The sequence below is a fragment of the Hypanus sabinus genome, unplaced genomic scaffold, assembly GCF_030144855.1.
Source record: "Hypanus sabinus isolate sHypSab1 unplaced genomic scaffold, sHypSab1.hap1 scaffold_306, whole genome shotgun sequence".
NCBI classification, from domain to species: Eukaryota; Metazoa; Chordata; class Chondrichthyes; order Myliobatiformes; family Dasyatidae; genus Hypanus; species Hypanus sabinus.
In genome coordinates this window covers 376771-448859 of record NW_026781218.1, presented here as the reverse complement: position 1 = coordinate 448859, position 72089 = coordinate 376771, and the positions used below count along the sequence as shown (strand labels likewise).

The 72089-nt window shown below is 47.6% G+C and overlaps 2 protein-coding genes across 2 annotated transcripts; both read right to left on the bottom strand.

Moving 5' to 3' along the window:
* Nucleotides 1-34454: 34454 nt before the first annotated feature.
* On the bottom strand, nt 34455-35333 carry LOC132388370 (NACHT, LRR and PYD domains-containing protein 12-like). Its single transcript, XM_059960707.1, has 3 exons — nt 35174-35333; nt 34707-34874; nt 34455-34542 (listed from the first exon to the last, which is right to left on the bottom strand). Exons 1-3 carry the CDS (start codon nt 35218-35220, stop codon nt 34455-34457), a joined length of 303 nt encoding a protein of 100 aa, XP_059816690.1. The 5' UTR covers nt 35221-35333.
* A 162-nt stretch (nt 35334-35495) lies between these two features.
* On the bottom strand, nt 35496-68556 carry LOC132388369 (NACHT, LRR and PYD domains-containing protein 3-like). Its single transcript, XM_059960706.1, has 3 exons — nt 67042-68556; nt 40288-40374; nt 35496-35670 (listed from the first exon to the last, which is right to left on the bottom strand). The coding sequence occupies exons 1-3, from the start codon at nt 68523-68525 to the stop codon at nt 35496-35498; spliced, it is 1746 nt and encodes a 581-aa protein (XP_059816689.1). The 5' UTR covers nt 68526-68556.
* Between the last annotated feature and the right edge of the window lie 3533 nt (nt 68557-72089).

The window sequence follows — 72089 nt, the reverse complement described above, 5'->3', positions numbered from 1 at the left end:
CTGAAGTACGCGACGTCGGCTTGCTGAGTGGAACGGGCCTATAATCCTCGGACTTGCCTGATGTTGGGAGCCGGAGATGGAGATGGAGATGTAGAAAGCGATGTGCGAGGAAGCAGAAGCGAGGCAAACGGGCAAGGGTCCGTGCCAGGCTAAAAGAAAACCCTAGCCGGCCGGCTCTCCCGTCCATTTTGCTCTCCAATGTCCGCTCCCGGGAGAATAAAATAGACTACATCCGACTCCAACGTAATAATCGGCGGGAGTACAGAGTTTGCTGCGCGTATGTCTTCACAGAGACGTGTCTCACTGATGGGATTTCCGACGCCGCCATCTGGCTAGACGGGCTAGCCTTGTTTCGTGCGGACAGAGATGCAGCTGTCTCCGGGAAGGTCCGCGGTGGCGGTGTATGTGTTTACATCGACATGGAACCGTGTAAGAACTCTGTGCTGGTTTCCAGACACCGCTCATCGCTAGTGGAGTTTGTGGCTGTTTGATGCAGACCATTTTATTTGCCACGGGAATTCACCTCCGTCCTTATATTCGGTGTCGACATTCCCCCCAGCGCTAATGCTAAGGAGGCGTTCTGTGAACTGTACGGGGCTATTAGCGAACTACAGAACACACACCCTGACAGTGTTTATTGTCGCCGGTGATTTTAACCACGCGAACCTTAAGTCAGTGCCCCCAAATTCCATCAGTCTGTGGACTTTGTAACGAGGGGGGAGAACGCATTTGACATGGGTTATACAAACATCCCCGACGAGTACCGGGCAGAGACCCGTCCTCACCTCGGATACTCAGACCACATCTCTGTTATGCTAATCCCAGCATACAGACTGCTCGTCAGGCACGCCGGACCAGTTCAGAAGCAGGTGAATACCTGGCCGGCAGAAGCCATCTCTGCTCTTCAAGACTACTTTGAGCACACTGACTGGCACATGTTCAGGGAGGCTGCAACTGATGGCGACTCTACCAGCTTAGAGGAGTACACGGCTTCAGTGACCAGCTACATCAGCAAGTGCATTGATGATGTTACTTTGACCAAGACCATCACTATACTTGCCAAGCAGAAGCCATGGATGACCGCAGAGGTGAGTGCGCTGTTGTCCCGCGACTCCGCCTTCAAAGCAAGCGACAAGGCAGACCAAATACCAGCAAGGGCTAAACTGTCCCGAGCCATCAGAGGGGCAAAGTGTGCACATGCCCAGCTAATCCACAGTTACTTCCAGGACAGCGGCGACACGCGGCGCATGTGGAAGGGCATCCAGGACATCACCAATTACAGGACAACATCACCTGACTGTGCAGGTGATGCCTCCCTCCCAAATGCGCTGAATAACTTCTACGCCCGGTTTGAGGCAGAAAATGACATGGCGGTGAGGAAGTCCACCCCTCCTGCGAATGACCAGGCGCTGTGTCTCTCCGTGGCCGACGTGAGAAGAACCCTGTGCAGGGTCAACCCAGAAGGCTGCTGGACTAGACAACATCCCTGGTAGAGTGCTCAGAGGATGTGCAGACCAGCTAGCAGATGTTCTCACTGACATCTTCACATCTCCCTGAGCAGCGCCACTGTTCCAACGTGCTTCAAGGCTGCCACCATCGTTCCCATGCCGAAGAAGTCTTCAGTGTCCTGCCTAAATGACTACCTTCCCGTTGCACTTACATCCTTTATCATGAAGTGTTTCGAGAGGTTCATCATGAGGCATATCAAGACCCTGCTGCCCCCCTCACTGGACCCCCTGCAGTTTGCGTACCGTCCCAAATGCTCAACAGATGACGCCATTTCCACCATCCTCCACCTGGACATAACCCACGTGGACAAAAAAGACACGTAAGTTCGGATGCTGTTCATAGACTTTAGTTCAGCATTCAACACAATCATCCCTCAGAAACTGATTGGAAAGCTGAGCCTAATGGGCCTGAACACCTCACTCTGCAACTGGATCCTCGACTTCCTGACTGGGAGATCTCAGTCAGTCCGGATCGGGAGCAGCATCTCCAACACTGAGCACGGGGGCTCCCCAGGGCTGTGTGCTCAGTCCACTGCTGTTCACTCTGCTGACCCACGACTGTGCTGCAACACACAGCACGAACCACAGCATCAAGTTTGCCGATGACACGATCGTGTTGGGTCTCATCAGCAAGAACGACGAGTCCGCTTGCAGAGCGGAGGTGCAGCGGCTAACGGACTGGTGCAGAGCCAACAACCTGTCTCTGAATGTGAACAAAACAAAAGAGATGGCTGTTGACTTCAGGAGGGCACGGAGCGACCACTCCCCGCTGAACATCGACGGCTCCTCTGTAGAGATCGTAAAGAGCACCAAATTTCTTGGTGTTCACCTGACGGAGAATCTCACCTGGTCCCTCAACACCAACTCCATAGCAAAGAAAGCCAAGCAGCGTCTCCACTTTTTGCGAAGGCTGAGGAAAGTCCATCTCCCACCCCCCATCCTCATCACATTCTACAGGGGTTGTATTGAGAGCATCCTGAGAAACTGTATACCTGCCTGGTTCGGAAATTGCACCATCTCGGATCGCAAGACCCTGCAGCGGATAGTGAGGTCAGCTGAGAAGATCATCGGGGTCTCTCTTCCCGCCATCACGGACATTTACACGACACGCTTCTTCCGAAAAGGAAACAGCTTAAATGAAGGACCCCATGCACCCGTCATACAATCTCTTCTCCCTCCTGCCGTCTGGGAAAAGGCTCCGAAGCATTCGGGCTCACACGACCAGACTAGGTAACAGTTTCTTCCCCCAGGCTGTCAGACTCCTCAATACCCGAAGCCTGGACTGACACCTTTCCCTCATGTCCTGTTTATTACTTATTGTAATGCCGGTACTGTTTTGTGCACTTTACGCAGTCCAGTGTAGGTCTGTAGTCTCGTGTAGCTTTCTCTCTGTTTTTTCTTCTTACGTAGTTCAGTCTAGTTTTTTTGTACTGTGTCATGTAAACGTTGTCTCATTTTTACTATGTACTGTACCAGCAGTTCTGGTCGAAATGACAATAAAAGTTGACTTGACTTGACTTGACTTGACTTGAAATTCAACAGGACCTGAGAAATCTCAGTGAGATTTGATTAGTGATGATCATCTTGGCAGCTCGGTAGGTCGAATGTATGAGACAGTGCACTGTTAAATGCAAAACCCTGAACAGTGTTGATGATCAGAGGGATCTTAGACTCCAAGTGCATCGCTCCCTGAAAGAGACTGCACAGATTGATCGGGTGGTTAGGATGGAAAATGGCATGGTTGTCTTTATTAGTTGAAGCATTGAGTTCAAAAGTCGGGAAGTTGTGTTGCAGCTGTTAGGAGCCTGCGGTCGTACTGTAACTTTGAGTAACTGTAACTTTACTGTTTCTTTAAGAGCGCCGGCGTGAGGAGGCGGGATTATGACGTCAGTCACAGGCTGACAGCGCTGACTGTGGACTGAACCGTAAGAGAGAGAGAGAGCGAACTGCAGACAGGCAGTCGGCCAGTCTAAAGAGAGAGAGAGAGAGACTGGAAAAGCTGATCGCTTCAGTTAATCGCAGCTGAGACCTGGAACTCTCCTATGCCCACGAGAGTGGGTTGATCATCGGTACACGAAACCACAACGAATGTGTGTGGCTGTCACTTCGTATAATCTATAGGAGTGGGTTTTGGAATATCTTGTGTTAACCCTTGCCTGGGTGTGTTCGTGTGGTAACCCCTGGAAGACGGTATTCCTGTGACAGGTCACTTTCGCTGATAACTCGTCTGTGGACGGATTCAACGGATAAGAACTTCGACGGCGGTTATTTTGAAGTAACGGCCTTTTCTCTACGTTTCACCCTGGATTACAAATATCTCTCTCCCATCATTTATTCCGTGTATTACTGAATTTTCCTACTTTACCATCTCAAGACTCTAAGCTTTGTTCCCTCAGGCTCGATAGTCTGTGAATTACATTGACACATATATTCACATAACAGTGTTAACTTTCCTTTATTTCGTAAAGTTACTATACTATAAGTAGATACTAATAAAAAGAGTGGTTTTAACATCAAAAGTAGACTCCAGTGTGAACTCTATTGCTGCTGGTTCGTTTCTAAAACGTAACACAGTTTTATAAAACTAGTTAGACCACATCTGGAGTGTTTCATACAGTTCTGGTCGCCCCCATTCTCGGAAGGATGTCGGGGCTTTGGAGAGGACGCAGAAGAGGTTTACCAGGACACTGCCTGGATTAGAGGGCATGAGGGATTAGAGAGGCTGGGTAATCTTGTGTTTATTTCTCCAGAGCGGCGCAGAGTGGGGCGAGACTGGATGGACGTTTATAAGATTACGAGAGGATAAGATAGAGTGGACAGACGATATATTTTTCCTGGGGGTTGAAATGTCTAATACATTTAAGGTGAGAGGAGATGTGAGCGGCAAGTTTCCTTGTTTCCACACAGTGGTGGGTAACTGGATCTCTGTCTGGGGGTGGGGGACCAAACCGGTCACGTGATCCCGTTTCCTGTTCACGTTTTTCTGCAGATCTGCAGCTTCTGCGGGTCACTGCTCTACGTATACGTGTAACTTCATCTTTCACCCGTTCAGACAAGGCAGTGAGATCCCGATCTCTCACAGCCTCTCATGGTGGCGGACAGTATGTCTTTTTTCTGCAATATTTTCAGCATGTTTCATTCCACTGTTTTTACCTGCTGAAGTGCAGCCGATATTTCTGGGTGTATGACCCACTTATGTGAGAATTTAGACTTTTCTATTTCTCTGCGCTTCTCATAAATGTGTACAGTTCAGTTAAGCTTCACTCTACTACTTCCAAAGCAACATCCCAGTCAGTCAAACAGTCGACACAATTAAACTAGATTATTACATCTCTTTTTCATTTTGTACTATTTATATAATTTATGTAAGATTTATTTTCTTACATTAAATCACAATTGTTAAAATCTAAGGTTATGAATTATGTTCTACTGCTACCGCAGGGACAACAAATTTCATGACATATTGTTTATAACTGCAGACAGGCATCCATCCTTCAGCCTGGTGTTACGCACTTTGCTTTTCTATTTCTCTGCCAATGTGGAAGCGTGTTTGCAGCAAGAATGTTCTGGTAATGAGGTTCTTTGAGTACATGGCCTGCTTTTCCGAGGCAGGGGAAGTGTAGGAAGAGTCCAAGGAGTGGAGGCTTGTTTCTCGGATGTTCTCTGCTCTCCAAAGTTCTCTGCAGCTCCTTGCAGACATGGGCAGATCCGTAGCCAAACGAAGGCGTGAAGTATCGACAAGAAGCTCAGAGACCTCGGCCTTCACCCTTCCTTGTGTAGCTGAATCCTGGACTTGCTTTCAGATCGCCGCAGGTGGTAAGAGTGGGCTCCATCTCCTCTGTCTCTCTGACCCTCAGCACACATAACCCACAGGGTTGTCTCTTTGGCGCCCTCCTTTACTCTCTGTGCACCCATGACTTGTGTTGCCACCCACAGCTCCAATCTGCTATTTAAATGTACTGACAGCACTACATTCATTGGCCTAATCTCAAATAATAACTTTCAATAGATCAAAAGCTTCCTGACAAGGCTCGGTCCAAACAAACTTTTCACGCTTCTTCAGGAGAATGGTCAGAGGTCGAGCGATAGCAGCAACTTACAGAACTTACGGTAACATCCATCCATTCCCAGAAACATTCTAAGAGCCTTCTTAGCAGTCAGAATAGGAATTTGAGAAATTGCCTGGACTTTTGCCCCAAACAGGAGCCAACTTGCTTTGACCTACAACATAGCCAGGACAGGTCACAGTGTCATGGCCAAATTCACTCTTAGCCAAGTTAACTGTAAGGCTGGCCTGGGAAAGCCTGTCAAACAGCTTTTCTACTGCAGAGATATGCTCTTCACAAGTGTCACTCCCTGTGACTAAGTCATCAATATAGTCATCTGTGTGCTCTAACCCTCGAATTACAATATCAGTCATTCTCTGGAATGTTCCTGGAGCATTTTTTCCTTCCAAAAGTCAAAACACTGTATTCACGCAAACCAGATGGTGTCGCAAATGCAGAAATTTATCTCCCTCTGTCCATCAATGGAACACACCAATACCCTTTCAACAGATCTATCTTTGTAAGAAATTATCTATTCCAACCTTATCAATGCAATCACCTACCCTAGGGATAGGATAGGCATCTGTTTTTGTTACTGCATTTGCCTTCCTATAATCAGTGCAAAATCTAGCACTGCCATCAGGTTTGGGCACTATAATGCAGGGTGAGCTCAAATCTGATGCTGGAGGACTAATATTACCATTTTTCAGCATATATTCAATTCCTTGCTCAGTTAATTTACACTTTTCATGTTCATGCAATATGGGTGTTGATTAATCGGTTTAGCTTGACCATTATCTATGCCATGTACTGCGAGTGTGTTTATTTGGGAACATTGGGAAAAAAATCTTTCAACTTCAGAATTAATTCTGTCAGCTGTTGTTGTTGCTTTGGCTGCAGATCAGTCAACCTGTTATCACTGTTTTCCAGAACAACCGAGTTCATTAGCCTAACTGGGACCACGTTTGGCTTGTGAAAATTCTCAGACGAGTCGATCGTTTCATTCTCAGGGTTGCCAGATTCATATGTTTTGACAACAACACTCACATTAGGTGCCTGCATGTCAAAATAAGGCTTTATCATATCTATGTGTACTACCTGTGTTAGTTTACGTCGGTCGGGTGTTTTAATAACATAATTCACAACATTAATTTGAGAGACTATTTCATACGCTCTATTGAATTTCGCCTGAATGCAGGTATAAACCACAGTGGGGCCACTGGGGTGACCTGATTAGGTTTACCCACAGCTCGACAATTGTGACAAGTTCTGCAAAAGGTCACAACATCTTTCCTCAAATTAGGCCAGTAAAACTATTTCATAATCCTGTTTACAGTTTTATTCACTCCAAAATGTTGACCTAAGGGCATACTGCGGGCCACATTAAAATTTCAGTCCTATAAACTTTAGGAACTACAACTTGGTGAACAATTGTCCATGCCTCACTCACTTCTATAGCAGGTGGCTTCCACTTCCTCAATAACACTCCATCCTTGAGATAATACCCAACTGGCATTTTCTTAATCTCATCATCTGAGAGAGCTGTTTCTTTCAAAGCTTCAATCTCAGGGTCTCGGTTCTGTTCTGCTATAAACTCCTTCCTAGACAGGGATAAATCTTTCTCATCAGACTTACTACCTGAATCCTGTTGAAACAATGAAAACAGAAAAGTCCCTGACAACTCATCATAACCTGAATCCCGATTTTGGCTACCATGGGTATCAGAATCATGCTGCACAGAACCGTCTGCGTCGGCAGACTTTTTAGCCATACTTCGAGTTACTGCGCAGGAAGGATAGATGTTAAAATCCATCTGTGGGTCTTCAGTGGTTGGTTAGTTGTCAACTGCACTGCAGGAACAACTTTACCATCTGCCAGTTCATTCCCTAACAGCAAAGTAACATCTTCCACCGGTAAACTGGAGCACAATCCGATCTCAACAGGTCCCGAAACCAACCCTGACTGTAAAGTTACCTTGTACAATGGAACAGAAACCACACCGCCCCCAATGCCTTTAATAAGATTTACCTCTCCAGTGTTAGACTTATCACCAAACTTTAGAGCATTGTCTGATATAAGTGGCTGAGAAGCCCCAGTAACTCGAAGAATTTTCACTGGTACCGGGGTCGACCCTTCCTTTACTAATACAAACCCATCTGACATAAAATGTTCGAACACCTTCTTAACTCGGTCAGACCTCTCAGTCCTTATCTGAGCCTCAACAGAATGATCAGAACCCTGTGGGTTTATAGGTGCTTCAACATATTGAATACAGGCATTTGGGACTGACTCCTTTTCCTTTTCCTTCTTCAGGATGGAACAATTAGCCATCATATGACCAGCTTTCTTACAATAGTAACAAGTGAGACCAGAGTATTTCTCCTTCAACTGTTTCCCTTCATCCTTACTTTTGTCACTCGTCCCAGCTTTAATTTCTGGTTTACCCTGGTTATCCCTGCTACTCTTTTGGAAGCTCTTACTCTGGGTAAACTTGACCTTGTGGGTTAAAGCAAACTCATCTGCTAATCTAGCAGACTCCTGCAAAGTGGCAGCATCCTTTTCATCTGAATACGTCTTTATGTCATCAGGGACGCAGCCTTTGAATTCTTCAATTAAAACCAACTCTTCCAAGCTGTTAAAATCATCATTTATATTTTTACATGTGCACCAGCGGGTAATATACACAAACTTCTCATAAGCAAATTCCATATGTCCGGTTCACAGATTTCTTCAAATTTCTAAACTTTTGCCTGTCTGCTTCTGGGACCAACTCATAAGCTTTGAGCACAGCCTGTTTCACTATGTCATAATTAGCTGCTTCATCAACAATCAATGCAGAATAGGCTTGCTGAGCCTTCCCCCTTAATTACACTTTGTAAGAGAAAAGGCTATTTTATTTTTTGATTTGTTAAGAGGAGTTGTGGTTTCTTGATTATATTTATAACAGCATAACATTCTACTTCAAGTCAAGTCAAGTCACTGTTATTGTCATTTTGACCATAATTGCTGGCACAGTACATAGTAAAAATCAGACAAGTTTTTTTTGGACCATGGTGTTACATGACACAGTAAAAAAAAAACATCTGATTTTCACAATATATACTTTTTTTTTGCTGTTTATACGTCATTTGTGTTATCTGTTTGCTAACATCTCCTCTGATTTGTATTTTCTATTGGAAAATCAATAAAAAGATTGAAAAATGAATGAAATGAGAATAGGCCAACCCTCTTTTGGCCACTTTAAACTCTGAGCAACCTTCTCAAAACGCTGAAAATATTTAACCTCCACCTCGTCAAACGCAGGTACCAATTTAACTTCCCGACTGGCCTCAAACTTATCACCAGAGTACCTTTCCTGCAATCTTTCTATCCTTTCCAGTTCCAGCAGCCTCTATCTTTCTGCTTCCTCACTGTTTTTCTGCCTCTCTACCCTCAAATTGCCTCTGTCTTACTGTAGCTTCAATCTTTAATTTTTCAAACTTCTACGGGAGCTCAAGCTCACGAGGTTTACTTTCAGGAAACACCTCCAATTCCTCCACTTTAAACACACCCTCAGATACATCATGTTCAGCTATAATTCTCTTCATCTGTGCCCTCCTCATTGTCGATTTCACTTTGGCAAGTTTTAACATTTTAGCAATACTCAACAACTCAATCCGTCTGGCATCCTCCAATGCCTCAGAGGTTGGCGCTTCCACAAACCTATCAGCGTCCGCTGCTGATTTTCAACACACAAATAAATCAAAAGGGATTTTCCCAATGAAATCAATAATTAATCAATAAAAACACCCCAAATTTGTTCATATTTCAGATGCAGGCCCCAATTTTGTTATGAACCATAACACTTCAGAAACAAACCAGCAGCAATTGAGTTCACACTGGGGTCTGGCTTTGATGTGAAAACCCCTCTTTTTACTATGTAGAAACTTGAGCAAGATAAACAAAAGTTAACAGAGTAATGTGTATATACGTGTGTAAATGTTGCTCCAAAACTATTGTGTTTAGGGGAAACAATGCTTACAGTTTTCAGATGGTAAAATATGAAAGTTCAGTTCATTCATGGAATAGGTGATGAGAGAGAGATATTTGCAATCCAGGCTAAATGTCGAGCGAAGGCAATTTTGTCGAATTCCACAGGTTCCATGGTGGTAAAACGAGAGAACAGTCACTGTAGATTTTATCCATCAAATTTTCATCGAAATTGACTTGTCACAAGGAATATTGTCTTCAAGTGAATTACCTCACCACAGCCATGCAAGGGATAACACATCAGTTGTCTTCACAGGATATTCTAAATCAGATTCACTCCTATGGATCTAACGAGGTGACAAACAAACATTCGATGTACAGTGAATCGATAATTAACCCACCCTTGTGGGCATAGGGAAGCTCCAAACAGTGACCCTTGGCCACCAGTTCCCTGTTTTCAATCCTTCCATTTTTCCTCCTTCATCTCCGTCTGACTCTGATTGTCTGTGTCCTCGGTTAAAACTAAACAAGCTGCGAGCGATGTAAACAAGCTGCAAGTCCAACTGATTTTACTTCTTAATCCCTCTCTCTTAAAATGTCAGTCCATGGCAAATGAAACCTAGGGATTCATAACAATGGCAACTCCCCATTGTGAACTGACTGATGTGCCAGTAGTTGGGATGACCGAGTGAATCGCTTCCCACATTCTGAGCAGGTGAACGGCTTCTCCCCAGTGTGAACTCGCTGATGACATTGTTGGTTGGATGACTGAGTGAATCCCTTCCCACAGATTGAGCAGGTGAATGGCTTCTCCCCGGTGTGAACTCGCTGATGTCTCTGTAGGGTGGATGACTGAGTGAATCTCTTCCCACATTCTGAGCAAGTGAACGGCTTCTCCCCAGTGTGAACTCGCAAGTGACTCTGTAGGTTGGATGACTGAGTGAATCTCTTCCCACAGTCTGAGCAGAGGAACAGCTTCTCCCCAGTGTGAACTCGCTGATGTCTATGTAGGTGGGATGACTGAGTGTATCCCTTCCCACAGACTGAGCAGGTGAACAGCTTCTCCCCAGTGTGAACACGCTGATGTACCAATAGAGTGGATGACTCAGTGAATCTCTTCCCACAGTCTGAGCAGAGGAATGGCTTCTCACCAGTGTGAACTTGCTGGTGTCTCTGCAGATGGTGTGACCGAATGAATCCCTTCCCACACTCTGAGCAGGTGAACGGCCTCTCTCCAGTGTGTATTCGCTGATGAATCTGTAGTATGGATGACTGAGTGAATCTCTTCCCACAGACTGAGCAGGTAAATGGCTTCTCCCCAGTGTGAACTCCCTGATGTACGTTTAATTTAGATGAGCAAGTGAATCCCTTCCCACAGTCCAAGCAGCTGAACGGCTGCTCTCCAGTGTGAACTCGCAGGTGAGCCATTATGTCAGATGGCCAAGTGAATCGTTCCCCACAAATTCAGCAGATGACCAGCCTCTGACTGGTGTGTCCACAGGTGGGAAGACTGACTGAATCCTTTCTCACACACAGAACAGGTGATTGGCCTTGTCCAGTGTGAATTTGACTGATGTACCTTCAATTGTGATAACCGAGTGAATCCACTCCCACTGTCTGAGCAGGTAACCAGCCTTTCTCCTGTCTAAAATGACGGGTACGCCAGTTGGATCCCTCTCCACAGTCTGAGCAGGAAGGATGGCTGATTGAATCCCTTGCCACACTTCTTAAATATCTAGACAGAGACAGCAAAACTGGGGTGCCGCGTTTGAGATTTCCGGCGACAGAATCCTTCTCATTTGTAACCTGTGAAAACATTTACATAATTCATCAATGGGTGTAGGACAACATTTCAGATGAGATTACTTGAGCTGCCAAAGCTTGATCTGGTATCACACTGTTACAGTGAGGTACAACCCAACTTGGAGAGAGAAATCATCTCCTGACTGGGCAGAGTGCTGGTATCTGGAATGACCATCAATTCCCTGATGCTCTTCCTGTCTCTATCAGAATGGGGCATTTCTGCCATCTCCAATTTGTACCCTGGCTCAGTTTGACTCTCTCCATTGGTATTATTCCCTGTTCCTGCTGAGCTGCATGGGTGCCTGGCCCCACAGTAACTGAAACACTCTCACACAAATTGTCTTTCTTGACATGCAGCTAGGATTTTCATTTATGTCTTATTAACTTAAAGTGCCACAGTTTTAACACCATATAAAAAAATCCTGTTGATGTGATTTGTTGCTCCGCACAGCCTTTAAAAGGACAGAGAAAAATTTTTGTATTATTTCAGGTTCTTGTCACAGTTATCGAAAATTACAACACAGAAACAGGCCCTTAGGGCCATCTGGTTTGTGGTGATCTATTTAAACTGCCCAGTGCCATACCCCTATCATCCATGTACCTATACGAACCTCTTAATGTTGAAATCGAGCTCGCTTGCACCACTTGTGCTGGCTGCTCATTCCACACCCGGATGACCATCTGTGTGAAGAAGATTCCCGTCATGTTTCCCTTAACATTTCACCTTTCACCCTTAACCCATGGCCTCTGGTTGTAGTCCCACCCCCATCTCAGTGGAGAAAGCCAGCTTGCATTTACACTATCTATGCCTCTCTATCACAATCAAATCTCCCCTCAATCTGCTACATTCCAAGGAATAAAGTCCGAACCTGTTCAATCTTTCCTTATAACCCAAGTCCTCCAGACCTGGCAACATCCTTATGAATTTTCTCTGAACTCTTTCAACGTCTTTACATCTTTCCTATAGGTTGGTGACCAAAACTGCACTCAATACTCCAAATTAGGCCTCACCAATGTCTTGTAGAAAGTCAACGTAACATCCATCTCCTGTACTCAGAACTTTGGTTCAAGAAGGCCAATATGTCAAAATCTCTCTTTCCGTCCCTATCGAACTGTGACACCACTTTCAGTGAAATATAGACCTGTATGTCCAGATTTCTTTACTCTACAACACTCCTCCATGTCCGACCAGTCACTGTGTAAGACCCACCCTGGTAGGTCCTACCAAACTGCAACCCCTCACACGTTTCTGCTTTATGTTCTACCTTCCATTTCTCAAACCATTTTTCCCGCTGATCCAGATCTCACTGCAAGCCATGATAGTCCTCCTCGCTGTCCACTAGACCACCAATCTTGGTGCTACCCACAAATTTGCTGATCCAGTTAACCACACAATCACCCAGATTACTGATATAGATGACAAAACAACAACAGATCCAGCACTGATCCCTGTGGCAACCACTAGTCACAGGCCTCCAGTTAGAGAGGCAACCATCTGCTACCACACTGTGGCTTCTCCCAAATACAGTGTCTCATCCAATTTACTGTCTCATCTTGAATGCTGAGTGACTGAACCTTCTTGACCAACCTCCCATATGAGACTTTGTCAAGTGCCTTGCTAAAGTCCATGTAGACAACATCCACTGCCTTGCCTTCATCCACTTCCCTGATAACTTCCTCCAGAGACTCTTTAAGATTGGTTAGACATGACCTACCATGAACAAAGCCATGCTTTCTATCCTTAATCAGTCCACATCTATCCAAATACTTATATATCAGGTTCCTGCACACACATTCCAGTAACTTTTCCACTACTGTTGTCAAGCTCACAAATGTAAAAACACCTCCACCTCTGTAATCTGTACAGGGTCTATGAATCTGATGCTGCATTGCTTCACTTCTACAGACTGTGTCCATCTCCTGCATAAAGAGGAAACAAAAAAAAAATCTCCCCCATCTATGTTGTCGCCTCATATGGATTACCATTCTGATCTTGCAAAGGATTAATTTCATCTCTTGCAATCTTTTCACTCTTAACACATCTGCAGAATCCCTGAGGATTCTCCTTCACCTTGTCTGCTGGGGCAAATTCATGCCTTCTTTTATTTCTTTCATAAGTGTTCACTTGAATTTCCTGTATTTCATAAGTACCCCATTTGCTCCAATCTGCCTGTACCTGGTATGCACCTCCTTTTTATTGATCAGGGAGAGGAAAGCCAAAGGGGTGATAGACCTGCATGCTGGGAGGTGGGGGTAGAGGGGTTAATCAAAAGTTGCAGGGGGAACGGGAGCCTGAATAATGCAAAGTTAACCAAAGTTGTTTTGCTCCTTAACATATAACAGTGATATCTACAGCACATTACAGGCACTTTGGCCCACAGTCCTGTGCCGACCATGTAACCTACTCTAGAAACTGCCTGGAACTTCCCCAGCACACAGCCCTCTATTTGTCTAAGTACCTATCTAAGAGGCTGTTAAAAGACCCTATTGTATCTGCCTCAAACACGGCTGCTGGCAGTGCAATACGCACATCCAGCACTCTCTGGGAAATAAACTTACCCCTGAAATCCCCTCGGTATCTATTTCCAAGCACCTTAAAAGACTGTAGGCCCCCCATATTAGCTATTTCTGCCCTGCAAAAAATCCTCTGGCTATCCACACAATCACTGCCCATCATCATCTTATACACGTAAAAAAGGCTCCAAACATAAACAAGGAACTAATACATTGCTTTGAGGATTTGTTTGAAGTATAGAAGATAGTTTTTTTTTCACACAGAGAATGGTGAGTGCATGGAATGGGCTGCCAGCGGCCATGGTGGAGGCGGAAATGAAAGGGTCCTTAAAAGACTCCTGGATGGATGCAAGGAGTTTAGAAAGTTAGAGGGCTAGGGGTAAGCCTAGGCAGATCTAAGGTAAGGATACGTTTGAGCCAAAAGGTCTGTATTGTGCTGTAGGTTTTCTATGTTTCTGTGTACACAAAATACAAGGGTATAGAATGGGTAAATGCAAGCAGGCTTTTTCAACTGATTTTAAGTGTGACAACAACCAGAGGTGATGGGTAAGTGGGGACGTGAAAATTTATGGGGAACAAATTATTGGCCATGAGAGTGTGGAATGAGATGCCAGCACAAGTGGTGTATGGTAGCTCGATTTTACCATTTAAGAGACGTTTGGATGGGTATCTGGATGGTAGGTGCTAAGGTCCCGGTGCAGGTCTTTGCATTCCACAGCTTGAATGTTTTTCCAGCATTGAGAAAATAGGCCAAATGGCATGTTTCTGTACTGAACTTCTCCATGTTTCAATGACAGAGAAGCTGGCCAGACTTGATTGGAAGGGAAACTAAATGGAGCAGTAACAATGGAGCAGCAACGGCTGGAGTTTCTGGAGCAATTTGGGAGCTGAGTGATGGATACATCCCCAAGTAGAGGAAGCATTGGAAAGGCAGGAGGACACAACTGTGGCAAAATGAGAAGCCAAACCCAACATAAAAGCCAAAGGGAAGGCAAACAAAAGAGCAAAAACTATTGGCAAGCTTTTAGAAGCCAACAGATGACAACTAAAAAAAACGGTCAGATATGCTCAGGGCATTGAATGATGATATTGTAGCCATTAATGCATCTTGGTTGCACCCAACAGCCAGAGGCATTTAGAGGAACAAAATATATGGGCCTAGATTGCTCTTGAAAACCAAGGTTTCCTGCACCATTTGCATCTCAACTTTTATTCTGACAGACACATACAAACACCACACCCTTAAAATTTCACTTCTGAAGGTGTCCCACTGACTAAGTACTCCTTTGCAAAAAAACATTCTGTCCAAAACCACACTTGTCAATTCCTTTCTGATACCATCAAAATTGACCTTTCTCCAACTTAGAATCTCAACCTGTGTCCCAGACCTCTCTTTTTCAATATTTACTTGGAATCTAGATAGCATTATGACCTCTGGATACAAAGTGTTCCCAACACTAATTTCAGTCACTAGCCCTGGATCGTTTCCTAACAGCTTATTGCACACTTCTACGTCAGGAATTCTATGTACTGATTAAGGGCACATTTGACAAACTCTACCCCATCTAGTCCTTTTACTGCATGGGAGTCCCAGTCAATATATGGAAAATTAAAATCGCTTACAATCTCAACCTTTGTTTCTTGACATAGTTTCATGTTTCTTGGTATAGTCTGTGATCTCTCTACAAATTTGTTCCTCTAAATCCCTCAGATTGTTGGGTGTACTCTACTCCCTGTACTGGCTATAACATCATAATTCCATGCCCTGGGTTAATCTGGCTTTCCTACGATGCTTCTTGCATTGTGATATACACAGCTTAGCACATTCATATCACCATGCCCAACCTTTTAATTGCTGACTCAGTCTGCAGTCTGAACAACATCTCTCTGGTGTCTAGAAAACAACCTCTCCCTCATTGTCACAAAAACAAAGGAGCAGGTTGTGGACCACAGAAAGAATGGATACAGGATAAACCCTTCTAACATCAATGGATCTGCTGTTCAGAGGGTGAACAGCTTTCAGTTCCTCAGCATACACATTACCGAGGATCCCACCAGGTCTGTACATACCGGCTGTCTGGTGAAAACGGCACAACAGCACCTCTTTCACCTCAGACGGTTGAAGAAGTTTGGAATGGTTCCCCAAATCCGAAGAACTTTCTACAGGGGCAACTTGAGAACATCCTGACTGGCTGCATCACTGCCTGGTATGGGAACTATACCTCCCAAGTTGCAGGACTCTGCAGAGAGTGGTGTGGACCGTCCAGCCCATCTGTATATGTAATCTTCCCACTATCCAGGATATTTACATTATTGTGTAAAAAGGACCTGCCGGATCATTGGGGAGCTCAGTCACCCCAACCACAGACTGTTGTAGCAGCTACCATCCGGGAAATGGTACCGCAGCATAAAAGCCAGGACAACCAGGATCCGGGACAGCCTCTTCCACCAGGCCATCAGAAAGATTCATTCATGCTGATACAATTGTATTTCTGTTATACTGAATGTCCTGTTGTACATATTATTATAAATTGCTAGAAATTGCACATTTAGATGGAGACACAATTTAAAGATCTCTACTCTTTAAAGAGTATGAAGGATGTATGTAATAAAGTCAATTCAATTCACCCTCTCCACTATCTGCTCTGTCATTCTGGCTCCAACCCTCCCTGCCACTTTAGTTTAACCACCCACCCCACAGGGGAGCACCAGCAAGCCTTGCCACTAGGATATTAGTCCCCTACTAGTTCTGTTCTCCTAACTAACAAATCCCCTATCACCCCCTTTGACTTTCCCCCATCAGGTAATCCCCCCCACAACAGTTTCTAAAGTAGTCCACCTATTCTTGTGGGGGATGGCCACAACAGTACTCTGTGATGGCTATTTAACCTCATTCACATTCCAGACTCTCACCCAGTTTCCTGTGTCCTGCACCCTGGGTGGAACTCACATCTCTTCATGTCATATCCATCACCCCATCCGACTGCCAGATGATCTGGAATTCATCCGTTTCAAGTTCCAGCTCCTTAACGTGCAGGGTTACAAGCTGCAGCTGGATGCACATCTTGTAGGTGAGGGCATCAGAGACACTGGAGGGACCCAGTGACAACAATATGGTGTGCACTGAATTCTACATTTTGAGGTATTCATTTGAACAGCTAGCGAATCACTGTCAGTAAGAACTTTGATCTCCTCTGGGATTGATCGAGTTCATCTGCACTCTCACACAGCCTATGTACCATGCCTGTAGCAGGTAATGAACGATGTTCTCGTCAGAGCTTTTTCATACTATCCATATCTGATTTGTTTGCTAAATGATGATTTAAAAAGTCACATTTCCAAAGATTGTTCGACTTCTTCCCACTTGCAAATTCTCCAGCAACTTTTGTATCATCACAATACACACAGGTGACTCCACTTTCTGTATTGTACATAAATATTCCCCTTGAACCCTCCCTCAGGTGACTGATGGTGGTGAACTCAGTGATGGCAATCCCAATGAATATGAAGGGAAGGGCAGTCGTCTGTCTTACTGGAGTCCGGCACATTTGTGATGTGAAAGCTACTTGTTGCCGAGGGCAAAGTTGTTTGATATCATTATGGAACCAGAGAGAATGGGCTGAAGCATGTTCTCACTGCTAGAACATTCCAGAACAAGAGGTAGTAGAACAAGGAACAGACACAAAATGCTGAAAGAACTCAGCAGGCCTGGCAGCATCTATGGAAAAAAATATTACTGCTGAATTCCTCCAGCATTTGCGTTTCTTGGATCTCCAACATAGGGAAAAAAAAACAGAAAAAACATTAAACCTACAGCATAATACAGGCCCTTCGTCGTACAATGCTGTGCCGAACATTACTTACTTTAGAAATTACCTAGTGTTCCCCAGAGCCCTCCATTTTTCTACGTGCCATGTATCTATCCAGGAGCCTCTAAAAGACCCTATTGTATCCGCCTCCATCACTGTCACCAGCAGCCCATTCCACACACTCGCCACTCTGCGTAAAAAAAACTCACCCCTCGTGGTGATATCACGTGTCATAACGCCATGGTACCGAGCATGCGCAGAAATGAAGAATGTTCGAGAAGCATGGCAATGTAAAACGTAGTTTTGTTGCTGTTAAATAAAAGGTCAATTCTTCCAGTATATGGTTTGTTATGAGTAACTAACAGTACGTATAAGGCACACAACACCCCCGAGATCTCCGTCCAACCACCTATCAACTGTGCCCTCTCCACAAATTCTCTTTTTTTAATGATTGGAAACAAAACAAAGGTGATTTTCTCAACTGCTGCTGTAAAAGATTTTGTTCCCTTTCTCCGAGTTCCTAATCCTTGCATTTAGATAGCTGGAGCTCAGCTCTGTCTGGGAGATCCATCGGTTCCCTCATCAGTCGGAATCTCCCCGGGGCCCGTGTACGGATCGTGGGGCTGAGGGACATTTAAGAGAGCAGGACTGTGCCGGGATTGCGGGTCAAGGTGTCCGAAGCTCAGAGAAATTTCCCGAAATCGGTGTTGCAAACTTCACATGGTGAACTTTCTTACCTTATGCTGATCCTTCCGTTTGTGCACTGCGCGCATGCGTGATATCCGGGGACGTGAACAATCCTGACGCCTGCGAATTCAATCGGTCCTTCGCCGAATGCGATTTTTTTAACGTACGGACTTATGGGTAATCACGGTGCCATTGAAAGTTTCTGCATCACCGATTCCATGACAATACTTAAGTGCTTTTTTTTGTGACGGCCCCCATAAACAATATACTACATATCAGCAGGCACTTCGTGTATCTAATGCCAAAGTACAAACCTATTACAAATGTTGATATGAAACACAGAAGATTCTGCAGTTGCTGGAAATACAAACACACACACACGCAGCAACTAAGCAGAGGAATTCACAGTCTTGGCATGCTGAAGGCCGTCGGCCTAAACACTGTCTATTTATTATTCATCACATTTGCGGCCTGATCTGTTGATTTCCTCCAGTACTTTGCAGAAATTAACCACCCCTTTTCAATCAAACCGATTCCAAACGTTTCTGATCTTTCATTTTACCCACATCCTGCTGGAGTTATTCAGCTTCCTTCTACTCATCTTAAACTGCAGGCACCATTTGTTTCTGGAGTCCCAAAGTCCTGACTCAGGCTGGCAACACTTTGGTTTCTGACTCTGCTCCATCGAAGATTCACTCGCTAGTCTGCTGTCAGGGTTTAGAGGCGCATTGCAACAACCGGCTGTCTGAGGCACTGTCCTTTGAAATTGGAGAAAATGACCCAAAACGGTCAAAAGAGCAGGGAAGAAAGAGTTACCAACCTTAGTCCGGAGTTCTGAAGAACGTTAAAACCACAGTTCTTCAGCATGGAGAAAATCATGCAGGAAATTCATGGAGGTATATCTGATGATGAGAGTCATTTGACGTGTGGATAGCCAAAGGCTTTTTCCCAGGGCTGGAACGGCTAACACGAGGGGGCACAGGTTTAAGTTGCTTGAATGTTGGTACAGAGGTGATGTCAGAGCTAATTTTTTTTAAAACAAAGAGGTGTTTGCGTGGAATGCACTGCAGGCGATGGTGGTAGAGGGGGATACAATAGGGTATTTTAAGAGACTCTTAGATAAGTACATGTAGCTTAGGAAGATGGAGAGCTTTGCGGTAGGGTAATTCTTGGCAGTTTCTGGAGTAAGTTACATGGTCGGCATAACATTATGGGCCAGCGCGTCTATAATATGCTGTAGATTTCTATAATTCTATGAAATTCAAGGGAAATCTCTTATCCCACGGAGAGATGACAAGTTGCAACCTGTCATCATAGAGGGTGTGAGAGGGAAACGGCAGGGATAGGTTTTGATATACTGATATGGAACAGAAACATGGACAGGAACCAAATGGACTGAGTGGGCTTTCTAGTTTACATTGTGAGGGTGATAGAGACAGTAAGTACCTGAGACACGGGATAAATGATACAGAATTGACTTATCATTCATAGATTCACAATGTAAAACTTCTGTCTAGTCTAAGGCTAACATCAGCAGAACTGACCCCTCCAATGCTCAGACCAGGGTTCAGTCCTGGGTGCGATGAGCAGCCGCAAGAACTGCAGAATCTGACAGTAACAGTCCCTCATGAACCTGCAGCTGCCTTCAGTCACCGTGATGGTGAAACATTTAACACGGAGCTGATTTGAACTTCCTCCCTGATGTGAAGTTGCTGGTGTTGCAGCAGCTGGGATGATTGAGTAAAACACTTTGCTCACTCCGGACAGAAATGTGGCCTCTATTTATTGTGAACTCACCGGAGCATCACAAGGTGGGTTAACTGAATGAGTCTCTCCGCACACACGCAGCAGGTGAACGGCAGTTTCCCAGAGCGAAGCTGTAGGTCACGGTCTTTGGTCTCGGCCCGAAATGTTCATTGTTCGTTAGGGTAATTCTTGGCAGTTTCTGGTGTAAGTTACATGGTCGGCATAACATTATTGGCCAACGCGTCTATAATATGCTGTAGATTTCTATAATTCTATGAAATTCAAGGGAAATTTCTTATCCCACGGAGAGATGACTAGTTGCAACCTGTCATCATAGAGAGTGTGAGAGGGAAACGGCAGGGATAGATTTTGATATACTGATATGGAACAGAAACATGGACAGGAACCAAATGGACTGAGTGGGCTTTCTAGTTTCCATTGTGAGGGTGATAGAGACAGTAATTACCTGAGACACGGGATAAATGATACAAAACTGACTTATCATTCATAGATCCACAATGTAAAACTTCTGTCTAGTCTAAGGCTAACATCAGCAGAACTGACTCCTCCAATGCTCAGACCAGGGTTCAGTCCTGGGTGCGATGAGCAGCCGCAAGAACTGCAGAATCTGACAGTAACAGTCCCTCATGAACCTGCAGCTGCCTTCAGTCACCGTGATGGTTAAACATTTAACACGGAGCTGATTTGAACTTCCTCCCTGATGGGAAATTGCTGGTGTTGCAGCAGCTGGGATAATTGAGTAAATCTCTTTCTTTATTTATTAATCTTTTTATTGATATAAAGGAATATAAATACAAACAAGAGGAGAATTATCTCAAATATACATATCAATAACAATACAAACAGAAAGTGAAATAAACATTATCAAAGTCATACATAGTGTTAAGCTATTATGTGATATTGTGGCGACCCATTTCCTAGCGTATCCGAACCGGCTCACAATTAGAAAGCCTACGGGGGTTTGCGAGCACAGAGCTTTGGAGCCTCTGCGCCATGGGGGGCCGGTTGACAGAGGCTTAAAAGTGAGGCTGAAGTTTTCGAATAAAGTTTTTTCCTTCGACTGCAGTTACCGACTCCGTGTCGTAATTTTAGCGCTGCGTGTAGCACACCACTACAATATTTAATAAAAAAAAGACGACAGATGATTCTCCTCCATTCTATTCATGGAGAAAAAAAAACTTTAAATTATGAAATGAAGAAAATAAAACATTGCACTCTACTAAATAAAAAGGAACTGGGCAGTCCATTCTGAGGATATGATCAAAAAGTAAAAAAAAAGAAAGAATTTTGATCAAATCTAGAACTTTGAAAAAAATTGTAAAAGTAATAATTCAAATCAAATGAAAATATTGAATAAATGATTGCCAGATTTGGTCAAATTTACAGGATGTAACTAATGTCCGACTTTTTATTTTCTCTAAACTTAGACAGGACATAATGGAGGAAAACCAATAAAAGACAGTGGGTGGATTAGAATCCTTCCACTTCAGTAAAATGGCTGTCCTAGTCAATGAAGTTGAGTGGAATCAGGAATATTTCCTGGTTCCAATGGGATAATCCCAATGGTTCCAGATCCAAGACATTTGATAATGTTTTAAAAACATCTCTCCAGAAATTGTCTAGCTTTATACAAGACCAAAACACATGAGTGAAAGTGGCCAGCTCAGTATTACATCTGTCAGAGACAGGATTGATGTTGGAAAAAATATGTGCTAGTATATCCTTTGGCATATGGGCCTGACGCACTACATTAAACTGTATCAAGGAATGGCGGCACAAACAGATGAGTTATTAACCAAATAAAAATTTTACTCTATTGATTACCTGAAAATGACTCTTGAAATTCCAATTCCCAAGCAGGTTTAATTATATCATTAGATATCATTTGAATAGTGGTTTATAAATTATAGCTATCAGCCCTTTATGAAGTGGTTTAAGATGAAAAAACGGCATCTGTCATATTAGGTGGATAAACAGAAGGATAATTTGGCAGCAAACCACGTAAAAAAAAAATCCCAATATGTAATTATCTAAAAAAGTCTACATTAGATAAATCTGGCTATCCACAGGACCAATGCCTCTCATCATCTTATACACTTGCATGAATTTCCTGCATGTTTTTCTCCATGCTGAATAAGACGATGGCCACACTGTGGTTTTAACGTTATTCAGAGTTCTGGGCTAAGGTGGTTCTTCCCTGCTCTTTTGAACGTTTTGCGTCATTTTCACTAATTTCAAAGGACTGTTCCTCAGGCAGCTGGGTTGTTGCAACGTGCCTCTAAACCCTGACAGCAGACTAGCGAGTGAATCTTTCTGACCAGAGTCAGAAACCAAAGAGTGGCCAGCCTGAATCAGGGCTTTATAACCATATAACCATATAACAATCACAGCACGGAAACAGGACATCTCGGCCCTCCTAGTCCGTGCCGAACTCTTAATCTCACCTAGTCCCACCTACCCGCACTCAGCCCATAACCCTCCCCTCCTTTCCTGTCCATATACCTATCCAATTTTACCTTAAATGACACAACTGAACTGGCCTCTACTACTTCTACAGGAAGCTCATTCCACACAGCTATCACTCTCTGAGTAAAGAAATACCCCCTCGTGTTTCCCTTAAACTTCTGCCCCCTAACTCTCAAATCACGTCCTCTCATTTGAATCTCCCCTACTCTCAATGGAAACAGCCTATTCACATCAACTCTATCTATCCCTCTCAAAATTTTAAATACCTCGATCAAATCCCCCCTCAACCTTCTACGCTCCAATGAATAGAGACCTAACTTGTTCAACCTTTCTCTGTAACTTAAGTGCTGAAACTCAGGTAGCTTCCTAGTAAATCGTCTCTGCACTCTCTCTAATTTACTGATATCTTTCCTATAATTCGGTGACCAGAACTGTACACAATATTCCAAATTTGGCCTTACCAATGCCTTGTACAATTTTAACATTACATCCCAACTTCTGTATTCAATGCTCTGATTTACAAAGGCCAGCGTTTCAAAAGCCTTCTTCACCACCCTATCTACATGAGACTCCACCTTCAGGGAACTATGCACTGTTATTCCTAGATCTCTCTGTTCCACTGCATTCCTCAATGCCCTACCATTTACCCTGTATGTTCTATTTGGATTATTTCTGCCAAAATGAAGAACCTCACACTTCTCAGCATTAAACTCCATCTGCCAACGTTCAGCGTTCCATCATCTTTAGGACTCCAGAAAAAAATTGAGGCCTGGAGTTTACGATGAGTAGGAGGAAGAGGAATCACACCAGCAGGATGTGGCTACAAATGAAAGATCAGAAACATTTTGAAACTGTTTGATTGAAAAAAGGTGTTTAATTTCTGCAAAGTTCTGCAGGAAATCAACAGATCAGGCCGCAAAGGTGGAGAGGAATAAATAGACAACGTTTAGACAGAGCCCGTTCAGCATGCCTAGACTTTGTACTCCTCTGCTTAGTTGCTGCCTGAACTGCAGAGTTCCTCCAGCATTGTGTGTATGCGTCTCTCTATTTCCAGCAACTGCAGAATCTCTTCTGTTTCATACCTGCATGTGTAAGAGGATTGTACATTGGCATTAGATACACGGAATACCTGTTAGTATCGACTTTTTTTGTTTCTGGGAGCCGCCACAAAAAGAAAAACTGAGCTCTGGACTTGCAACCGGTGCTTGCAGAGACTTTCAATGGCACCGTGGTTACCGATAAATCCATGCCAAAGCACCGATCTAATGCGCAGGCGTTAGCGTTGTTAATTATACCCGAACATCACGCATGCGCGCAGTGCGCAAGCGGAAGGATGAGCATCAGGTAAGAGTATTCGCCACGTGAAGTTTTCAACACAGTTTTAGGAAATTTTCTGTGAACTTCGGACACCGTGGCCCGCAATGCCGACACAGTCCTGCTCTCTTCCCTCTCTCTCAGTCCCACGATCCGTACACGGGCCCCGGGGAACTTCCGGCTGATGAGGGAATGGGAACCGATGGATCTCTCAGACAGAGCTGAGCTCCAGCTATCTAAATGCAAGGATTAGGAACTCGGAGAAAGGGAACAAAATCTTTTACATCACCAGCTGAGAAAATCACCTTTTTTTCTACCTCCAATCACAAACAAGAGAAAACCTGTGGAGAGGGCACAGTTTTAAGGTGCTTGAAAGCCGGTTGGAAGGAGATGTCAGGGGTTGTGTGCTTTATACGTACCGTGGGTTACTCATAACAAACCATATTCTGGAAGAATTGACCTTTTATTTAACAACAACAAAACCACGTTTTAAACTGCCATGCTTCTCGATCAGTCTTCATTTCTGCGCATGCTCGGAACTCTGTCCCATCCCTTTCTCACACGTGATATCACAACGAGGGGTGAGTTTTTTTTACGCAGAGTGGCGAGTGTGTGGAATGGGCTGCTGGTGATTGTGATGGAGGCAGATACAATAGGGTCTTTTAAGAGGCTCCTGGATAGGTACATGACACGTAGAAAAATAGAGGGCTGTGGGGAATATCAGGTAATTTATAACGTAAGTAATATTCGGCACAGCATTGGGGGCTAGAGGTTGAGGCGTTCTTTATCTACGTTGGAAATCCAAGAAACACACACAAAATGCTGGAGGAACTCCACATTGATACAATTTTCCTTAGATGCTGTCTGACCTGCAGCATTTTGTGTGTGTTCCTTGTTCTACCACTTCTTGTTTTGGAATTTTCTACCGGTGAGAAAATGCCTTGACCCATTCTCTCCGGATACATAATGATATAAAACACCTTTGCCCTGGGCAACAGGTAGATTTCACATCACAAATGCGCCAGTCACCGATGAGACAGACTACAGCCCTTCCCTTCATGTTCATTGGCATTGCCATCACTGAGTTTACCACTGTTAGTTCCCTGGGGGAGGGTTCAGGGGGAATATTTATGTACAATACAGAAAGTGGAGTCACCTGTGTGTATTGTGATGATGCAAAAGTTGCTGGAGAATTTGCAAGTGGGAAGAAATCGAGAAATATTTGGGAATCTGACTTTTTAAAGCATTATTTAGTAAGCAAATCAGATATGGATAGTATGCAAAAGCTCTGGTGAGAACATCCTTCATTACCTGCTACAGGATTGCTACATAGGCAGTGTGAGAGTGCAGATGAACTTGATCAATCCCAGAGGAGATCAAAGTTCTTATTGACAGTGATTCACTAGCTTTTGAATTGAATATCTCAAAATATAAAATTCAGTGCAGACCATATTGTTGTCACTGGGTAAACATTGCACAGCACAAGGTTTTTGCACGCATATTTCAAATCGCAGGGGACATTAATGGGAATGAGGGGAGACTTCAGTGTCCCTGATGCCCTCACCTACAAGATGTGCATCCAGCTGCAGCTTGTAACCCTGCACTTTAAGGAGCTGGAACTTGAAATGGATGAATTCCAGATCATCCGGCAGTTGGATGGGGTGATGGATATCACATGAAGAGATGTGAATTACACCCAAGTTGCAGTACACAGGAAACTGGCTGAGTGTCAGGAAGGGGAATGAGGTTAAATAGTCATTGTTGAGTAATCTTGTGGCCATCTCCCACAAGAATACGTGGACCAGTTTAGAAGGTGTTGTGTGTGGATTACCTGATGGAGCAAAGTCAAAGGGGAGATAGGGGATTTGTTAGTGGAACAGAACTAGAACGTGACTAATATCCTAGTAGCAAGGCTTGCTAGTGCTCCCCTGTGGGGAGGGTAGTTAAACTAAAGTTGCAGGGAGGATTGGAGCCAGAATAACAGAACCGATAGTGGAGAAATTGAATTGAATTGAATTGACTTTATTACATACATCCTTCGTATAGTTAAAGGGTAGAAATCTTTACATTATGTCTCCATCTAAGTGTGCAATTTATAGTAATAATAATTAATATGTACAACAGGGCATTCAATATAACAGAAATACAATTGTATCAGCATGAATGAATCAGTCTAATGGCCTGGTGGAAGAGGCTGTCCCGGATCCTGGTGTCCTGGCTTTTATGCTGCGGTACCGTTTCCCAGATGGTAGCGGCTGCAACAGTCTGTGGTTGGGGTGACTGAGCTCCCCAATGATCCTACAGGTCCGTATTACACAATAATGTAAATACACTGGATAGTGGGAAGTTCACATATACAGATGGGCTGGGCTGTCTGCACCACTCTCTGCAGAGCCCTGCAACTGGGGAAGTACAGTTCCCATACCAGGCAGTGATGCAGACTCTCAGGATGTTCTCAAGTTGCCTCTGTGGAAAGTTCTTGGGAATTGGGGAAACATTCCAAACTTCCTCTACAGTCTGAGGTGAAAGAGGCGCTGTTGTGCCTTTTTCACCAGACAGCCGGTATGTACAGACCTGGTGGGATCCTCGGTAATGTGTATGCTGAGGAACTGAAAGCTGTTCACCCTCGGAACAGCAGATCCATTGATGTCAGAAAGGTTTATCCTGTATCCATTCTTTCTGTCATCCACAACCTGCTCCTTTGTTTTTATGAAAATGAGAGAGAGGTTGTTTTCTAGACACCAGACAGATGTTGTTCAGACTGCAGACAGAGTCAGCAATCAAATGGTTGAGCATGGTGATATGAATGTGCTGAGCCGTGTATATCACAATGCAAGAAGCATCGTTGGAAAGCCAGGTTAGCCCAGGGCATGGAATTATGATATTGTAGCCATTACTGGGAGTAGGCTATACCCAACAATCTGAGGGATTTAGAGGAACAAATTTGTGGAGAGATCACAGACTATTCCAAGAAACAAAGGTTGAGATTGTAAGCAATTTTAACTTTCCATATATTGAGTGGGACTCCCATACTGTAAAAGAACTAAAAGGGGTAGAGCTTGTCAAATGTGCCCTTAATCAGGACATAGAATTCCTGATGTAGAAGTGTGCAATAAGCTGTTAGGCAATGATCAGGGCTAGTGACAGCAATTGGTATATGGGAAAACTTCATATCTAGTGATCATAATGTTATTAGATTCCAAGTAAATATGGAAAAAGAGTAGTCCGGAACACAGAGTGAGATTCTAAATTGGAGAAAGGTCAATTTTGATGGCGTCAGAAAGGATTTGCCAAGTGTGGTTTGGGACAGAATGTTTTTTGGCAAAGGAGTACTTAGTCAGTGGGACACCTTCAGAAGATAAATTTTAATGGTGTAGAGTATGTATGTATCCGTCAAAATAAAAGTTGAGATGCAAATGGTGCAGGGAGCCTTGGTTTTCAAGAGGAATCAAGGCCCCATATATTTTGTTCCTGGGTGCAACCAAGACTCATTAATGACTACAGTATCATCATTCCATGCCCTGAGCATATCTGACCTCTTTTTTAGTTGTCATCTGTCGGCTTCTAAAAGCTTGCCAATAGTTTCTGCTCTTTGCTCTCTCTTTGGCTTTCATGTTGGGTTTGGCTGGTCATTTTGCCACAGTTGTGTCCTCCTGCCTTTCCAATGCTTGCACTACTTTGGGATGTATCCATCACTCAGCTCCCAAAGTGCTCCAGAAACTCCAGCCATTGCTGCTCCATTGTCACTGCTGCCAGTTTCCCTTCCAATCAAGTCTGGCCAGCTTCTCTGTCATTGAAACATGTACAGAACAGAAACCTGCCATTTGGCCCATCTTCTCAATGTTGGAAAAACATTTCAGCTGTGGAATGCAATGACCTGCACAGGGACCATAGCACTCCATACACCTCCCATCCAGATACCCATCCAAACTTCTCTTAAATGGTGAAATCGAGCTACCATACACCATTTGTGCTGGCATCTCATTCCACACCCTCATGGCCAATAATTTGTTCCCCATAAATTTTCACGTCCTCACTTACCCATCACCGCTGGTTGTTGTAACAATTAAAATCAGTTGAAAAAGCCTGCTTGCATTTACCCATTCTATACCCTTATATTTTGTGTACACAGAAACATAGAAAACCTACAGCACAATACAGACCTTTTGGCTCAAACATATCCATACCTTAGATCTACCTAGGCTTACCCCTAGTCCTCTAACTTTCTAAGCTCCATGTATCCATCCAGGAGTCTCTTAAGGACCCTTTCATTTCCACCTCCACCACGGCCGCTGGCAGCCCATTCCATGCACTCACCACTCCCTGTGTGAGAAATAAGAACTATCTTCTATACTTCAAACAAATCCTCAAAGCAATGTATTAGTTCCTTGTTTATGTTTGGAGCCTTTTTTTACGTGTATAAGATGATGATGGGCAGTGATTGTGTGGATAGCCAGAGGTTTTTTTTTCTGAGGGTTGAAATGGCTAATATGGGGGGCATACAGTCTTTTAAGGTGCTTGGAAATAGATACCGAGGGGATATCAGGGGTAAGTTTATTACACAGAGAGTGCTGGATGTGCGTATTGCACTGCCAGCAGCTGTGTTTGAGGCAGATAAAATAGGGTCTTTTAACAGCCTCTTAGATAGGGACATAGAAAAATAGAGGGCTGTGTGCTGGGGAAGTTGCAGGAAGTTTCTAGAGTAGGTTACATGGTTGGCACAGGACTGTGGGCCAAAGTGCCTGTAATGTGCTGTAGATATCACTGTTATATGTTAAGGAGCAAAACAGCTTTGGGTAACTTCCGATCATGTGGTACCACCCCCGTCACTAAGGATGACTTAATGATCTCTGCCAGGGACCCGACAATTTCTGCACTTGCCACCCACAGGGTCTGAGGTAGCACCTTCTCATGCCGTGGAGATTTATCCACCCTTCTCTGCCTCAGGATAGGAAACACCTCCTCTACTTTAGTGTACAGGATCCACGATGTTAATTCCACTTTTCCACACTTCCATTGACTCCCTCCCCCCCTCTCCCTCCCCTTCTCCCCTCCTCCCCCCCTCTCTCCATCCTCCACCTTGGCTTCCACTTTCTCTCTCTGTCTCCCATCTATGGCTCTCCCCCTCTCTGCCCCTCCTCCATTCCCACACCCTCTCTCCCCCTTTCCATTTTCACCCTTTCCCCACTCTCCTTTCCAATTTCCCTCTGTTCCTCACTCTTTTGTATTCCTCGCTTTCTCTCGCGACTCTCCCTCCCCATATCTCTCTCCTCCACGTCCCTTTCTCTGCCTCGTATCCTGCTCTCCCCTTTCACTCTCTCTCCCCATCCCCCTCTTTCTCCATGCTTATCTCTCTCTGTCTCCATGCTTATCTCTGTCCCTCTCCTCTCTCTCGCTCTCTGTCTCCCCTTTTCCCTTTTCAATTTCTCTCCTTTTCTGTCTCTCACTCTCTCTCTATCCCTCACCCTTCCACCCACACTCCCTCCTTTTCCCTCTCCCTCAGTGCTTTCTCTCTCCACTGTCATCTCTCACTGCCACCGTCCCTATTAAACATCTCTTTCTTTCTCTCTCCTGTCCCTCTCCCCTTTACTACTTTTCCTGTCTCCCTTCTCCTTCACTCTCTTCTCAATTTATCTCTCGTTCTACTCTCTCTCTCTCTCTCTCTCTCTCTCTCGCTCTTTCTCACACTCTGTACGGTAGACCATCGCCTGCCTGTTTGTGAATGTGTTCTGCGCTCTGATCTGCACTCCCGCCCTCATCCCGTACTCGCCAAACGTCCGAATATTCCCCTGCACTGGGTACTGCTACACCGGGTGTCGAATACTGCGTTTCCCCCACCCCACAAAAACGCTAGCGAGCCAGCCGTCATTCACCCACCAACCGAGATCCCCACGCTGCCTTCCCCCTCTCCCGCGGCATTATTCTCCTCGCCTCGCCGTAACTCTCCCTGGCTCCAGGCCTCCATTTCTCCTGCCGAACTCCCTCCGAACCCTCCTCCCTTTCGGTGTAGCGTCCCCTCTCTCCTCAACTCCCCCCTCCATCTCCTGTCCCCACCCTCTCTTTCTCTCCTCCCCTGCTCAATTTGATTCCTTCCTCTGCCCCTTACCGAGAATGGTGGTGATCAACGCTATCCAGCCCGCCCTGCCAGACCTCGTCTCCATCTTCACCAGCAAGCCCACGTCCTCTCGTGCCTTCGACGGGCCTCAGGGACGTCACACAGCCCACCCTACAGGGCAGCCCGAAGGATTCGGACAGAGCGACCTGAGTAGGGGAGCAAAACAAATTCCAATGCGGAATTTTGGAGATGTGGCATGGTGTGGGGTAAACGTGCCAGCATCTTCTCGTAGCTATATGCCTCCCCATGAGTTCCCCCAAGTTCCAGGTCTTTTGTTACAAGTGGCTCTCTCCCATCTTCACCACCCTGTCACTCCTGAAACACTCAATCCCAGTTCCCTCACTCTCCCCTCTATCACCGCCAGTCGTACACTAGCTGGCGGCCATTTTGTGCTGGATATCACAGACAACCGCTCTTAAAGCATTGCCGACCCTTTTGCTCACCTTACGCTTACTTCGCCTTACCTCATCGCCATCTTTCTCTCTCTGTTACCCAATGAGTCACCCCTACTCACCCTGTCAGCCCTGGCACATTTATCCCCTCTCTGACCCCTTGCCCTTTCTACCGCCATCCACCACATCCTGGATGAGTCGCTCCCCTCTCTCTCCGTTGCCACACTCAACTCTCCGTCCCATCAGCCCTGGCCGCTTCCCCGACCCCTTGCTCCCCCTTTCCCCCGTCCACGCCCCCCTTTACGGTAGCTCGTCTTATTTGCGAAGGAAATGTCACCACCCACCCATCCTCCACTATTGAAAACGTCACTCCCCGACACTCCCCAACCTGTTCCTCCCCACCTATCCTCTCAGACCACTGTATCCCATTACTCCCCCTCCCTCCCCATGCCATCACTTCCCCTCCCTCCCCGTCCCATCAATCCCGCTCCCTTCCAGTCGTTTCACTTCTCCTCGACCCGTGTTTATCTTCTCCATGTAGGCCACCAGTTTGTGACAGGAACTTTCGCCCCTTTGCCTCCGTCCCCTATTGAGTCAGTGACTTCGCCACGCTCACCGTCTCATCAGTCCACTCCTCGTCCCATCACTCCTCTTCCTCCCAAACCCCTCACCCCTCCTCCCCAAAACCCACGTGTATATGTGTATGTGTGAATATCTCAGATATATACATTAGTTTATTCAATTACAACACTATTAGAAGTAAAACATATATAAAATATGCAAGACGATATAAAACAAATTAAAATACTGTTATAACAATCAATAACACACTCGATCCCGGGATTGTATCCACGGGCACCGAATGTTCCTTCGCCATATATTCTGAGTGTGACAGTGGCCATTGTAAGTCAGTGTCTCACTCCATCCCTGGCGGCCACATTAACACATTAACCAAAAATTCGCTTATTTTAAATCAGCGCATCCCTCCCTCTCTTCTGCTCATTTCTACCTAAGCCGCCACCCCCTCCCCAACGGCCATTTTAAGTGAATCGTCGGCCATTTGAAGTCAACGTGTCCTTCACTCCTTCTCTGTCGCTCACTATAACCAAAGCATCGCTCCCTCCTTGGTCCCGTTTCAACCCGACCGAGCGGGGTCTCCTTCTGTCACCATATCTCTCCCTTTTCCTCAACAACATTAACCATGGTGCCGGCCGTTTTCAATAGCACTGAGACAATCGTCCCAAACTGTCCCGTCAGACATTTTAAACAGAGGAGCAACCGTTTTACGTCAGAGCATCACTCTGTCCCAATAGATCGTTTTACATCGACCCATTACCCCCTCTCTCCTCACAATGTGCCACTGTTTCCATTTCGGCCATTTTACCCAGTGCGTCTTTCCCTCCTGTTGGCCATTTGAAGTCTGTCCATCACTCTCTCCCTGTCGGCCATTGTAACCAAGTTCTCAGGGGCTATTTCAGATCGGCCGCCAATCTCTCTGACTCCTTTCCTGGAGTCCATTTACTCTCAGTGCATCCCTCCTTGCCTGGTGACCATTTTCAGTGCACGCGTCACTCTCTTCCTGGTGATAATTGCATATTTTGGCTTTAATCCAGAATCCTATTTGAAACAGCACATAACACCCTGCTTTGTGATATTTTTTCAATCAGTAAGTCATACACACCCTGTTGACACTTTTAACTCGGCCTGTCACTCTCACTCTTGTGTCTGTGAATCACTCCCGCCCTGTCGGCTACCTGGACACCGTGCGTGACTCCTTCCCCGGTGACCATTTTAACAACAGTGACAAGTTGTAGTTTAATTCCGTCCATCGACCCCTCCCTGGCGCCCAATGTCACTCAGGTCATCACTCTCTCCCTGGAGACATTTTCAGTCAAAGTTTCACTCCCTCCCTTTGATGATTCTGAATCCTTCTGTCACTCCCTCCCTAGTCACCATTTTCAATTGAAATTTTGTTTCAATTTAGTGAAACAGAAGTGGAAAGATATTTTCAACATTTTGAAACTATTGCTCAGATGTCAGAGTGGCCAAAAGGTAAATGGTCAGTATTGTTACAGAGTGTAACTAAAGGCAAAACACAACAAGTTTACAAAGCTTTAACTGCTGTGCAAGCACTTGATTATAATATTGTGAAAATGCATATTTTAAACGCATACAAATTAGTCCCAGAAGCTTATAGGGAAAGATTCAGAAGTTTGAAAAAGTCTGTGGAAAAGACTTATGTGGAATTTGCCTATGATAAAGCTGTATGTTTTGAGAGATGGGTTTCTTCTAAAAATGTAAATGGGGACTATGATACATTGAGAGAGCTGATTTTAATAGAGGAATTTAAAAGAAGCATTCCTGGTGAAGTAAGGACCTACTTAAATGAGAGGGATACTGATAAATTGCAGGATTGTGCTAGATTAGCTGATGAGTATGTTTTAATCCATAAGAATAAATTTCCTCAGAGTAGAAATTTTAAGAGGAAAAATAACATGGAGACTCAAGGTAAATCAGAAATTAAATCAGAAGTTAATGACACAGGTAAGGAGGAAGGAAAACCTGTGAAGGAAAGACAGTTTAGTCTTATTTGCAACTATTGTAAGAAGCCTGGCCATGTAATAGCTAACTGTTTCAGATTGAAAAAGAAAGAGAAGGAGAAAGAGAAAGAGAAGGAAGCAGTTCCTGAAGGAATCACCTGTAAAGTTACAGGGTTTGATAAACACAAATGAGGCTTTGTTAGAGTCTGACCAAGTTAAAAAGGGATATGATCATTTTATAACTGAAGAAGGACCCTTGAAAGAAGGATCTACTCTGGTGCCAATAAAAGTCCTTAGGGATACTAGAGCTTCTCAATCACCGATGTTAGACCGTGTGTTGAAGTTTAATGAAGAGTCTGATACTGGTGAGGTAAATTACATAGGAGGTGTTGGGAGTGATTTTATGCCTGTATATTTACATAAAGTAAATTTAAAATCAGGGTTAGTTACAGGATTTGTTGAAGTAGGATTACAGCATAGCTTACCTGTGAAGGGTATTTGTTTATTGTTATGTAATGACTTGGCAGGTGGACAAGTTTTTCCTGAAGTGCATTTGACAATGGAGTTAGAGGAACCAGAGTTGAATTCTAACATAGATTCTTCCTGTGTTGTGACTAGAGCTATGGCTAAAAAGATAGATGCGCAGAATGAGGTTGTTATTCAGGACTGTTCAACTCAGGATTCGAGTTTTGAGGATGTGTCAGAGACTTTCTTATCTTCGTTGTTTGAACAAGATTCTTGGAGTAAGTCTGACTTTGAAGTTTTATCTCTGTCTCGGAAGGAGATGTTAACAGAGCAGAATAGAGACCCTGAGATAATAAAATTAAGGGAACAAGCTTAACTAGGTAGTGAAATTGAGAAGGTGCCAGTAGGATATTACTTGGAAAAAGGAGTGTTGATGAGGAAGTGGAGATCGCCTACAATTCCTGTGAGTGAGTATTGGAATGTTGTTTACCAGGTAGTTGTCCCGAAAGTTTATCGAAATGAGATTTTGACTGTAGCTCATAGTGTGCCTTTAGGTGAACATCAAGGGGTAAGGAAAACTGTGAACAAGATATTAAAACATTTTTACTGGCCTGGTTTAAGAAAAGATGTGGCGATGTTTTGTAAAATGTGCCATACTTGTCAAATTGTGGATAAATCAAATCAGGTTACACCAGTAGCTCCATTACAACCTATTCCAGCATTTGGTAAACCATTTTATAAAGTTATTGTAGATTGTGTTGGTCCATTACCAAAGACAAAAACTGGTTATCAGTATTTGTGGACTATCATGTGTATCTCGTCTAGGTTTCCAGAGGCAGAACCACTTAGTAATAAAAAAGCTAAAACTGTGACAAAGGCTCTTTTAAAATTCTTTACCTATTTTGGATTACCTAAGGAGATACAAAGTGATCAAGGCAGTAATTTTATGTCTGGATTGTTTCAACAGATGGTTTATAAATTGGGAGCTAAGCAAATCACTTGGTCTGCATACCATCCAGGGGAATCGGCCAAACGTCGCCATCCCGCGGGTGGGGATGTTCACACGATCACTCTCAGACCGGGTCTGACTCCCCGCAGAGGTCTCAGTTTCTTCCCACCGGTCTCACTGAACCAATTCTCCCCCAGCCTGAAACAGATGTGAGAATAAAGATGAAATAAACAGATTACACAACAGTGTCAGTAACAGGGGACCGGGGTTAATGTTTCAACAACACTCACAGACAAATATCACCAGAAAACCCGCGGATCCGCTGAGATTTTATCACATTTAACATTAACACAGACACTCACCGGATCCGCTCCAGTCTCGGGAGGGTCAGTATGAGGCAGCGGAGAGCGGGGACAGATCGGTCTGTCAGCGAGTTTAATCTCAGGTCCAGCTCCGTCAGTGATGGGTTTGTACTGAGAGCGGAGACGAGATCCTCGGCACCAGAATCTGTGAGACCGACATTGTTCAGCCTGGAGATGAGAGAGAGTGAGGGTGAAGGACACAGAGAGACAGGAGACGGTACAAATCCCCCGTGTTTATCAGTAACACAATTACTGATCACATTAATGTTCAGTGTCAGACACCCAGTGACTGTGAACACAATCTCCCTCAGCCTGGAGATGAGAGAGAGTGAGGGTGAAGGACACAGAGAGACAGGAGACGGTACAAATCCCCCGTGTTTATCAGTAACACAATTACTGATCACATTAATGTTCAGTGTCAGACACCCAGTGACTGTAAACACAATCTCCCTCAGTCTGATACTTACCACAGTTTCTGTATTTTACACTCCGGGTTCCTCAGAGCCGCAGACATCAGTTTCACTCCTGAATCTCACAGTTTATTCTCATTTAGGTTTAGCTCCGTCAGTGATGAGTTTGTACTGAGAGCGGAGACGAGATCCTCGGCACCAGAATCTGTGAGACCGACACCCCTCAGCCTGGAGATGAGAGAGAGTGAGGGTGAAGGACACAGAGAGACAGGAGACGGTACAAATCCCCAGTGTTTATCAGTAACACAATTACTGATCACATTAATGTTCAGATTCAGAACCCCAGTGACAGTAAACACAATCTCCCTTAGTCTGGTATTTACCACAGTTTCTGTATTTTACACTCCGCGTTCCTCAGAGCCGCAGACACCAGTTTCACTCCTGAATTTCCTAGTTTATTCTCATTTAGGTTTAGCTCCGTCAGTGCTGGGTTTGTACTGAGAGCGGAGGCGAGATCCTCGGCACCTGTATCTGTGAGACCGACACTGTCCAGCCTGGAGATGAGAGAAAGTGAGGGTGAAGGACACAGAGAGACAGGAGATGGTACAAATCCCCAGTGTTTATCAGTAACAGAATTACTGATTTTTTTCTTCAGCACGACTGGGCAAGTCGGCCAGTGAGAACAGCGAGAAGAGTTTAAAAGGAAGACAGATTTACAGAGCGAGCGTCAGAGGAGCGGGAGACAGAGTAGGAAGGCTTTGGCTCAACGGGGCTTCGGTGATAAAGGATCGAGGCGAGGTAGGTTATCTGTTTACAATACAGACAGAGAGTATGTGTGTGAGGCTGGGTTTCTGTGCTCGGTGTCAGATGTGGGAGATCCTGGAGACTCCCAGCCTCCTGGACGGCAACATCTGCACCCGGTGTGTCGAGCTGCAGCTCCTTAGGGACCGAGTTAGGGAACTGGAGATGCAGCTCGATGACCTTCGTCTGGTCAGGGAGAGCGAGGAGGTGACAGAGAGGAGTTACAGGCAGGTGGTCACACCGGGGCCACGGGAGACTGAAGATATAGGTCACAGTGAGGAGAGGGAAGGGCAAGAAGCAGGTACTAGAGAATACCCCAGTGGCTGTCCCCCCGACAGTAAGTTCCCCTGTTCGAGTACTGCCGGAGGAGGGTGGCCTATGGGGTTGGGGAGCATCAGTGTCAGTGCCTCTGGCACAGTCTGGCCCTGTGGCTCAGGAGGACAGGGAAAGGAAGAGGATGTCAGTAGAGATAGGGGACTATAGTTAGGGCGTCAGTTACACGATTCTGTGGACGCAGGAAAGAAACTCGGATGGTAGTTTGCCTCATAGGTGCCGGGGTCTGGGATGTTTCTGATCACGTCCAAGATATCCTGCAGTGGGAGGGAGAACAGCCAGAGGTTGTGGTACATATTGGTACCAGTGACATTGGTAGGAAAAGAGAAGAGGTGTTGAAAACAGACTACAGGGAGTTAGGAAGGAAGTTGAGAAGCAGGACCTGAAAGGTCGTGATCTCGGAATTACTGCCTGTGCCACGTGACAGTGAGAATAAGATTAGGATGAGGTGGAGGATAAACGCGTGGCCGAGGGATTGGAGCAGGAGGCAGGGATTCAGATTTCTGGATCATTGGGACCTCTTTTGGAGCAGGTGTGACCTGTGCAAAAATGACGGGTTGCACTTGAATCCCGGGGGACCAATATCCTGGCAGGAAGATTTGCTAAGGCTACAGGGGAGAGTTTGAACTAGAATTGCTGGGGGGAGGGAACAAAATTGATGTGACGGAGGAGAGGGAGGTTGACTCAGAAATAGAGAGAATTTGGAGACAGTGTGAAAGGGAGGATACGCAGGTGATAGAGAATGGAGGCACTCAGTCCGATGGTTTGAGATGTGTCTATTTTAATTCAAGGAGTATGATGAATAAAACGGATGAGCTTCGAGTGTGGATCAGCTCTTGTAGCTATGATGTGGTGGCCATTACAGAGACTCGGATGGTGCAGAGGCAGGAATGGCTACTTCAAGTGCCAGGCTTTAATTGTTTCAGAAAGGAAAGGGAGGGAGGCAAAAGAGGTGGAGACCTGGCACTGTTGATCAGAGATAGAGTCACGGCTACAGAAAAGGAGGACGTCATGGAGGGGTTGACTATGGAGCCTCTGTGGAAGTTAGGAACAGGAAGGGGTCAAAACTCTACTGGGTGTTTTGTATAGACCACCCAACAGTAACAGTGACATCGAGGAGCAGATAGGAAGACAGATTCTGGAAAGGAGTAATAATAACAGGGTTGTTGAGGTGTGAGATTTTAATTACCCAAATATTGATTGATATCTCCATGGAGTGAAGCGTTCAGATGGGGTGCAGTTTGTTAGGTCTGTTCAGGAAGGTTTATTGACACAATATGTAGATAAGCCTACAGGAGGGGAGGCTGTACTTGATCTGAAATGAACCTGGCCAGGTGTCAGATCTCTCAGTGGGAGAGCATTTTGGAGACAGTGATCACAAATATGTCTCTTTTACCATACCCTTAAAGAGGTCTAGGATCAGGTTAGTTAGGGAAACCTTTAATTGGAGTAAGGTGAACTATGGAGCTATCAGGTTGGAACTTGTAAGCATGAATTGGAAACAGATGTTCTCAGGGAAATGTACCGAAGAAATATAGAAAATGTTCAGGGGATATTTGTATGGGGTTCTGAGTAGGTAAGTTCCAATGAGACATGGAAAGGACGGTAGGAGACAAGATCAGTGATGTACAAAAGCTGTTGTAAATCTAGTCAAGAAGAAGAGCTTACGAAAGGATCAAAAAACGAGGTAATGATATGAATCTGGAAGATTATAAGGCTGGCAGGGAGGAGCTTAAGAATGAAATCAGGAGACCTAGAATGGGCCATGAGAAGGCCTTGGCGGACAGGATTAAGGAAAACCCCGAAGCATTCTGCAAGTATGTGAAGAGCAAGAGGATAAGATGTGAGAGAATGGGACCAAACAAGTACGGCAATGGAAAAGTGCATATGGAACCGGAGAAAATAGCGGAGTTATTTAATAAACCATTTGCTTCGGTATTCCTAACGGAAAAGGATCTTGGCAATTGTAGGGATGAATTGCACTGGACTGAAAAGCTTGAGAATGTAGATATTAAGAAAGACGATGTGCTGGAGCTTTTGGAAAGCATCATGTTGGATAAGTCACCTGGACTGGAAGAGATGTACCCCAGGCTACTGTTGGAAGCAAGGGAGAGGATTGCTGAGCCTCTGACAATGATCTTTGCATCATCAATGAGGACGTGAGAGTTTCCGGAGGATTGGAGGGTTGCGAATGTTGTTCACTTATTCATGAAAGGGAGTAAGGATAGCTCAGGAAATTATAGGCTAGGGAGTCTTACTTCAGTGGTTGGTAAGTTGACGGAGGAGATCCTGAGAGGTAGGACTTTTGAACATCTGGAGAGGTAAAATATGATTAGCAATATTCAGCTTGGCTTTGTCAAAGGCAGGTCGTGCCTTACGAGCCTGAATGATTTTTTTGATGATGTGACTAAAAACATTGACGAAGGTAGAGCAGTAGATGTAGTGTATATGGATTTCAGCAAGACATTTGATAAGGTACCCCAAGCAAAGCTTATTGAGAAGGTAAGGAGGTATGGGATTCAAGGGGACATTGCTTTGTGGATCCAGAACTGACTTGCCCACAGAAGGCTAAGTGGCTGCAGACGGGTCATAATCTGCATGGAGGTCGGTGACCAGTGCAGTGCCTCAGGGATCTGTTCTGGGACCCCTACTCTTTGTGATTTTCATAAATGACCTGGATGAGTTTGTGGAGGGATGGGTTAGTAAATTTGTTGATGACACAAAGGTTGGGGTGCAGTGGATAGTGTGGGGGGCTGTCAGAGTTCACAACGGGACATTGATAGGATGCAAAACTGGGCTGAGAAGTGGCAGATAGAGTTCAACCCAAATAAGTGTGAAGTGGTTCACTTTATTACGTCAAATATGATGGCAAAATATAGTATTAATGGTAAGACTTGGCAGTATGGAGGACCAGAGGGATCTTGGGGTCCGAGAACATAGGACACTCAAAGCAGCTATGCAGGTTGACTCTGTAGTTAAGAAGGCGTACGGTGTATTGGCCTTCATCAGTCGTGGGATTGAGTTGAAGAGTCGAGAGGTAATTTTTAAGTGTTGAGAGATTATGAGGGGGATAGATCGAGTTGACGTGGATAGGCTTTTCCCATTGAGAGTAGGGGAGATTCAAACAAGAGGACATGAGATGAGAGTTAGGGGGCAAAAGTTTAAGGGTAACACGAGGGGGAATTTCTTTACTCAGAGAGTGGTGGCTGTGTGGAATGAGCTTCTAGTAGAAGTGGTAGAGGCAGATTCGGTATTGTCATTTAAAGTAAAATTGGATAGGTAAATGGATAGGAAAGGAATGGAGGGTTATGGGCAGAGTGCAGGTCGGTGGGAGTAGGTGAGAATAAGCGTTTGGCACAGACTAGAGGGGTCAAGATGGCCTGTTTCCGTGCTGTAATGTTATATGATTAAATGCTGTAGCTATATAGGACCCTGGTCAGACCCTACTTGGAGTACTGTGTTCAATTCTGGTCGCCTCACTATAGGAAGGACATGGAAACCAGAGGAGAGTTTCAAGGATGTTGCCTGGATTGGGGAGCATGCCTGATGAGAATAGGTCGTGTGAACTCGGACTTTTCTCTTGGAGTGACGGAGGATGAGAGGTGATTTGATAGAGGTGTACAAGATAATGAGAGGAATTGATCATGCAGATAGTCAGAGGCTTTTTCCCAGGGCTGAAATGGCTAGCATGACAGGGCGTATTTTTAAGGTGCTTGGCAGTAGGTACAGAGGAGAGGTCAGGGGTAAGTTTTTTTACACAGAGAGTGGTGAGTGCGTGGAATGGGCTGCTGGCGGTGGTGTTGGAGATGGAAGTGATCGGATCTTTAAACACCAGCATGGCTACATGGAGCTTAGAAATATAGAAGGCTATGGGTAAAACTGAGGTAATGCTAAGGTAGAAACATGTTCAGCACAGCGTTGTGGGCCGAAGGGCCTGTATTGTCCTGTATGTTTTCTATGTCTTTTTTGTTTCGACTGATCACATTAATGTTCAGTGTCAGACACCCAGTGACTGTCTCCCACAGTCTGGTACTTACCGCAGTTTCTGTATTTTACATTCCGGGTTTCTCAGAGCCACAGACGCCAGCTTCACTCCTGAATCTCCCAGTTCATTCTGCCCAAGTCTAAACACAAACAGACAGATTCATGAACAAAGTGATTCAAAACGTGGGTCTGAGGGAATATGCTTACTCGGGTATTTAAAGAAACATTAAACCCTTCAGTAGATCACTGATCGGAGTTCTCATCACTGTCAAAGTCCCTCACTGCCCAGATCCAGGGTATTCGCAGAATGTCAGTAATTAAGTCTGTCGGTGTGACTCAGTAAACCCCACACATTCTGTCCCTTAGCCCGATGGAGAGAAAAGTGTTCCTCACCGAAATGCAGAAATGTCAATGGGACACAGTGAAATAGACCCACCCGAGCTAAAGGGATGGGGAAGAGAGATCCCACAGGAGGAAGGGGGATGGGGAAGAGAGACCCCACAGGATTAAGGGTGATGGGGAAGAGAGATCCCACAGGAGGAAGGGGGATGGGGAAATGAGATCCCACAGGTGGAAGGGGGATGGGGAAGAGCGATCCCAGAGAAGGATGGTGGATATGGAAGAGAGATCCCACGGGAGGAAGGCTGACGGGGAAGAGAGATCCCACAGGAGGGACGGGGAAGAGGGATCCCACGGGAGGAAAGGCGATAGGGAAGAGAGATCCCTCAGGTGTAAGGAGTTTTGGAAGAAAGATCCCACAGGAGGAAGGGGGACGTGGAAGAGAGATCCCACAGGAGGAAATGGGATGGGGATCCCAGATGAGGATGGGAGATGAGGAAGAGATATCCCAGATAAGGAAGGGAGATGGGGAAGAGAGATCCCACAGGAGGAAGGGGGCTAGGGAAGAGATCTCCCAGGAGGATTGGGGATGGGGAAGTGATATCCCACAGTAGGTAGACTGATGTGTAAGAGAGATGCCACAGTAGGAAGGGAGTCAGGGATCTAGATCAGAGAATCCACAGGAGGAACGGGGATGGGGAAAAGTGTTCCCGCAGGAGGAAGGGGGACAAGGATGTGGGATCCCGCAGATTTAAGGGGGATGGGGAAGAGAGATCCCACAGAAGGAAGGGTGACGGAGAAGCGAGATCCCACAGGAGGAAGGGGGATGGAGAAGTGTGATCCCACAGGAAGAAGGGGCCTGGGGAAGTGATCCCACAGGAGAAAGGGTGATGGGGATCTTGTTCAGTGATCCCACAGGATGAAGGGGGACGGGGAAGTGGGATCCCACAGGAAGAAAGGTGGTAGGGAAGAGAGATCCCTCAGGAGGAATGGGGAATTGGAATTGGAAATCTGCCACAGGAGGAAGTGGGATGGTGAAGAGAGGTCCCACAGGAGGTAATGGGATGGGGAAGATAGATCCCACAGGAGGAAGTGGGATTGGGAAGAAAGATCCCAGAGAAGGAAGGGGGATGGGCAAGAGAGATCCCAGATAAGGAAGGGAAATGGGGAAGAGATCCCACAGGAGGAAGGAGGACTTGGAAGAAAGTTCCCCTAGGAGGATTGGGGATGGGGTAGATATATCCCACAGTAAGAATACTGATGTGTAAGAGGGATCACACAGTAGGAAGGGGGATGGTGAAGACATATCCCACAGGAGAAAGGGGGTCGGGGATCTAGATCAGATAATCCACAGGAGGGATGGGGATGGGGGAGAGCTCCCACAGGAGAAAGGGCGATAGGGAAGAGAGATCCCACAGGAGGAAAAGGGAGATAGGGAAGAGAGATCCCGCAGGAGGAAGGGGGCGGGGATCAGATCCCCAGAACGATTGGGGATGGGGATCTAGATCAGAGAATCCACAGGAGTAAGGGGGTTGTTTGGAAAGAAATCACAAAGAAGGAGGAGGAACGGGGATGAATGATCCTACAGGAGGAAGGGGGATGGGGTAGTTGAAACCCACAGAGGAAGCGGGATGGGGTAGACATCCCGCAGGAGGAAAGGGGAAGGGGAAGAGAGATCCAATGGGAGGATGTGGAAGAGAGATCCCACAAGAGGAAGGTGGATGTGGAAGAGATCACGCAGTAGGAAGGGGGATGGGGAAGAGATCCCACAATAGGAAGGGGGATGGGGATCTAGAGCAGATAATCCACAGGAGGAAGGGGGATGGTTGGAAAGAAATCCCAGAGAAGGTGAAGGAACGGGGACGAATGATCCCACGGGAGGAAGGGGGACGGGGAAGAGAGATCCCACAGGAGGAAGGGGGATGGGGAAGAGAGATCCCACAGGAGGATGGGGGACGGGGAAGAGAGATCCCACAGGAGAAAGGGTGATTGGGTAGAGATCCCAAAGGAGGAAGGGGGATATGGAAGAATGATCCCCCAGGAGGAATGGAGATGGGAGAGAGAGATACCACCTGGGGAAAGGGGATGGGGAAGATATAAAGCACAGGAGGATGGGAGATTGGGGAGAGAAATCCCAGAGAAGGGGGAGGGATGGGGAAGAGAGGACCTACAAGATTAAGGAGGATAGGGAAGAGTGTTCCCACAGGAGGAAGCGTGATGGGGTATTGACCCACAGGATGAAAGGGAATGGAGAAGAGATCACACAGGAGGAAGGGTGTACAGATTAGAGATCTGAAAGGGGATGAGGAAGAGATCTCCCACATGAGGAAAGGCGATAGGGAAGAGAGATCCCTCAGCAGGAAGGGAGACTTGGAAAAGATATCCCACTGTTCGAAGACTGACGGGGATGAGAGATCCCACAGGAGGAAGCGGGATGGGGAAGAGAGAACACAGAGGAGGATGGGGGATGAGCAAGAGAGATCCCACAGCAGGTAGTTGATGGGGAGAAGGGAGCGCACAGGAGGAAGCGGATAGGGAATGGAGATCCCACACGATGTTTGGGGGTTGGGGAAGATATATCCCTAGGAAGAAAAATGGTGAGGAGGAGATTTCCCACAGTTGGAAGGAGAATGGGGAAGACTGATCCAACAGGAGGAAGGGGGATGCGGAACAGTGATCCCATAGGAGGATGAAGAATAGGGAAGAGAGATCCCACAGGAAGAAGTGGGATGGAGGAGAGATCCCACCAGAAGGAAGGGGAATGGGGAAGAGAGATGTACAGGAGGAAGGGGGACAGTGAAGAGAGTTCCCACAGGAGGAAGGGGGACGGGGAAGAGAGATCGCACAGGAGGAAGGGGGAAAGGGAAGAGAGATCCGACAGGAGGAAGGTGACGGGGAAGAGACATCCGACAGGAGGAATGGGGATGGGGAAGAGACATCCCACAGGAGGAAATGGGATGCGGAAAAGAGATCACAGAGGAGTAAGGGGGTTGGGCGAAAGAGATCCCAGAGGAGGATGGGGGATGAGGAAGATATATCCCAGATAAGGAAGGGAGATGCGGAAGAGAGATCCAACAGCAGTAAGGGGGCTGGGGAAGAGATCCCCATGGCGGATTCGGGATGGGGAAGAGACATCCCACAGCAGGAAGACTGACGTGTAAGAGAGATCCCACAGGAGCAAGCTGGCTGGGGAAGTATCCCACAGGAGAAAGTGGGACGGGGATCTAGATCAGAGAACTCTCAGGAGGAACGGGAATGGGGGAGAGAGATCCCACAGGAGAAAGGGGGATGTGAGAGAGAGATGCCCCCGGAGGAAAGTGGATGGGCATGAGATAAACCGCAGGAGGATGGGGGATTTTGGAAAGAATCCCCAGGTAAGGTGGAGGTATGGGGAAGAGAGTTCCTGCAGGATGAATGGGTATGGGGAAGAGAGTTCCCACAGGAGGAATGGGGATGGGGAAGAGAGATCCCACAGGAGGAAGAGGGCTGGGTTAGAAATTCCACAGGAGGAAAGTGGATGGGGATCTAGATCAGTGAATCCACAGGAGGAAGTGGGATGGGGGAGAGAAATCCCAGAGAAGGAGGAGGGATGGGGACGAGAGATCTCACAGGAGGAAGGGGGATGGGGAAGAGAGATCCCACAGGAAGAAGGGAGCTGGGTTAGAGATCCCACAGGAGGAAAGGGCATAGGGAAGAGAGATCCCACAGGTGGAAGTTGGCTGGGTTAGAGATCCCACAGGAGGAAAGTGGATGGGGATCTAGATCAGTGAATCCACAGGAGGAAGGGGGATGGGGGAGAGAAATCCCAGAGAAGGAGGAGGGATGGGGACGAGATATCCTACAGGAGGAAGGGGGATGGGGAAGAGAGATACCACAGGAGGAAGTGGGATGGGGTAGAGATCCCACAGGAGGAAGGAGGATAGGGACGAGAGATCCTATAGGAGGAAGGAGGATGGGGAAGAGAGATCCCACTGAGGAAGCGGGATGGGGTAGAGATCCCACAGGAGGAAGCGGGCTGGGTAAGACGTCCAACAGGAAGAAGGGGAATGGGGATCTAGATCAGAGAATCCTCAGGAGGAAGAGGGATGGGGAGAGAAATCCCAGAGGAGGAATGGCGATGGTGAAGACAGATCCCACAGGAGGATGTGGAAGAGAGATGCCACAGGAGGAAGTTGATGGGGAGAAGGGAGCGCACTGGAGGAAGCAGATAGGGAATGGAGATCCCACACGATGTTAGGGGGTTGGGGAAGATATATCCCTAGGAAGAAAAATGGTGTGGAGGAGAATTCCCACAGTTGTAAGGAGAATGGGGACGATTGATCTGACAGGAGGAAGGGGTATGCGGAACAGTGATCCCATAGGAAGATGACGAATAGGGAAGAGAGATCCCACAGGAAGATGTCGGAAGGAGAAGAGAGATCCCACCGGAAGGAAGGGGAATGGGGAAGAGATATGTACAGGAGGAATGGGGACGGTGAGGAGAGTTCCCACAGGAGGAACGGGGACGGGGAAGTGAGATCGCACAAGAGGAAGGTGACGGGGAAGAGAGATCCCAGAGGAGGATGGGGGATGAGGAAGATATATCCCAGATAAGGAAGGGAGATGTGGCAGAGATATCCAACAGGAGGAAGGGGGCTGCGGAAGAGATCCCCATGGAGGATTCGGGATGGGGAAGAGATATCCCACAACAGGAAGACTGACGTGTAAGAGAGATCCCACAGGAAGAAGCTGGCTGGGGAAGTGATCCCACAGGAGAAAGGGGGATGTGAGAGAGAGATGCCCCCGGAGGAAAGTGGATGGGGATGAGATAAACCACTGGAGGATGCGGGATTTGGGAGAGAAACCCCAGAGAAGCTGGAGATATGGGGAAGAGAGTTCCCATTAGGAGGAAGGGGGATGGGGAAGAGAGATCCTACAGGAGGATGTGGTCTGCGTTAGAGATTCCACAGGAGGAAAGTGGGATGGGGGAGAGCAATCCCAGAGAAGGAGGAGAGATGGGGACGAGAAACCCACTGGAGGAAGGGGGATAGGGACGAGAGATCCCACAGGAAGAATGGGAATGGGGTAGAGAAATCCCACAGGTTGAAAGGGGGTGGGGAAGAGAGATCCTACAGGTGGAAGTGGGCTGGGTTAGAGATCCCACAGGAGGAAGGAGGTTAGGGACGAGAGATCCTACAGGAGGAAGGGGGATGGGGAAGAGAGATCCCACAGGAGGAAGGAGTACGGTGAATAGATTTCCCACAGGAGGAAGGGGGACAGGGAAGATAGGTCCCACAGGAGGAAGGTGACGGGGAAGAGAGATCCCAGTGGTGGAAGTGGGACAGGGAAGAGTGATCCTACAGGATGAAAGGCGATAGGGAAGAGAGATCCCTTAGGAGGAAGGAGGACTTAGAAGGAAGATCCCACAGGAGGACTGGGGATGGGTGAGAGGTATCCCACAGCAGGAAGACTGACGTGTAAGAGAGATCCCACAGGAGGAAGGGGGACGGGGAGGGGAGATCCCACAGGAGGAAGGGGGACGGGGAGGAGAGATCCCACAGGAGGAAGGGGGACGGGGAGGGGAGATCCCACAGGAGGAAGGGGGATGGGAAAGAGAGATCCCACAGGAGGAAAAGGGAGGGGGAATCGAGATCCCACAGGTGGAAGGGGGATGGGGTAGAGAGTTCACACAGGAGAAAGGCGGATGGGAGAGAGTGATGCACCCGGAGGAAAGTGGATGTGGATGAGATAAACCACAGGAGGACGGGGGATTGGGGAAGAGAGTTCCCACAGGAGGAAGGGTGATAGAGAAGAGAGATCCCTTAGGAGGAAGGAGGACTTGGAAGGAAGATCCCAAAGGAGGACTGGGGATGGGGAAGTGAGATCCCACAGGAGGAAATGGGATGTGGAAGAGAGATCACAGAGGAGGAAGGGGGATGGGCAAGAGAGATCCCAGAGGAGGAAGGGAGTTGTGGAAGAGAGATCCAACAGGAGGAAGGAGGCTGGGGAAGATATCCCCATGGCGGATTCGGGATGGGTTAGAGATACCCCACAGCAGGAAGACTGACGTGTAAGAGAGATCTCACAGGAGTAAAGGCATTAGGGAAAAGACATCCCACAGGAGGAAAATGGGGAGAGATCCCACAGGAGGAAAATGGATGGGGAATCGAGATCCCACAGGTGGAAGGGTGATGGGGTAGAGAGTTCACACAGGAGAAAGGCGGATGGGAGAGAGAGATGCCCCCGGAAGAAAGTGACTGTGGATGAGATAAACCACAGGAGGATGGGGGATTGGGGAGAGAAACCCCAGAGGCAATGGAAGGATGGGGAAGAGAGGTCCTGCAGGATGATGGGGTATGTGGAAGAGAGTTCCCACAGGAGGAAGGGTGATAGGGAAGAGAGATCCCACAGGTTGAATGGCGATGGTGAAGATAGATCCCACAGGAGGAACGGGGATGTGGAAGAGATCACAAAGGAGGAAGGGGGATGTTTGGAAAGAAATCCCAGCGAAGGTGGAGGAACGGGGACGAATGATCCCACAGGTGGAAGCGGGATAGGGAAGAGAGATCCCACGGAAGGAAGGGGTACGGGGAAGAGAGATCCCATGGGAGGAAGGGTGACGGGGAAGAGAGTTCGCACAGGAGGAAGGGGGACGGTGAAGAGGGTACCCACCGGAGGAAGGGGGGCTGGGAAGAGAGATCGCCCAGGAGGAAGGGGGACAGGGACGAGAGATCCTACAGGAGGAAAGGGGATGGGGAAGAGAGATCCCATAGGGGGAAGGGGGATGGGGAAGAGAGATCCCACAGGAGGAAGGGGCATGGGGAAGAGAGAGCCCACAGGAGGAAAGGGGATGGGGAAGAGAGATCCCACAGGAGGAAGGGGCATGGGGAAGAGAGATCCCACAGCGGGAAGGGGGATGGGGATCTGGATCAGTGAATCCACAGGAGGAAGCGGGATGGGGAACAGAGATCCCACAGGAGGAAGGGTGATGGGGAAGAGAGATCCCACTGAGGAAGCGGGATGGGGTAGAGATCCCACAGGAAGAAATTGTATGGGGAAGATATCACACAGGAGGAAGAGGGATGGGGTAGAGAGATCCCACAGGAGGAAGGGGCATGGGGAAGAGAGATCCCACTGGAGGAAGGGGGACGGGGAAGAGAGATCCCACGGGAGAAAGTGTGACGGGGAAGAGAGTTCGCACAGGAGGCAGGGGGACGGTGAAGAGGGTACCCACCGGAGGAAGGGGGGCTGGGAAGAGAGATCGCCCAGGAGGAAGGGGGACAGGGACGAGAGATCCTACAGGAGGAAAGGGGATGGGGAAGAGAGATCCCATAGGGGGAAGGGGGATGGGGAAGAGAGATCCCACAGGAGGAAGGGGCATGGGGAAGAGAGAGCCCACAGGAGGAAAGGGGATGGGGAAGAGAGATCCCACTGAGGAAGCGGGATGGGGTAGAGAGATCCCACAGGTTGGAAATGGGATGGGGAAGAGAGATCCCACAGGAGGAAGGGGCATGGGGAAGAGAGATCCCACAGCGGGAAGGGGGATGGGGATCTGGATCAGTGAATCCACAGGAGGAAGCGGGATGGGGAACAGAGATCCCACAGGAGGAAGGGTGATGGGGAAGAGAGATCCCACTGAGGAAGCGGGATGGGGTAGAGATCCCACAGGAAGAAATTGTATGGGGAAGATATCACACAGGAGGAAGAGGGATGGGGTAGAGAGATCCCACAGGAGGAAGGGGCATGGGGAAGAGAGATCCCACTGGAGGAAGGGGGACGGGGAAGAGAGATCCCACGGGAGAAAGTGTGACGGGGAAGAGAGTTCGCACAGGAGGCAGGGGGACGGTGAAGAGGGTACCCACCGGAGGAAGGGGGACGGGGAGGAGAGATCGCACAGGAGGAAGGGGGATGGGGAAGAGAGATCGCACAGGAGGAAGAGGGATGGGGAAGAGAGATCCCACAGGAGGAAGGGGCATGGGAAGAGAGATCCCACTGAGGAAGCGTGATGGGGTAGAGATCCCACAGAAAGAATGGGTATGGGGAATATATCCCACAGGAAGAAGGTGGAAGGGGATCTAGATCAGAAAATCCTCAGGAGGAAGTGGAATGGGGGAGAGAAATCCCGGAGGAGGAATGGCTATGATGAAGATAGATCCCACAGGAGGAACGGGGATGTGAAAGAGATCACACAGGAGGAAGGGGGATGTTTGGAAAGAAATCCCAGCGAAGGTGGAGGAACGGGGATGAATGATCCCACAGGTGGAAGCGGGATAGAGAAGAGAGATCCCACAGGAGGAAGGGGCATGGGGAAGAGAGATCCCACAGGAGGAAGGGGGACGGGGAAGAGAGATCCCACAGGAGGAAGGGGGACGGGGAAGAGAGATCGCACAAGAGGAAGGGGGATGGGGAAGTCAGATCCCACAGGAGGAAGGGGGGATAGGGACGAGTGATCCTACAGGAGGAAGGGAAATGGGGAAGATAGATCCCGCAGGAGGATATGGAAGAGAGATCCCACAGGAGGAAGGGGGACGGGGAGGAGAGTACCCGCAGGAGGAAGGGGGACGGGAACGAGAGATCCCACAGGAGGAAGGGGGACGGGGAGGAGAGATCCCACAGGGGGAAGGGGGACGGGGAGGAGAGATCCCACAGGGGGAAGGGGGACGGGGAGGAGAGATCCCACAGGGGAAAGGGGGATTGGGAGGAGAGTTCCCACAGGAGGAAGCAGGCTGGGTAAGACGTCCCACATGAAGAAGCCGAATGGGGATCTTGATCAGAGAATCCTCAGGAGGAAGAGGGATGGGGAGTGAAATCCCAGAGGAGGAATGTCGATGGTGAAAATAGAGCCCACAGGAGGATGTGGAAGAGAGATCCCACAGGAGGAATGGTGATGGGCAAGAGTTCCCACAGGAGGAAGGGGGACGGGGAAGAGAGATCGCCCAGGAGGAAGGGGGACAGGGACGAGAGATCCCACAGGAGGAAGGGGGACGGGGAGGAGAGATCCCACAGGAGGAAGGGGGATGGGGAGGAGTTTTCACAGGAGGAAGGGGGATGGGGAGGAGAGATCCCACAGGAGGAAGGGGGATGGGGAAGAGATCCCACAGGAGGAAGGGGGATGGGGAGGAGAGACCCCACAGGAGGAAGGGGGATGGGGAAGAGAGATTCCATAGAGAGAAGGGGGATGGGGAAGAGAGATCGCACAGGGGGAAGGGGGATGGGGAAGAGATCCCACAGGAGGAAGGGGGTTGGGGAAGAGAGATCCCACAGGGGGAAGGGGGATGGGGAAGAGAGATCCCACAGGGGGAAGGGGGATGGGGAAGAGATCCCACAGGGGGAAGGGGGATGGGGAAGAGATCGCACAGGAGGAAGCGGGCTGGGTAAGACGTCCCACATGAAGAAGGGGAATGGGGATCTTGATCAGAGAATCCTCAGGAGGAAGAGGGATGGGGAGAGAAATCCCAGAGGAGGAATGTCGATGGTGAAGATAGAACCCACAGGAGGAAGGGGGACAGGGATGAGAGATCCCACAGGAGGAAGGAGGACGGGGAGGATAGATCCCACAGGAGGAAGGGGGATGGGGAGGAGTTTTCACAGGAGGAAGGGGGATGGGGAGGAGAGATCCCACAGGAGGAAGGGGGATGGGGAAGAGAGATCCCACAGGAGGAAGGGGCATGGGGAAGAGAGAGCCCACAGGAGGAAAGGGGATGGGGAAGAGAGATCCCACTGAGGAAGCGGGATGGGGTAGAGAGATCCCACAGGTTGGAAATGGGATGGAGAAGAGAGATCCCACAGGAGGAAGGGGCATGGGGAAGAGAGATCCCACAGCAGGAAGGGGGATGGGGATCTGGATCAGTGAATCCACAGGAGGAAGCGGGATGGGGAAGAGAGATCCCACTGAGGAAGCGTGATGGGGTAGAGATCCCACAGAAAGAAGGAGTATGGGGAAGATATCGCAAAGGAGGAAGGGGGATGGGGAAGATAGATCCCGCAGGAGGATATGGAGGAGAGATCCCACAGGAGGAAGGGGCATGGGGAAGAGAGATCCCACAGGAGGAAGGGGGATGGGGAAGAGAGATCCCAAAGGAGGAAGGGGGATGGGGAGGAGAGATCCCACAGGAGGAAGGGGGATGGGGAAGAGAGATCCCAGAGGAGGAAGAAGGATGGGGATGAGAGATCCTACAGGAGGAAAGGGGATGGGGAAGAGAGATCCCACAGGAGGAAGGGGGATGGGGAGGAGAGATCCCACAGGAGGAAGGGGGACGGGGAAGAGAGATCGCCCAGGAGGAAGGGGGACAGGGACGAGAGATCCCACAGGAGGAAGGGGGACGGGGAGGAGAGATCCCACAGGAGGAAGGGGGACGGGGAGGAGAGATCCCACAGGAGGAAGGAGGACGGGGAGGATAGATCCCACAGGAGGAAGGGGGATGGGGAGGAGTTTTCACAGGAGGAAAGGGAATTGGGAGGAGAGATCCCACAGGAGGAAGGGGGATGGGGAAGAGATCCCACAGGAGGAAGGGGGATGGGGAGGAGAGACCCCACAGGAGGAAGGGGGATGGGGAAGAGAGATCCCATAGAGAGAAGGGGGATGGGGAAGAGAGATCCCACAGGGGGAAGGGGGATGGGGAAGAGATCCCACAGGAGGAAGGGGGATGGGGAAGAGAGATCCCACAGGGGGAAGGGGGATGGGGAAGAGAGATCCCACAGGGGGAAGGGGGATGGGGAAGAGATCCCACAGGGGGAAGGGGGATGGGGAAGAGATCGCACAGGAGGAAGCGGGCTGGGTAAGACTTCCCACATGAAGAAGGGGAATGGGGATCTTGATCAGAGAATCCTCAGGAGGAAGAGGGATGGCGAGAGAAATCCCAGAGGAGGAATGTCGATGGTGAAGATAGAGCCCACAGGAGGAAGGGGGACAGGGATGAGAGATCCCACAGGAGGAAGGAGGACGGGGAGGATAGATCCCACAGGAGGAAGGGGGATGGGGAGGAGTTTTCACAGGAGGAAGGGGGATGGGGAGGAGAGATCCCACAGGAGGAAGGGGGATGGGGAAGAGAGATCCCACAGGAGGAAGGGGCATGGGGAAGAGAGAGCCCACAGGAGGAAAAGGGATGGGGAAGAGAGATCCCACTGAGGAAGCGGGATGGGGTAGAGAGATCACACAGGTTGGAAATGGGATGGAGAAGAGAGATCCCACAGCAGGAAGGGGGATGGGGATCTGGATCAGTGAATCCACAGGAGGAAGCGGGATGGGGAAGAGAGATCCCACTGAGGAAGCGTGATGGGGTAGAGATCCCACAGAAAGAAGGAGTATGGGGAAGATATCGCAAAGGAGGAAGGGGGATGGGGAAGATAGATCCCGCAGGAGGATGTGGAGGAGAGATCCCACAGGAGGAAGGGGCATGGGGAAGAGAGATCCCACAGGAGGAAGGGGGATGGGGAAGAGAGATCCCAGAGGAGGAAGAAGGATGGGGATGAGAGATCCTACAGGAGGAAAGGGGATGGGGAAGAGAGATCCCACAGGAGGAAAGGGGATGGGGAGGAGAGATCCCACAGGAGGAAAGGGGATGGGGATCTGGATCAGTGAATCCACAGGGGGAAGGGGCATGGGGAAGAGAGATCCCACTGAGGAAGCGGGATGGGGTAGAGATCCCACAGGAAGAAATTGTATGGGGAAGATATCACACAGGAGGAAGAGGGATGGGGTAGAGAGATCCCACAGGAGGAAGGGGCATGGGGAAGAGAGATCCCACGGGAGAAAGTGTGACGGGGAAGAGAGTTCGCACAGGAGGCGGGGGACGGTGAAGATGGTACCCACCGGAGGAAGGGGGACGGGGAGGAGAGATCGCACAGGAGGAAGTGGGATGGGGAAGAGAGATCGCACAGGAGGAAGAGGGATGGGGAAGAGAGATCCCACAGGAGGAAGGGGCATGGGGAAGAGAGATCCCACTGGAGGAAGGGGGATGGGAAGAGAGATCCCACAGGAGGAAGGGTGATGGGGAAGAGAGATCCCACTGAGGAAGCGTGATGGGGTAGAGATCCTACAGAAAGAATGGGTATGGGGAATATATCCCACAGGAAGAAGGTGGAAGGGGATCTAGATCAGAAAATCCTCAGGAGGAAGTGGAATGGGGGAGAGAAATCCCGGAGGAGGAATGGCTATGGTGAAGATAGATCCCACAGGAGGAACGGGGATGTGGAAGAGATCACACAGGAGGAAGGGGGATGTTTGGAAAGAAATCCCAGCGAAGGTGGAGGAACGGGGATGAATGATCCCACAGGTGGAAGCGGGATAGGGAAGAGAGATCCCACGGGAGGAAGGGTGACGGGGAAGAGAGTTCGCACAGGAGGAAGGGGGACGGTGAAGAGGGTACCCACTGGAGGAAGGAGGGCTGGGAAGTGAGATACCACAGGAGGAAGTGGGATTGGGAAGAGAGATCCCACAGGAGGATGGGGCATGGGGAAGAGAGATCCCACAGGAGGAAGGGGGACGGGGAAGAGAGATCCCACAGGAGGAAGGGGGACGGGGAAGAGAGATCGCACAAGAGGAAGGGGGATGGGGAAGTCAGTTCCCACAGGAGGAAGGGGGGATAGGGACGAGTGATCCTACAGGAGGAAGGGAAATGGGGAAGATAGATCCCGCAGGAGGATATGGAAGAGAGATCCCACAGGAGGAAGGGGGATGGGGAGGAGAGATCCCACAGGAGGAAGGGGGATGGGGAAGAGAGATCCCATAGAGAGAAGGGGGATGAGGAAGAGAGATCCCACAGGGGGAAGGGGGATGGGGAAGAGATCCCACGGGGGAAGGGGGATGGGGAAGAGATCGCACAGGAGGAAGCGGGCTGGGTAAGACGTCCCACATGAAGAAGGGGAATGGGGATCTTGATCAGAGAATCCTCAGGAGGAAGAGGGATGGGGAGAGAAATCCCAGAGGAGGAATGTCGATGGTGAAGATAGAGCCCACAGGAGGAAGGGGGACGGGGAAGAGAGATTGCCCAGGAGGAAGGGGGACAGGGACGAGAGATCCCACAGGAGGAAGGAGGACGGGGAGGATAGATCCCACAGGAGGAAGGGGGGTGGGGAGGAGTTTTCACAGGAGGAAGGGGGATGGGGAGGAGAGATCCCACAGGAGGAAGGGGGATGGGGAAGAGAGATCCCACAGGAGGAAGGGGGATGGGGAGGAGAGACCCCACAGGAGGAAGGGGGATAGCGAAGAGATCACACAGGGGGAAGGGGGATAGCGAAGAGATCACACAGGGGGAAGGGGGATGGGGAAGAGAGATCCCACAGGGGGAAGGGGGATGGGGAAGAGATCCCACAGGAGGAAGGGGGATGGGGAAGAGAGATCCCACAGGAGGAAGGGGGATGGGGGAGAGAGATCCCACAGGAGGAAGGGGGACGGGGAGGAGAGACCCCACAGGAGGAAGGGGGATAGCGAAGAGATCACACAGGGGGAAGGGGGATGGGGAAGAGATCCCACAGGAGGAAGGGGGATGGGGAAGAGAGATCCCACAGGGGGAAGGGGGATGGGGAAGAGATCCCACAGGAGGAAGGGGGATGGGGAAGAGAGATCCCACAGGGGGATGGGGGATGGGGAAGAGATCCCACAGGAGGAAGGGGGATGGGGAAGAGAGATCCCACAGGAGGAAGGGGGATGGGGGAGAGAGATCCCACAGGAGGAAGGGTGATGGGGAAGAGAGATCCCACTGAGGAAGGGTGATGGGGTGGAGATCCCACAGAAAGAATGGGTATGGGGAATATATCCCACAGGAAGAAGGTGGATGGGGCTCTAGATCAGAAAATCCTCAGGAGGAAGTGGGATGGGGGAGAGAAATCCCAGAGGAGGAATGGCGATGGTGAAGATAGATCCCAAAGGAGGAACTGGGATGGGGAAGAGATCACACAGGTTGAAGGGGGATGGGGAAGAGAGTTCGCACAGGAGGAAGGGGGATGGTGAGGAGAGGTCCCACAGGAGGAAGGGGGACTTGGAAGAGAGATCGCTCAGGAGGAAGGGGGACAGGGAAGTCAGATCCCACAGGAGGAACGAGGATAGGGACGAGAGATCCTACAGGAGGAAGGGGGATGGGGAGGAGAGTACCCACAGGTGGAAGGGGGATGGGGAAGAGAGATCCCACAGGAGGAAGGAGGATAGGGACGAGAGATCCCACAGGAGGAAGGGGGACGGAGAGGAGAGATCCCACAGGAGGAAGGAGGATAGGGACGAGAGATCCCACAGGAGGAAGGGGGACGGTGTAGAGAGTACCCACAGGAGGAAGGGGGACGGGGAAGAGAGATCACACAGAAGGAAGGAGGATAGGGACGAGAGATCCCACAGGAGGAAGGGGGACGGGGAGGAGAGATCCCACAGGAGGAAGGAGGATAGGGACGAGAGATCCCACAGGAGGAAGGGGGACGGTGTAGAGAGTACCCACAGGTGGAAGGGGGATGGGGAAGAGAGATCCCACAGGAGGAAGGAGGATAGGGGCGAGAGATCCCACAGGAGGAAGGGGGACGGGGAGGAGAGATCCCACAGGAGGAAGGAGGATAGGGACGAGAGATCCCACAGGAGGAAAGGGGACGGTGTAGAGAGTACCCACAGGTGGAAGGGGGATGGGGACGAGAGATCCCATAGGAGGAAGGACGATGGGGAAGAGAGATCCCACTGAGGAAGCGGGATGGGGTAGAGATCACACAGGAAGAAAGGGTATGTGGAAGATATCACACAGGAGGAAGGGGGATTTGGGAGAGAGTTCCCACAAGAGGAAGGGTGTTGGGTAAGACATCCCACAGGAAGAAGGGGGATGGGGATCTAGATCAGAGAATCCTCAGGAGGAAGTGGGATGGGGTAGGGAAATCCCGGAGGAGGAATGGCGATGGTGAAGATAGATCCCGCAAGAGGATGTGGAAGAGTGATCCCACAATAGGAAGCGTGATGGGGGAGAGATCCTACTGGAGACCGGGGGATAGTGAAGGGATATCCCTCAGGAAGAAGGCGAATGGGAAACCGAGATCTCACAAATGGATTGCTACCCGTGCCACGTGCTAGTGAGGCTAGAAACTGGAAGATAATGCAGCTAAATATGTGGCTGAGGGGATGGTGCATGAGGGAGGGGTTCATGTTTCTGGACAATTGGGATTTCTTCCAGGGAAGGTGGGGCCAGTTCGAATTGGACAGTTTGCTCCTGAACTGGAGGGGACTAACATCCTTGCCGGTAGGTTAGCAAGTTCTGCTCCGGTGTTTTAAACTAGATTGCAGGGGGAGGAGAACCAGAGTTGTAGATCAGATAGTGATGTGGAGGAGGATAAGGGTCATGCGAGGACTGCTTGTATAGACAGATATCAATGGTTTGTACGTGAAAGTAATGTTTTCAGGTGCATCTATTTCAATGCAAGGAGTATTGTAGGTAAGGCAGATGAGTTTAGGCCGTGGATTTGCACATTATGATTTCGACATTATTGCTATTAGTAAGACTTGGTTGCAGGAGCGGCAGGGCTAATAATTACATGACCATATAACAATTACACCACAGAAACAGGCCATTTCGGCCCTTCTAGTCCGTGTTGAACACTTTCTCTCACTGACCCACACTTAGCCCAAAAACCTCCATTCTATTCCTGTACATATACCTATCCAATTTTACTTTAAATGACAATACCAAACCTGCCTCTACCACTTCTACTGGAAACCCGTTCCACGCAGCTGGCACTCTCTGAGTAAGGAAATTCCCCCTTGTGTTATCCTTAATCTTTTGCCCCCTAACTCTCCACTTATGTCCTTTGGTTTGAATCTCCCCTATTCTCAATAGAAATAGCCTATCCACGTCAACTCAATCTATTCCCATGGTAAGTTTTAATACCTCTCTCTAGTCCCCTCTCAACCTTCTACGCTCCAAAGAATAAAGACCTAACTTGTTCAAACTTTCCCTGTCACTTAGGTGCTGAAACCCAGTTAACATTCTATTAAATCTTCTCTATACTCTCTCCATTCTGTTGATATCTTTCCTATAATTCAGTGCCCAGAACTGTACGCAATACTCCAAATTTGGCCTTACCAATGCCTTGTACAATTTTAACATTACATCCCAACTCCTATACTCAATGCTCTGACTTATAAAGGCCTGCATACCAAAAGTTTTCTTCACCACCCTATCCACATGAGATTCCACCTTTGGGAACTATGCACCATTATTCCTGGATCACTCTGTTCTACTGCAATCTTCAGTGCCCTATAATTTACCATGTATGTCCTATTTGGATTATTCCTACTAAAATGTAGCACCTCACACTTATCAGCATTAAGCTCCATCTGCCATCGTTAAGACCACTTTTCTAACTGGCCTAAATCTCTCTGCAAACTTATAAAACCTTCTTCACTATCCACAACACCACCTACCTTAGTATCATCTGCATACTTATTAATCCAATTTACCGCCCATCATCCAGATCATTAATGTATATGACAAACAACATTGGACCCAGTACAGATCCGTCAGGCACACCACTAGTCACCGGCCTCCAACCTGACAACCCTTATCCTCCACTACTCTCTGGCATCCCCCATCCAAACACTGTTGAATCAGTTTTACTACTTCTATATTAATACCTAACATCGAATCTTCGTAACTAAACTTCTGTGCAGAACCTTGTCAATGGCCTTACTGAAGTCCATATAGACAACATCCACAGCTTTACCCTCGTCAACTTTCCTCGTAATCCCTTCAAAAAATTCAATCAGATTTGTTAAACATGACCTTCCACGCACAAATCCATGTTGACTGTTCCTAATCAGACCCTGTCTATCCAGATAATTATATATACCATCTCTAAGAATACTTTCCATTAATTTACCAACCACTGACGTTAAACTGACAGGCCTATAATTCCTAGGTTTACTCTTAGAACCCTTTTTAAACAATGGAACCGCATAAACAATACGCCAATCCTTCGGCACCATCCCCGTTTCTAATGACATTTGAAATATTTCTGTCAGAGCCCCTGCTATTTCTACACCCTCATGGTTTGGGAATAATCTGTCAGGATCTGGATATTTATCCAATTTTATATTTTTAAAAAGCGCAAACTTCATGTTCCGGTGTTTCAGAGGTGATGGGGGTAGGGATGAAAGGGGAAGGAGTGGCATTACGAGTCAGGGAGAATATGACACCTGTGCGTAGATGGAGGGATTGTCTACAGAGGCCAGATGGGTGGAGCTGAGGAACGGGAAAGGTCCGGCCACACTAATAGGGTTCTATTATAGACCACCCAATAGGCAGAGAGAATTGGAGGAGCAAATCTGTAGAGAGGAAGCTGACCGATGTAAAAAACAGCAAGTTGTAATCGTAGGAGTTTTTAACTTTCCACATATTGACTGGGACTCCCACTCTGAGAAAGTGATAGATGGCGTGGAGTTTGTCAAATGTGTTCAGGAAAGTTTTCTAAATCAATATATTGAGGTACCAACGAGAGAGGGTGCCGCACCGGAACTCCTATCAGGGAACCAGACAGGTCGGGTGACAGAGGTATGGGTAAGCAAACATTATGGGTCCAGTGACCATAATGTCATTAGTTTCAAGATAATTATGGATAAGGATAGGGCTGGTCCAACAGTTAAGGTTCTGAATTGGAGAAGGGCCAATTTTGTGGAAATGAGAGAGGATCTGGGAAGAGTGGATTGGGATAAGTTGTTTTCTGGCAAGGATGTGTTCAGTAAGTGTAACGCTTTCAAGGCTGAAATTTTGAGAGTGCAGAGATTGCATGTTCCTGCCAGGATTAACGGCAAATTTAAAAGGCATAGGGCGCCTTGGTTTTCAAGGGATATTGGGGATCTGGTGTTTAGCAGGTATAGGCAACAAGGAAGAATTGAGGTACTTGAAGAGCATAGAAAATATAAGGGAATACTAAAGAAATCAGGAAGGCAAAACGAAGAAATGAGGTTGCTTTGGCATACAATGTGAAGGTAAACCCGAAGGGTTTCTAGAAGTATATTGAGAGTAAAAGGATAGTAAAGGATACATTTTGTCCCCTTGTAGATCAGTGTGGTTGTCTAAGTGTGGGGCCTCACGAGATGGGGGAGATCTTAAATAGATTTTTGCGTCAGTGTTTACTCAGTAAACTGGCATAGCGGATATGGAATTAAGGGAAACAAACAGTAGTGTCATGGAACATATAGAGATTAAAGAGGAGGAGCTGCTTGCTGCCTTACAGTGAATAAAGGAAGATAAATCCCCCGGAACTGACATGATACTTCCTCAGACCTTGAGGGAGACTGGTGTAAAAATTGCAGGGGCCCTGGCAGAAATATTTAAAATGTCCTCAGCCACGGGTGCGGTGCCGGAGGATTGGAGGGTAGCTCATGTTGTTCCGTTGTTTGAAAAAGGCTCCAAAAGTGCACCAGGTAATTACAGGCCAGTGAGCCTGACATCAGTAGTAGGTAAATTATCAGAAGTTGTTCTGAGAGATCGGATATACAAGGATTTGGACATCCAAGGGCTGATAAAAGATCGTCAACATGGCTTTGTATGTTGTAGATCATGTTTAATGAATCTTGTAGTGTTTTTCGAGGAGGTTACCAAGAAAGCATATGAAGGAAAGGCTGTGGATGCTGTCTACATGGACTTTTGTAAGGCCTTTGACAAGGTCCCACGTAATAAGTTAGTTCAAAAGGTTCAGACACTAGATATCCATGAAGAGGTTGTAAACTGGATTCGAAATTGGCTGAATCGGAGAAAGAGAGTGGTAGTGAATGATTGCTTCTCAGACTGGAAGCCTGTGACTAGTGGTGGGCGTCAGGGATCTGTGCTGGGACCATTGTTGTTTGTTGTCGATATCAATGATCTAGATTATAATTTGATAAATTGGATCAGCAGGTTTGCTGATGACACTAAGATGGAAGCGTTGTGGACAGGTAGGAGGGCTTTCAAAGCTTGCAGAGGGATCTGGACCAATTGGAAAAATGGGCCAGAACATGGCAGATGGAATTTATGATGTATGACATATAACCATATGTCAATTACAGCACAGAAACAGGCCATCTCGGTCTTCCTAGTCTGTGCCGAATGTTTACTCACAGCTAGTCCCACCTACCTGCACTCAGCCCATAACCCTCCATTCCATTCCTTTCCTGTCCATATACCTATCCAATTTTTTGTAATGACAAAACCGAACCCGCCTCCACCACTTCTACTGGAAGCTCGTTCCGCACAGCTACCAGTCTCTGAGTAAAGAAGTTCTCCTTTGTGTTACCCCTAAACTTTTGCCCTTTCACTCTCAACTCATTCCTTCTTGTTCAAATCTCCCCTACTCTGAATGGAAAAGACTATCCACGCCAACTCTATCTATCCCCCTCATAATTGTAAATACCTCTATCAAGTCCCCCCTCAACCTTCTACACTCCAAAGAATTAAGGCCTAACTTGTTCATTAGGTGCTAAAACCCAGGTAACATTCCAGTAAATTTACTCTGTAGTCTCTCTATTTTGTTGACATCTTTCCTATAATTCTGTGACCAGAACTGTACACAATACTCCTAATTTGGCCTCAACAATGCCTTGTACAATTTTAACATTACATCCCAACTCCTCTACTCAATGCTCTGATTTATAAAGGCCAGTATACCAAAAGCTTTCTTCAGCACCCTATCCACATGAGATTCCACCTTCAGGGAACTCTGCACCATTATCCCTTGATCACTCTGTTCTGCTGCATTCCTCAGTGCCCTACCATTTACCATATATGTCATTTTTGGATTACTCCTACCAAAATGTATCACCTCACACATATCAGCATTAAACTCCATCTGCCATCTGTCAGCCCACTCCTCTAACTGGCCTAAATCTTTGAACAACAAGCTTTGAAAACCTTCATTATCCACAACGTCACCTATCTTAGTAATATCTGCATACTTATTAGTTCAATTTACCATTCCACCATCCAGATCATTAATGTATATGACAAACAACATTGGACCCAGTACAGATACTTGAGGCACACCACTAGTCACCACTTTAATACAGACAAGTGTGAGGTGTTGCATTTTGGAAGGACAGATCAAAGTAGGGCATACACGATAAACGGTAGGGCACTGAAGAGAGTGGAGGAACAAAGGGATCTGTAGGTTCAGATACATAAGTCCCTGAAAGTGGCGTCACAGGTGGACAGGGTTGGAAAGAAGTCTTTTGGCATCCTGGCAATCATAAATCAAAGTATTGAGTATAGGAGTTGGAATGTTATGGTGAGATTGTATAGGACATTGGTGAGGCCAAGTTTTGAATATTTTGTGTAGTTCTGTTCACATAACTATAGAAAGGATATCAGTAAGGTTGAAAAAGTGCAGAGAATATTTACTAGGATGTTGCCTGGTCTTCAGGAGTTGAGTTACAAGGAAAGATTGAACAGGTTAGGACTTTATTCCTTGGAGCGCAGAAGAACGCGGGAAGATTTCAAAGAGGTTTACAAAACTGTGAGGGGTATAGACAGGGTAAATGCGAATAGGCCCTTTCCACATAGATTAGGAGAGATAAATTACACGAGGACAGGGTGACAGGGGAAAGGTTTAGGGGGAAATTCTTCACTGATAGAGTGGTGAGAGTGTGGAACGAGCTGCTATCTGATGTAGAAAACGTGGAATCATTCTTTAGCTTTAAGAATAAATTGGGTTGATGCATGGATGGGAGAGGACTGGCAGGGTTATGGACTGGGTACAGGTCAATGTGACCAGCGGAATAAAGTTTCGGCACAGAGCAGAAGGGCCAAATGGCTTGTTTTCTGTGCGCTGGTATTTTCTGATTTTATGATTCTATGAAGGGGTGTAGGGAGGAGAGTTCACTCGGGCGGAAGGGCGAATGGGACGAGAGCTCCCACAGGAGGAAGGGAGATGGGGAAGGGATATCCCACAGGATGATGTGAGAAGGGGAAGAGAGATCCCACAGGAGGAAGGCGGATGGGGAAGAGACAACTGGAAGGGGGAAGGGGGATGTGGAAGAGAGATCCCACAGCAGCATGAGGGATGGGGAAGAGAGATGGCACAGGAGGATGTGGGATTCGGAAGACTGATCTCACAGGAGGAAGAGGGATGGGGAAGTGAAATCCGACAGGAGAATGGGGTATGCCTAAAAGAGATCCAACAGGAAGTGGCAGTTATTCGAACCGAGGCCCTGCAGGAGTAAGGGGATGGGGAAAAGCGATCCCACAGGAGGAAGAGGGATGTGGAAGAGAGATCCCACAGGAGGAAGCGGGATGGGGAATAGAGATCCCACAGAAGGAAGTCGATTGTGGAAGAAAGTTCCAAAAGAAGGAAGAGGATGGGACAGAGAGATCCCATAGGAAGAAAGCTGGTGGGAAAGATAAATCCCACAGATGGAAGGGTACGGGGAAGAGGTATTACATAGGAAGAAGGTGATGGGGAAGTGAGAGCCCACAGGAGGAAGTGCGATGGGTACAGAGAGGCCAGAGCAGGAAAGTGGGTGAGAAGAGATATCCAATAGCAGGAAGGCAATGGGCAAGAGAGATCCCGTAGGAGGATGTGGAATGAGTAGGAAAGATACATCATGAGTAATGTGGATGGGAAAGAGTGATCTCACAGACGGAAGGGGGATGGGAAAGAAAGATCCCACAGGAGGAAGGGGGATGGGGAAGAGGATCCCACAGGAAGAAGTTGATGGGGAGAAGGGAGCGCACAGGAGGAAAGGGATAGGGAATGGAGATCCCACATGATGAAAGGGGGTTGGGGAAGATATATCCCTCGGAAGAAAGATGGTGGGGAGGAGATTTCCCACAGTTGGAAGGAGAATGGGGAAGAGTGATCCAACAGGAGGAAGGGGGATGCGGAACAGAGATCCCATAGGACGATAGCGAATAGGGAAGAGAGATCCCACAGGAAGAAGGGGGTGAGGAAGAGAGATCCCACAAGAGAATGGAGAATGTGGAAGAGAGATGTACAGGAGGAAGGGAAATGGGGAAGCAAGATCCCATAGGAAGTGGAGGGAGGGGGACAGAGCCCCCACTGGGGTCAGGTGGATGGGTTAGAGAGATCCCAAAGTAGGAAATGGGATAGGGAAGAGGGATCCCACAGGAAGAAAGGGGTGGGTTGTTTAAATTCCACAGGAGGAAGGGGGATGGGGAAGAGAGATGGGGAAGTGGGATGGGAACAGAGGCCCCAGAGGGTGAAAGGGGATGTGGAAGAGAGATCCCACAGGTGGAAGGGAACTGGTGATGAGTGATCCCACAGGAGGAAGGTGTATAAGGAACAGAGAGCCAACAGGAGGAAGATGTATGGGGAATAGAGATCTCACAGCAGGAAGGGGGATGGCGATGAGAGACCCCGCAGCAGGCAGGAATGGGGAAGGGAGATCCCACAGAAGGGAGATGGGGATGAGAGATCCCACAGAAGGAAGGGGGATGGGGATGAGAGAACCCACAGGAGGAAGGTGGTTGCTGAGGAGAGATCTAACAGTTGGAAGGAAGTGGGAGTGGGAACAGAGAGCCCAGAGGATGAAAGGGGGATGGGAAAGCGAGATCTCACAAGTGGATTGCTACCCGTGCCACATGCTAGTGAGGCTGGAAATAGGAACATAATTCAGCTAAGTACGTGGTAGAGGGGTTGCTGCGTGGGGGAGGGGTTCATGTTTCTGGACAATTGGGATTTCTTCCAGGGGAGGTGGGACCAGTTCGAATCGGACAGTTTGCACCTGAACTGGAGGGGACTAACATCCTTGCCTGTAGGTTAGCAAGTTCTGCTCCCGGGGTTTTAAAATAGTTTGCTGGGTGGAGGGGAACCAGAGTATTAGAGTAGATAGTGAGGTGGAGGAGGATAAGGGTCATGCGAGGACTGCTTGTATAGACAGATATCAATGGTTTGTACGTGATAGAAATGTTCTCAGCTGCATCTATTTCCATGCAAGGAGTATTGTAGGTAAGGCCGATGAGTTTAGGTCGTGGATTGGCACTTGATGATTTTGACATTATTGCTATTAGTAAGACTTGGTTTGCAGGAGGGGCAGGACTGGTAGCTTCATGTTCCCTGTTTCCATTGTTTCAGATGTGATATGGGGTAGGGATGAAAGGGGGAGGAGTGGCATTACCAGTCAGGGAGAATATCACAGCTGTGCGTAGACGGGACAGCCCAGAGGGCTCGTCTACAGAGGCCAAATGAGTGGTGGTGATGAATGGGGAAAGGTGTGACCTCACGAATAGGGTTGTATTATAGACCGCCCAATCGGCAGAGAGAATTGGAGGAGCAAATCTGTAGAGAGTTAGCACACCGATGAAAGAAACAGAAAGTTGTAATTGTAAGGGATTTTAACTTTCCACGTATTGACTGGACGCCCACTATGAGAAAGTGTTAGATGGCGTGGAGTTCGTCAAATGTGTTCAGGAAAGTTTTCTAAATCAATATATTGAGGTATCAACGAATATATTGAGGTGCAGTAACTGATCTCCTGTTAGGGAACCAGTCAGATCAGGTGACAGAACTATGTGTAGGTGAACATTTTGGGTCCAGTGACCATAATGTCATAATAGTTTCCATAATAGTTTCAAGATAATTATGGATAAGGATAGGACTGGTCCACCAGTTAAGGTTCTGAATTGGAGAAGGGCCAAATTTGTGGAAATGAGAGTGGATTGGGATGTTGTTTTCTGGCAAGGATGTGTTCAGGAAGTGGAACACCCTCAAAGGTAAAATTTTGAGAGTGCTGAGTTTGCATGTTCCTGCCAGGATTAAAGGCAAAGTTAACAGGCAGAGGGAACCTTGGCTTTCAAGGGATATTGGCGATCTGGTTAAGAAAAGAAGAGAAGTGTATAGCAAGTATAGGCAACAAGGTACAAACGAGATATTTGAAGAGTATAGAAAATGTAAGGGATTACGAAAGAAGGAAATCAGGAAGGCAAAAAGAAGACATGAGGTTGCTTTGCCAGATAATGTGAAGGTAAACCCGAAGGGTTTCTACAAGTATATTGAGAGTAAAAGGATAGCAAAGGACAAAATTGTTCCCTTGCAAGATCGGAGTGGTCGTCTATGTTTGGAGCCTCTCAAGACGCGGGAGATCTTAAACAGTTTTTTTTGCATCAGTGTTTACTCAGGAAACTGGTAGAGTGGATATGGAATTTAATCAAACAAGCAGTCGTGTCATGGAACACATAGAGATTAAAGAGGAGGAGCTGCTTGCTGCCTTACCGTGAATAAAGGTAGATAAATCCCCCGGGCCTGACATGATATTCCCTCGGACCTTGATAGAGACTAGTGTAGAAATTGCAGGGGCCCTGGCAGAAATATTTAAAATGTCCTTAGCCAGGGGTGTGGTGCCGGAGGATTGGAGGGTAGGTCATGCATTTCCGTTGTTTGAAAAAGGCTCCAAAAGTACACCAGGTCATTATAGGCCAGTGAGCCTGACATCAGTAGTAGGTAAATTATTGGAAGGTGTTCTGAGAGATCAGATATACAAGGATTTGGACAGCCAAGGGCTGGTTAAAGATAATCAGCATGGCTTTGTGTGTGTTAGATTGTGTTTATTGAATCCTTTAGTGTTTTTCGAGGAGATTACCAAGAATGCATATGAAGGAAAGGCTGTGGATGTTGTCTACATGGACTTTTGTAAGGGCTTTGACAGGGTCCCACATAAGAGGTTAGTTACCACTTTAATGCAGACAAGTGTGAGGTGTTCCATTTTGGAAGGACAAATCAAGGTACGACATACCCGATAAACAGTAGGGCACTGAAGAGAGCGGAGGAACAGAGGGAGCTGGGGGTTCAGATACATAATTCCCTGAAAGTGGCGTCACAGGTGGACAGGGTTGTAAAGAAGACTTTTGGCATCCTGGCATTCATAAATCAAAGTATTGAGTATAGGAGTTGGGATGTTATGGTGAGATTCTATAGAATATTGGTGAGGCCAAGTTTTGAATATTCTGTGCAGTTCTCTTCACATAGCTATAGAAAGGATATCAGTAAGGTTGAAAAAGTTCAGAGAAGATTTACTAGGATGTTGCCGGGTCTTCAGGAGCTGAGTTACAAGGAAAGATTGAACAAGTTAGGACTTTATTCCTTGGAGCGCAGAAGAATGAGGGGAGATTTGATAGAGGTTTACAAAATTATGAGGGTATAGACAGGGTACATGCGAATAGGCTCTTTCCACATAGATTAGGAGAGATAAATATGAGAAGACATGGCTTCAGAGTGAAAGGGGAAAGGTTTAGGGGGAGAATTAGGAGGAACTTCTTCACTCAGAGGGTGGTGAGAGTGTGGAACGAGCTGCCATCTGATGAGGAAAATATGGACTCACTCTTAAGCTTTAAGAATAAATTGGATAGATGCATGGTTGGGAGGGTCTGGAGGGTTATGGACTGTGTGCAGGTAAATGGGACAATCGGAATGAAGTTTCTGCAGAGCAGAAGGGCCGAATGGCTTGTTTTCTTTGCGCTGCTGTTCTATGATTTTATGATTCTATGAAGGGGTGTGGGGAAGAGAGCTCGCACATGAGGAAGGGGGCTGGGGAAGAGAGATCCCACAGGATGAAAGGGGATGGGAAGGGATACCACTGAAGGAAAGGGGATTGGGAGGGGATCCCACAGGAAGAAGGGGATGGGGAAGGGAGATCCCACAGGAGGATTCCAAGGGTAAAAGATAATCTATAAGATGAGAGGATGCAGAAATTTTTGTAATTGTGAACAGCGCCCCAGAGGAGATGCGCCCTCTCACTCTCGGTTTGTTGGCTGAGCAGGTACTACACCTTGCCCAAGGGTGGCCTGCAGGCTAACAAAGGGAAGGCACGCCTGAAACCTCCTTTGGTAGAGATGTATTGCCACCCTGCCAACCACCCATAAGAAGAAGATATGAAATGGAGAGTTTACAAACTTCATTTTTATATATATCCACATCTCTCAATATCTTGTACCAATCACTCAGCACAAATAGATCACTCTAAGAGATCAGTGCAATTGCCCCACAGTCAACCACACAACTCTGAGACATAGGAATGCATGCACAGCAGACATAACAAACAATTGATAGAACTACAAAGAAAATCATTTCAGTATTTGGAACTGAGCAATGTCACACACGGGGAATGGCAGTGGGAGCACAATCTCACAATGGTATTTCTTTCCTTCTCACTGGGACAGTCTGCTGACGGTCTCTTGTCCTTCACCGGGAAGGGGGTGTGAATCTCTGACCCACCTTCTGCAGTCAGTGTCGGTCTGGGTGTCAGTAACAGTGAGAAGGAACATTGTTAATGGACGTGTCACAGGCAGCGAGAAACACGGCCACTCCTGTGATTTACTACCATTAAACCAATGGCCGTTGTTCACTGATCTGATGAAGTCTCCAACATCCCTTCACAAGGAACCACAGAACCCTCCCGTCCTTGGGGAATTACTGACCGATCCCCTGGGCATTTGTCACAATTCTTCACAATCTGATTTACTACAGTTTTACATTCCTACACATTGAAACAACACAATGGAACAGTTCCACTGTTCAGAGTGAGAGATAAATCAAGTTACCCCAACTCCTGGCACTTGTGCAGCCCGGGTCCCAGCCGCTGGATTCCTTCACACTGAATGTGGCAGTTACACAGGTCGAGGTGTTTTATTGTATCACAGAGTCCGATGACATGAGACAGGACCGCGCAGTCAATCGGGGTCAGTGTCATTCCACTGAATGAAAGTGTTTTCACAGATCCCAGTGTGGCCTGAGCCAGCCAACGATTCTGAGACTCAAACAGGTAGTGCAATGTGTTCAGGAGGCTCCTTTTACCAGCTTCACTCCATGTGTTTCCACTCTGGCGTTTAACCTCCTCCTTCACCCAGTCAATTACCCGGCAGGTTGTTTCATTGGGAAATGGACCCAGAAACTCCTCCAGGCCCCGAGCTGTCATTGGGGAGGAGAGACCAGCAACAAAACGGAGAAATACCTCAAATCGCCCATCTGTCATGCCGTGGGTTTCAGTGAGGAATATCAGGATATCCCTGGGATGTGGATTCAGGAATTGTGCGACTGCAGCTACAAACTCTTGGATGGTGAGGTGTGGGAATGTGTACACCACGCTCCGGGCAGAATCCTCTCTCTCCAAAAGCTCCATCAGGAACCCGGACAGGAACTGGGAAGGCTGCAAATTGTACTTGATCAAATCTCCATCTGTAAACACAATCTTCCTCTCGGACACTCCTCTGAAGGCCATCTGACCAACCCTGAGTAACACATCACGGGGGTTCTCAATCTCACGGCCGTGGTTTTTCAGGATGTTGTAAATATAGTAGGAGTACAGTTGGGTGATGGTCTTGGGAATTCGCTGTGGGTCCCTGACTCTTTGTGTGAAGAAAGGGCCCAGTGTCAGAGCGAGGATCCAGCAGTAGGAGGGGTTGTAGCTCATGGTGTACAGGATCTCGTTCTCCACCACGTGTTTGAAAACAGCTGCTGCCACTGCCTGATCTTCAAAATGCCTGATGAAATATTCCTTCCGTTCCTCACCAACAAATCCCAGGATTTCAGCCCAGACACCGATCTTTGCCTTTTCCAATAAATGTAACGCAGTGGGGCGGGTGGTCACCAGCACTGAACACCCTGGGAGCAGCTTGCCCTGGATTAAACTGTACACAATGTCAGACACTTCACACCACCACTCGGGATCTGGGCACTGGTGCTTGGGTTCTGTGTCTCTCCGACTGTCAGCAAAATCGATTCTGTGCTTGAATTCATCCAAACCATCAAATATAAACAGCAAACCCTCTGGGTTCTTCCAGACCTTCCTCAGGAAATTCCCAAAGTAAGGATACTGATCCAGGATCAGTTCCCTCAGGTTTATTCTGCAGTTAATGAAGTTTAGATCCCGGAATCTGAAACTGAAGACAAACTGGAATTGTTGGTATATTTTCCCCGTGGCCCAGTCATAAACAATCTTTTGTACCATTGTTGTTTTCCCGATCCCCGGGACTCCGGCCACTGCTGCCGAACATCCAGAAGTTGATCGTATGAAGAATCTTTTCATTTTTTCCCGAAAACGATGTGAGTAACTATTCTGAAACAGATGAGCAATCTGGATTTTCTCCAGCTCTCTGCGGAGATGTTTCTGTCTCCTCTCCTCGTGATCTCTGCCTCTTGCCAGCAGCTCATGTTCCACCAGTCTCCGATCTCGAACAGTAGAAATGACCGTGAGCTCAGCGTATCGATCAACCAGCTGGAAAACCTTCACCTTCTCCCTCATCAGGATCGTGTTCACTCTCAGTGTTTCAGTTTGTGCCCGCAGAGTCTCCTTGTGTTTCTGTTGAACATCTTCCATGGGGACAGACAGTGGACAAACAGTTAGATGCCTCAGCTCAGAACTCAGTATTTAAGCACACACGAGTTAGCTGAAAGCTACTGCATTAATTGGATTCATCAATGAATTTTCATACAGTAACGTAAGTTGCATTAACAAACCCCTGGCTGGACAAAAACCAGATCATCACATTTCCACATTAACTGTGCTGTAAAGGTGAGTATTTCTCTGGTAGTTTACTGACCCCCAACTGTCCTGTACTGGATAAACTCCCACTACTGTCGCAGCTGTCATTTTTTCCTGTGGAAGAAACTTTTAATCCCCAGTGTTGATGTGACGTATCGAGATGGAGAAGAGGGTAGAGGGCATTCTGTCAAAGGAACAGGTCGGGGAATCACAGCTCCCCTTCCCCTCCCACCCACCAGCAGTGATTAAAATACAAAGAAGCAGCTTTGTTGTTCAGCTCTTGCACTGTGGGTGCGTGGGTGAGGTGTGTGAGATCTCAAACTTTGTTCGAATCCTGTCATGGGGGTATGGCGTCTCACAAAGTGTCTGGCCTCTGGGGTCTCACAGTGTGTCAGCAACCTGTCAGGGGTGTGTGCGGCCTCACAGTCTGTCAGGACCCTGTCAGGGGTGTGTGGGATCTCACAGTGTGTCAGGACCCTGCCAGGTGTGTGTGGGGACCCAGCGTTTGTTAGGACGGTGTCAGGTGTGTGTGGGGTCTCACAGTGTGTCAGGACCCTGTCAGGTGTGTGTCGGGTCTCACAGTGCGTCAGGACCCTGCCAGGTGTGTGTGGGGTCTCACTGTGTGTCAGGACCCTGTCAGGGGTGTGTTGGGTCTCACAGTGTGTCAGGATCCTGTCAGGGGTGTGTGGGGTCTCACAGTCTGTCAGGAACCTGTCGGGTGTGTGGGGTCTCACAGTGTGTCAGGACCCTGCCAGGTGTGTGTGGGGACTCACAGTGTGTCAGGACCCTGCCAGGTGTGTGTGGGATCTCACAGTGTGTCAGGACCCTGCCAGGTGTGTGTGGGGACTCACAGTGTGTCAGGACCCTGCCAGGTGTGTGTGGGATCTCACAGTGTGTCAGGACCCTGCCAGGTGTGTGTGGGGACTCACAGGTTGTTAGGACCGTGTCTGGTGTGTGCGGGATCTCATAATGTGTCAGGGCACTGTCAAGGGTGTGTTCGGTGTCAGAGTGTGTCAGGGCCCTATCAGGGGTGTGTGGGGTCTCACAGTGTGTCACGACCGTATCAGAAGTGTGTGTGGTCTCACAAGATTTTCCAGACCCTCTCAGGGGTGTGTAGGGTCTCACAGTGTTGTTGGTCCTTGCTCGGGGTGCGTGGGGTCTCACGGTGTTTCTGGACCATGTCATGCATCTGTCAGGTCTCCATTCAATGTATTCGGCTGTGATAGGGCGTGTAGGAAAACATTAATTGTGGACATATTCACTTTACAGAATGTGACACTGGTAGAAATGATGTTCTTCAACAATCAAGGAATTTATCTGTTTCATATTCAGAAATGGGTGTGTGGAATTTCACTGTCATGTCTGTTCCCTCGGCAAACAAATGTGTAATTTTACGAACAAGCTTGCAGTGATTTACCAAATCCATGGTGCTGGGGAAGTGAGGGGTTTCATTAACTGGATGTGGACCAGAACAGCATTAACAGAGGTGACAGAGATGTGAGTAATTTGCAAACTTCCTGTTTTGTCTGTCTCTGGTCCCATATTTAAATATCATCTTTGGGATATGTTCTTGTAAACGAGAGAGACTGAACCAGGAATCTGGCCGAGAATCCTTATATTTCTGTTAAGAGCTTCAAATAATCAGATAAAACATGGTCTGATGCAATATTAATATACGCTCTCTCCTCTGTTAAATGTGCGGTTGAAGCCTTACAATCTCTGAGCCCATGCACTGCCCCGGGCTCCATTTTCACAGACATGATGGGCTTATGGATGTAGTGAGTTTCCCATCCAGACGGTCACAATTTAACTAACTGTAATATTATTTATAGATATTTCCAGTCCTTTGCACCTTCCTTGCCGCGATCCCAGAACCCTCGGTTTCCCTGTCCTAATTTCCATCTCTCATCCTGCCTCAGCGTCCATCACACAACACCGGCAGACAGGAATTTCAGCTTCTGTGGACTGAGCTGAGGAATATGTGCCCCAGTCTTACCCTCTCTAACACTGTAGCAGTGTTTGCACTCGGGAGTGTAGATGTGAACACAGCGGGGTTCATCTGCTGCTCTGTGGCTGAACAGACCAGTTGGGATGTTACCTGCTTTTCTAATTAAAGTGACGCTATTATTACTATTCTGTGACTGGAACTTCAGTGGACGCCCAACTCTAAGGAATGATAACCTGCAGGAAGTTTAGAAAATGGTTGAGGATGAGGCTGTTCAGGAGAGTCAGTGGCTGGCAAGAGTGAAGAAGTATGTATTTTTTTTCACCCCATCTCCAGATTGCCCCTTCTCCACTCAGACTCCGGTGGGGATCTGTAGTTGCAGGCCCCAGAGCGGTGTGACCACTTTCCTCAAACTCGCCAGCTCTCTGCCTCTTTCCTCAAAATGTCCTGTGAAAACTCATCCTCTAGTAAACATGTCTCCCTGTCTCTCTGTATGTTCTCTGTCACCGTGCCAACATTTTCCTGGTCACTTCCTCATGGGTGAACAACTTAAGGGCCCGACGCAAATTACAACCGTTGTTGGAAACAGGTCAAGTTTCAACTTGATGAACTCCGCCTCGGCCACATCTGGGCCATTGCGTACCGTTCTGATCGCTACCGGAGGGATGTTGAGGCTTTAGAGAGGGAGCAGAAGAGGTTCACCAGGATGCTGCCTGGTCATTCTGACCCCTGTGGAAGGATCCCTTTCAGCAAACTCCCCAAATCTCTGCATTGTTCTGCATAACGTCTCTTGAAAACGCTCCTCCAGCAAACGTTTCCCATGTCACGGTGCCAGCAACGATATGACCCTGCATAGGATCAGCCATTGATGAAAACAGCAGTTTCTTCACTAACCTTTCAGTTCCCTGGGAATCTCTGATAAGGGTCGATGGACCGGAACACAACCTGTTCAGATTTAAACAATTTGAGGAATTGAAATGTATAAAATCATAAAGTGTGTAATGTTTGAGTGCAAAATTAAATTCATCTGTGATACTATCTCACCATGTTCCTGTATTTCTTTCAGTATTTTGTCAAACTTTGGGACTACATTCCGCATTTTGACAATGGTTTCCCACATCACCCTCCGGGCGCGGGAGCCTTTCTCCATCACCAGGCTCAGG

Coding starts and splice junctions, on each gene's coding strand:
- LOC132388370 (XM_059960707.1), bottom strand. CDS start 35,220: ATGTCTGCGGCTCTGAGGAACCCGGAGTGTAAAATACAGAAACTGTG. Junction 34,875..35,173: donor TGTAAAATACAGAAACTGTG/GTAAGTATCAGA, acceptor TCTCATCTCCAG/GCTGAACAATGTCGGTCTCA. Junction 34,543..34,706: donor CCGAGACTGGAGCGGATCCG/GTGAGTGTCTGT, acceptor CATCTGTTTCAG/GCTGGGGGAGAATTGGTTCA.
- LOC132388369 (XM_059960706.1), bottom strand. CDS start 68,525: ATGAAAAGATTCTTCATACGATCAACTTCTGGATGTTCGGCAGCAGTG. Junction 40,375..67,041: donor CACAAGTGCCAGGAGTTGGG/GTAACTTGATTT, acceptor GTTTGTGTTTAG/ACTTGGGCAGAATGAACTGG. Junction 35,671..40,287: donor TGTAAAATACAGAAACTGCG/GTAAGTACCAGA, acceptor TCTCATCTCCAG/GCTGGACAGTGTCGGTCTCA.